Here is a 72,089-nt window from a genome sequence, read left to right as displayed (position 1 = left end):
TTTTGTTTCATCTGACCACAGAACTTTCCTCAGGAAGGTCTTATCTTTGTCCATGTGATGTCAGATGAAACAAAAATTGAGCTGTTTGGCCACAATACCCAGCAACATGTTTGGAGGAGAAAAGGTGAGGCCTTTAATCACAGGAACACCATACCTACCGTCAAGCATGGTGGTGGTAGTATTATGCTCTGGGCCTGTTTTGCTGCCAATAGAACTGGTGCTTTACAGAGAGTAAATGGGACAATGAAAAAGGAGGATTACCTCCAAATTCTTCAGGACAAGCTAAAATCATCAGCCCGGAGGTTGGGTCTTCCAACGGGACAATGACCCCAAACACACATCAAAAGTGGTAAAGGAATGGCTAAATCAGGCTAGAATGAAGGTTTTAGAATGACCTTCCCAAAGTCCTGACTTAAACGTGTGGACAATGCTGAAGAAACAAGTCCATGTCAGAAAACCAACACATTTAGCTGAACTGCACCAATTTTGTCAAGAGGAGTGGTCAAAAATTCAAGCAGAAGCTTGTGGATGGCTACCAAAAGCGCCTTATTGCAGTGAAACTTGCCAAGGGACATGTAAGCAAATATTAACATTGCTGTATGTATACTTTTGACCCAGCTGATTTGCTCACATTTTCAGTAGACCCATAATAAATTCATAAAAGAAGCAAACTTTATGAATGCTTTTTGTGACCAACAAGTATGTGCTCCAATCACTCTATCACAAACAAATAAGAGTTGTAGAAATGATTGGAAACTCAAGACAGCCATGACATTATGTTCTTTACAAGTGTATGTACACTTTTAAACCCGACTGTATACTTGCTATACAGGCAGGATAGATTTCTATACTTCTATGAAAGCTGTACACTGACTACTTTAAAGTATATCTATGGTATTGTCCCTGTATAAAATACTTTACTGTGTAACATTTGATGTGTGTGAATCAAAGCTGCAGCTCCTAAGTGCCAGCGGAGGCTGTGACGGGGGTCCAGAGCACAAGTCAACAGGCACCGTACTGCATATGACTTTGGGGGTAAACAAACCTACAAGCCCAGCTCGTCATCTACGGGGACCGACTGAAGCTGAGTCAGGATCTTGGAGTCTCCGTCCATATCGTCAGGATGCCCCAGCGGCGAGTGGGCGTCCTGCTCTGGCGAGGGGCTCCCCAAAAGCAGCGACTCGCCCCCCGGGAGGCCCAGTAAAGCCGGGTCTACAGGTAGGTGTCCTTTCCCCCGCCCGTCAAACAGAGTCGCTGAGGCAGAAAGGGGCAGGGGGTTCCAGGCCGACTGGGGCAGGTGCATGTTGGGTGTCAGGCCGCCATACATGGGACTGAGGGTGAGCATGCTCTCCGGCGAGAGCGCGTTCAACATGGTGGGCGCCACCGACTGGTCCACCAGCGTGTTGGGTTGAGGAAGCTCGGTCGCCTGGTTGGTCGCGCCCCCGCTCTCCGCTGCGTACGTGTTGATGAAGTTCATGGGGGGTGTTGTGAGGACGCTGGTGGGCTGCTCCGGTTGGGGGGCGACAGGAAGTGTGAGAGCAGGACTCACGCCATTGGTGGAAACATCAGGAACTGGTTTTAGAGGCAGGCTGGTGAGTTGGAAGCCGGCCGGGATGGTTAAGATGAGTTTCCCTTGCTGGACGCTCAAGTAGGGGCTTCCACCCAGGAGGAGGTTACCTAGCATGGACGTAAATAATACATCAGTTGTCATGGCGATTTTTATTAGTGCTTTCAAGCCATTGAAAAACATGAATAATTATGGCCTGTACTTATTTATTTTGTAATCTCACCTAAAAATGCTAGGAAAAGTATATTTAAATGTAACAATTTAAATGCATTACATTATTATTAGGATAAACATTTTAACCTGTTTAATTGTATTTATGGACTGTATATGTCAAAAATCCAATAAACAAATGTTTAACAAAAAAGTAAGAAAAAAAGTTTGATATTTGAACAAAAAAGTGGTTTTATAAAGAGTTTTATTGTTTTTAACATGCCGTATTTTCCGGACTATAAGGCAAATTTAAAATCCTTTTTTTCCCCTCTAAACTCGACAGTGCGCCTTATAACCTGGTGCGCCTGCGGAATAATTCTGGTTGTGCTTACCGACCTCAAAGCTATTTTATTTGGTACGTGGTGAAATTATAAGTGTGACCAGTAGATGGCAGTCACACATAAGAGATACGTGTAGACTGCAATACGACTCAAGTAATCATCCATCCATCCATTTTCTACCGCTTATCCCTTTCGGGGTAGCGGGGGGTGCTGGAGCCTATCTCAGCTACAATCGGGCGGAAGGCGGCGTACACCCTGGACAAGTCGCCACCTCATCACAGGGCCAACACAGATAGACAAACAACATTCACACTCATATTCACACACTAGGGAACATTTAGTGTTGCCAATCAACACCAATATTTTATATGTTCCATTGAAAATATAGAACATTACACATGGCAATCAAAAATCTATCAAAATGTTTTAGTGCGACATTTGTAAGCTATGAAGCCGCACCGCTTGATGGATTGTACTGTGCTTCAACATAGGAGTATTATTATGGTGTGTGTGTGTATAAGTTAAGACATAATATCTGGCATTTTGTTTCACAATATTATGCAAAAGCAACTTTTCTTACCTTTTGGTACCTGCTGATCTGTATTTTTGGATCTGCATAAATCCTGCCGACGCCATAGTGGATAAGCTTCTTCTTTTTCTCTATCTTGTTATGTGACATTCATCCTCCGCTGTTGCCATTTCTAATATAAAGTAGTGTAAAGTTCTTACTTATATCTGTCAGTAAACTCGCCATGAAAGCGCTAAAACATACCGGTGTAGTGAGTTTACATTATTCACCCAAGGAACTTTAGTTATTAGAGTTCCGGTCGGACGGTTTTTCACGGGACAAATTTCCGGCGAATGAGGAGATGCTGCTCCGTTATTGATTGAAGTAAAGTGTGAATGTCATTAAAACAGTTAGCGCCATCTTTTGACACTTCTTCCACTCCCGTCCTTGTACGCTACACCGCTACAACAAAGATGACGGGGAGAAGACGCTGTCCAAGGTGAGCCACGTAAATAAGACCGCCCACAAAACAGCGCATCCTGAAGCGACTTGAAGATGATGTGTAAAACATCATCTATGCAACATTTTGAACAAAGAACCAACATTACATGTTATGTAGACCACAAGGAAGTCTTTTACATTTAGAAAAATAATTATAATAATATGACTCCTTATATAGTGTGCCTTATATATGAAATAAGATAAAAAATAGACCATTCATCGGCGCCTTATAGTCCGGTGCGCCCTATGGTCCGGAAAAAACGTTACTTGAACAGATTTAGTCTGTTTGATTAACTCAAATAAAACATATAAAGTGTTGGAGTTCATACTTTAAAAAACGGAAAAACTGAATGTTGAACTTGCTGCTTTCCCTGCTTCAGATATCACATCATTAGAACAGAGCCATCAATGACAGTTCTAGCATATGTTACCAATATTGGTTGACGAGAAAAGGTTTAGCAAATAAATGTTTATATTTGTCACAATTACATGTTTTAACTTTGTAAAACGGATTGCAGGAAATGTTGCCAACCTGACTGTCATTTACGTCTCCTACACATACTTTAATCAGATATGTGATTTGACCACAATGAAAAAGACTGAAAAAATTTCCGGGGGACAAGGGGGGCGACGCCCCCCGAAGCTCCTGGTTTTTCACCAATTTAACATGCTAAAATTAACAAAGACAGCACCATTTGAAGAAAATATTTCAGTGTTTAAAGACATGAAAACATCATTAATAGAACATACCTTGCTTCAAGTTGTTTCATATGTTTTTGGCGTTTCGCATGAAACCTCGTGATCCATAGTCAATATTATCATGACACCACGTGCACAAAACCTTTTTTTCCGAATAAAATCACCGAACAAAGTCGTAACTTCCTTCTTCCCAACAGTATCAGTGATTTCCCTTTCCATCCAGTCCCATCGAAACTTATTTTTGACATGTTTATCAATTTCTTTTACTCGTAAAGCGTCCTTTCTCTCGAGAACCGACATCGTTTACATATGGAAAATGGCGGTAATAACCATTATGAATGATGACGTTATTAACGTCATCATTCATAACAGATGTCCTGATTGGTCACAAGGAACATATCGACCAATCAACTACGGCGTAATATAAACTACGTCTCCAATCTTGATTTAGGGTCGGAAAAAAAAACGGAAAAACGGGAGATAATTATTTTTTTTCCCCCGAGATTAAAAAAGACTGAATTCCGACTTTAGACGGAAAAATCACATGCCTGTTTAATGTGCAACATTATTTCATGTCTTAAACCTTATTCAATCACCGAACATAAAATTATTGACCAATGAGTTTTGCGTTTATTTTGTCCACCAGCAGACATGCGAGCGTGTGATTTATGACATAGGCGATTAAAACGAATATCCTCCATACAAGCGGGCTCTGATTTGAAATATAATGTCGGAGAAACAAGCGGTAGAAAATGGATGGATGTACATTGTAATATTTCGCTGCAGCAATTGATTATTTTAGTAATCAAGTAATCTTGTCGATTAGTTTGTTTGATTAATCGAGTAATCTCATAAAACACACTTCATGGCCTCAATGCATCGATACGGAAAAAGTTTAAATAAACTAAAAGTGTTTTGCTTGCCATAATCTTCATTGTTTTTTTCCAATAAAAAAACATGCTTATCAAATTGAACTTCTAACATAAGCATTAGTAAAAAAGTAATCAATAAATGTATATTTTAGGGAAAAAAGAGAAAATAAACAGCATTTTTTTCTGCTTGCCATAATTTTAATTATTTTGTTCTAATTTGGGAACATCATCAGCATTGAAATTGCACTTAAGAGATGTGTGGATTAACTTAAAAAAAAGAAAAACATATCCGCTTTTTCCACTCTTGTTGCGGAAACTATGTCCGCGTATTTCAAGTTGCGGGCACTCCATGTGTTCAAGATTTCCTACATTTTCATGAATCAAACAATTAATCGAAGCAACAGAATATAAATGTTAAAATGCAGAATATATGCTGATCATCAGAACGCTCACAATTGTGGGACAAGAAGATGCAAGCATAATTACTTGACACACACAATTAGATACTGTACATCAAGACTAAAACTGGTTTGGGCCCGCTATTTTGCGTCTTTATTTAGTACGTCTGGAAAGGCCGCAGAAATGGCTGTGAGAAAGGAGGCGATTGCGCCGCAGCTCCGTCCTAGGTATGCTTGTCAAAATAGATTGACTGTCAAAAATCAAAAATATTAGACATAAGGTCTATTCAGCAATATCATTTTATCATTTTACAATTTTATGGATGCTGGATGACTTAAGGCAGTGTTTTTCAACCTTTTTTGAGCCAAGGCACATTTTTTGCGTTGAAAATATCCGGAGGCACACCACCAGCAGAAATCATCATATTTTAGTGGCTTTTTCTCTTTTTTTGGTATTTTCCTGTAGCAGTTTCATGTCTTCCTTTGAGCGATATTTCCCGCATCTACTTTGTTTTAGCAATCAAGAATATTTCAGTTGTTTTTATCCTTCTTTGTGGGGACATTGTTGATTGTCATGTCATGTTCGGATGTACTTTGTGGATGTCGTCTTTGCTCCACAGTAAGTCTTTGCTGTCGTCCAGCATTCTCTTTTTGTTTACTTTGTAGCCAGTTCAGTTATAGATTTGTTCTGCATAGCCTTCCCTAAGCTTCAATGCCTCTTCTTAGGAGCACTCACCTTTTGTTTATTTTTGGTTTAAGAATTAGACACCTTTTTACCTGCACACTGCCTCCCGCTGTTTCCGACATCTACAAAGCAATTAGCTTCTGGCTGCCACCTACTGATATGGAAGAGTATTACACGGTTACTCTGCCGAGCTCTAGACAGCACCCACTCAACAACAACACATAGTTTGCAGACTATAATTACTGGTTTGCACAAAATATTTTTAACCCAAATAGGTGAAGTTAGATCATCTCCCACGGCACACCAGACTGTATCTCACGGCACACTAGTGTGCCGCGGCACAGTGGTTGAAAAACACTGACTTAAGGGGATGATTCAAACAAATTGAATTGATGCGTTTTTGGTGTCTGCTGCCATTCTGTAAACGACACCTATTTTTTCAAACAGGAGGTATTATTAACATATCTCCTATATAAAAACATTTAAAAAACTTCTCGCAATATGCATTTTCTTGCAACTGGAACATTCCAACGCATACTCGCAGTTATTGCCTGCATCTTCCATGAGTGAAAAGTGTCGCAAATTAACAAAAATTTAAAAAAAATATGATTAAAAAGCCAAATGTCCTGTTGTGGTAATATTTCAGCTTCAAATTGGATGGATGGTAAATATACGCCCATCAACGGGTACGAACGAGCAAAAATGTTGTGATCACATGATGTCGACCAAAAAAAAGCACAACCCGGCATCGTTTTTTCCAAATGGGAAAAAAATTCACTTTAAGATGTTGAATGTTTATTGAACATTTTTGCTGACAGAAATGAGTTCAGTTGTTTTATTTATTTAAGAAAAATTAAATGACATTCAAATTACACTACCATTATAAACAATTCTACCGTAATGAGAAATAGACGTTTTTATCCTTTTAAACCATGGGTGTCAAACTCTGGCCCGCGGGCCAAATTTGGCCTGCCGTGTAATTTCACTTGGCCCTTAAGGCAATATCAAATTAACACTAGAGCTGGCCCGCCGATTATATACAGCGGCGGTGCCGCGGTAACCACATTCACCGCTAATTCTCATACTTGCCAACCCTTCCGGGAGACTCCCATATTTCAGTGCCCCTCCCGAAAATCGTCACATCCCCTTTTCGTCCAGTCCAATGAGTGCTAGCCCAGTCACATCATATGTGCGGCCTTGGCACGCACAAACAAGTGAATGCAACGCATACTTGATCTTCATTGATACAGGTTACACTGAGGGTGCCCATACAAAAATCTTTAATACTGTTAGAAATATACGCCACACTGAGAACCCACACCAAACAAGAATGACAAATACATTTCGGGAGAACATCCGCACCGTAACACAACAGAACAAACACCCAGAACCCTTTGCAGCACTAACTCTTCCGGGACACTACAAGGTGTGTGTGTGTGTGGGGGGGGGTATTTTGTAGCGTCCCGGAAGAGTTAGTACTGCAAAGGATTCTGGGTATTTGTTCTGTTGTGTTACGGTGCGGATGTTCTCCTAAAATGTGTTTGTCATTCTTGTTTGGTGTGGGTTCACAGTGTGGCGTATATTTCTAACAATGTTAAAGTTGCTTATACGGCCACTCTCAGTGTAAACTGTATCGCTGTTGATGAAGTTTGCGTTGCATTCACGTGTGTGTGCGTACAGAAGCCGCTCATATCTTGTGACTGGGCGGGCACGTTGTTAGAAGTGATGAAAAGCGGACATGACGACAGTTCGTAGAGGACGTTAAAAGCAGTGCTGTAAGGCACGCCCCCAAGACTGTGGAATACCTTTGTTCGATAATGAAGGTTGCCTCAGCTCAAAGCCTGAGCCCCGACATTAATGAACTAGCATCCAAGAAAAGATGGCAGGTATCTGGCTTGGGCACATCAGATTAGATTAGTGTGTTGCAAACTGAGCAGTTTAAAGTCCTGAATGGTTGGTTTATTCATTATTTTATTTTCAAATGTATTAGCCTGTGGAAAAAGTTAATGTTGATATTTACCTCAGAAGGCTGCAAATAGAAAAGAGGCATTCAATTTTTATTTAAATTGTATTTAATATGCCATTGATATTTTTTTATTATTATTATAATTTGAAACTCGATTTTGCATGTCACTATAAAGTTATATAAGCCTTGCTTGTTCAATATTTAATGCAAAACTTGTTTGGGTCCCTATTAAAAGGTTAATTTGTTCAACCTTGGCCCGCGGCTTTGTTCAGTTTTAAATTTTGGCCCACTCTGTATTTGAGTTTGACACCCCTGTTTTAAACGGTTACTTTCATTCTTATTACAGTCTATATTACGATTACATGACATTATAAACACGGTGTCGGTTATTTCTTCAGTTTAAGAACATGATGTAAACAAAAGCTGCGAGTCTGTCTGCCTAAAACCAAATCTTTTTTAAGTAAATTATTGCATGTTGTTCTAATGTGTGGCACCTTGAGACAAGAATATATGTTGATTGACAATCTAACCATGAAACATGTTTTCCTTCACTCTTTATTTTGGCAATCTAATGCATTTATATGTATAAAATATTTTTGTTCTCAAAATCGTTCAGCCCTAGTAGATGCACTACAGGACGGTTTCTAGAATACCCATAAAAAGTGGTACATGTCTGCCGCATGTTTCAAAACACAGGAAAACACCACACATGATAACATGAATGTGCAGTAAATGAGTGTTTCCATGGTGAAAGGCGAAGCAAAGACCTAATTTAAATAAGGCGGTCTGCACCAGTTATCAATTAATAATAATAACAATAATTGTTATTATTTGAATTGGGGGTTAAATCACCAAAAAATGATTCCCGGGCGCGGCCACTGCTGCTGCCCACTGCTCCCCTCACCTCCCAGGGGGTGATCAAGGGTGATGGGTCAAATGCAGAGAATAATCTCGCCACACCTAGTGTGTGTGTGTGACAATCATTGGTACTTTAACTTTTTAATAATAGATTTTATTTGTAAAAGCACTTTACATTGAGCAAACAAACTCAAAGTGCTACAGTGCATTTTAAAAAATAAAATAAAATAAAAAAACAACGCTGCCTAGAACCACAAATAGCTGCCCCCAACAAGTAAAAATCAATTGTACACAAAGTCTTAGGAGATCACCTGCAACACGCCCACTAATAGTACGCACCATTTTGTAGTTTGCACCCGCTGTTTAGCGTGTGGTATTTGGATCTTAGTAGATCAGGCCCATAACGCGCTAAATATGACTGTAAATCAATCGCAATTAATGTGATGATTTGACACCAGTATGGAAGTGTGCTCACCTTGAGATGCAGAAGGTAGCTGAATGATTCCAGAGTTGAGAAGCTGCAATCCGGAGGCCACACTGGTTGCAGGGCCCACATTCTGAATGGGCCTCAGTTGGTTTATCCTAAAGGGGCCTTGATTGATCCCACCTGGTGCCGACGCCGACGCCAGGATCTGTAAAGGCATTCCGGCTGAGGGGACGGAGAGAGCGGGACTCGCCGGCACCACCTGGGGGAAGGAGATAGTGGAGGAGGTCTGGATGGACGAGACCGGCACCAACTGAGGCATGGAGAGCGGGACTAACTGCGCCGCTGTGGAGACTTTGGCCTGCGGTACTGGAACCACTTGTGTTGGCGAGGAGATGGAAATGACCTGCGGTGCTTGGAGTTTTGCGGGCAAGGGGTTGATGGTTTGTGGGAGAGGATTACCGGGAAGCTGGGAGATGGACATGATGGCCGTGGAACCTTCAACTGCCTCCTGGTGTCCGCTCATATGGAAGTTGGCGCTCTGTGGCGTGAGCGAGGACACTGGAACCAGCTGGGGACATTGGGACACGTGTGCCAGCTGGGAAACTGGTACACCTTGGATGGAAGGCACCACCTGTGGCAAGGAGAGGACCTGAGGGGATTGGTTGGAGGTAACCAGCGTACTTGTTGGGTTTATTTGAGAGGCAGCGCTGGCAAAGACCACATATTCTCCGTGTTGACCTGGGATGGTCAGAGCTGCTGATGAGGACTGGCTCTCCTGGCACGGAGGGCTTTGTGTTAAAACCAGAGAAGGGAGGCTGCTTGTTGGCGACAGACTCTGTGAGGACGGAGACAAGGACAAAGACGAGCAAGACATTTTCTGGCTGTTTTCTAGTTTTAAGTTGTCCTCCGGCCCGCTGATGAAATCCAAAGTGTTGCTACTTTTGCTCTTGGCTTGCGCAGGAAAAGAAATGACGGACGTCTGACTGTTAGTGCTGAAGACCACTGACGGAAGACAGTTTGACTTTGCCTCCAGGGGGGAAACCGGTTGTTCCAAGGAAACTCGTGGCGGAGAGTCCGGTTTGACAAGAACCTGAGCGCCGTTGAGTATCAAAGGAGGATTGGTCACCTGACCCAAGGTGACCTTCTGGCTTTCCCCCAGGCCGAGGCCATTGATGATGACCCCGGCACCGGTCCCAGAGATGAGGGAGTTTCCGTTGAACAGTAACGGTTGGGAGGCTGTGAGGAAGCCGCTGGAACCGTTGAGGATGAGTTGACCTCCCGGGGCACAGTTCACCGCAGATAGCGAGATAATGGAGGCCTTGGCGGCAGCGTGCTCTTCTGCTTTGTCAGGGGTGTCGTCCATGGCCTCGTCGTCACTGCTGTGGTTTCCGTCGGATTCGCTGCAACAACGACAGCAAAACAAACAAGCATGTAAATGAGCACGGCATGGATAGACATTATTGATATTATTCTTAGTGGGAGTACAATTACAATTGGGCCTACAAAACGATATCAATATATATCATGATAAACACGTAATTGATATCAATTGAAAATGAGTTCAGTAAAAGGTTTGGTCGGTCAGAAGAAAGCGGAAAGAATGAAGCATGGTTGGTTGCATGAAAAAAGGCACTTGTGGTATGGTAACCTAGCAAAACAGGAGATAATCGGTGAGCTAAACAGCAAATTACGTAACAGTATCAAATATCACGTTTGGTTGTGCCATCTTGCTGTCTCCCTGTTGATTCTCTGCATGGAGTGAGAAGAGAAATTAAAAGTGAGTGCTGCAGATAGCAAAGAAATTGTCGATAAAACAGGAAAAGTCATCAACGGTATGGCACTTTTGGGGATTTTTTCCCAAATGGACTGTCATCTTTTCTTTTCAACCCTCGTCAGTTCCCTATTCGAGTGCACTGAAACAACAGGTCGGAACTAAAGCGCACGACTGTGTAAATAAAATAAATAACAAAATATAAAAAATGTTCTACTTTAAAATAATAATTTGGCCCAATAATATTTAACTAATACTCTCTAAACTCTACAATTACAGATAGAAACCACAGGATTACGTTTAAAATATGCTTATTTGCTTTAAATATATGATTGAAACAATGATTCTTGAAGACAATCACTTATTTTAAGACTTTGTGAACACATTATTTCAAAATGGTAGGATTAAACTACTTTCCATTTCATTTTGTCACTACCGAAATGACCATGTCTCCACCGAAAAGTTATCATCTGTTTCGGGTCTGACTGTTTCGGGTGTGACAATTCTAGCTAATTTTGACCATAACTAAATAATGCTAGAAAGCATTTGGCTAGCAAACCCTTTTTTGAAGAGTTGTACACTCATAAAAACACAATATGTTGCATAAAAGCTGAAAAAGTTTATATAATTGAAAAGAATATGTGTTCGGTAGTGACAGTTTTTAAAGATACACACTGATTTTCAGTCTTTGGAACACTTTTTTTTTTATACTATAGGATGAAGTTACTCAATCAATCAATGTTTACTAAATCACTAGTGTCTCAAAGGGCTGCACAAGCCACAACGACATCCTCGGCTCAGATCCCACATCAGGGCAAGGAAAAACTCAACCCAATGGGACAATGAGAAACCTTAGAGGGGACTGCAGACTCTCACACTATTATGTTAGATCCACTAAGGACTGGACTCTCACACTATTATGTTAGATCCTAAGGACTGGACTCTCACACCATTATGTTAGATCCACTATGGACTGGACTCTCACACTATTATGTTAGATCCACTATGGACTGGACACTCACACTATTATGTTAGATCCACTATGGACTGGACTCTCACACTATTATGTTAGATCCACTAAGGACTGGACTCTCACACTATTATGTTAGATCCTAAGGACTGGACTCTCACACCATTATGTTAGATCCACTATGGACTGGACTCTCACACTATTATGTTAGATCCACTATGGACTGGACACTCACACTTTTATGTTAGATCCACTATGGACTGGACTCTCACACTATTATGTTAGATCCACTATGGACTGGACTCTCACACTATTATGTTAGATCCTATGGACTGGACTCTCACACCATTATGTTAGATCCACTATGGACTGGACTCTCACACTATTATGTTAGATCCACTATGGACTGGACACTCACACTATTATGTTAGATCCACTATGGACTGGACTCTCACACTATTATGTTAGATCCACTAAGGACTGGACTCTCACACTATTATGTTAGATCCTAAGGACTGGACTCTCACACCATTATGTTAGATCCACTATGGACTGGACTCTCACACTATTATGTTAGATCCACTATGGACTGGACACTCACACTATTATGTTAGATCCACTATGGACTGGACTCTCACACTATTATGTTAGATCCACTATGGACTGGACTCTCACACTATTATGTTAGATCCTATGGACTGGACTCTCACACTATTATGTTAGATCCACTATGGACTGGACTCTCACACTATTATGTTAGATCCACTATGGACTGGACTCTCACAATATTATGTTAGATCCACTATGGCAGGGGTCCCCAAACTCTTTGACTCGGGGGCCGCATTGGGTTAAAACAATTTGGCCGGGGGCCGGGCTGTGTATATATATATATATATATATATATATATATATATATATATATATATATATATATATATATATATACATATATACATATAGCGCACTTTCCGCGCGCGCAATGATGTCATGTTATCAATGAGAAAATGCATTTTTAGACAATATGATTTGCCTGAGCAGCTAGGAGACACCGTGAGTAGCAAGCGGTACAAAGTGGATAAGAAAAGACAGAATTTATTTATTTATTTTTAATACTTGGGACTTCCCGCGGTCCTGATTTTGGACGCTGGCCGGCCGGATCCGTGGTTTGGGGACCCCTGCACTATGGACTGGACTCTCACACTATTATGTTAGATCCACTATGGACTGGACTCTCACACTATTATGTTAGATCCACTATGGACTGGACTCTCACACTATTATGTTAGATCCACTATGGACTGGACTCTCACACTATTATGTTAGATCCACTATGGACTGGACTCTCACACTATTATGTTAGATCCACTATGGACTGGACTCTCACACTATTATGTTAGATCCAATATGGACTGGACTCTCACACTATTATGTTAGATCCACTATGGACTGGACTCTCACACTATTATGTTAGATCCAATATGGACTGGACTCTCACACTATTATGTTAGATCCACTATGGACTGGACTCTCACAATATTATGTTAGATCCACTATGGACTGGACTCTCACACTATTATGTTAGTTCCACTATGGACTGGACTCTCACACTATTATGTTAGATCCACTATGGACTGGACTCTCACACTATTACCGGTATGTTAGATCCACTATGGACTGGACTCTCACACTATTACCGGTATGTTAGATCCACTATGGACTGGACTCTCACAATATTATGTTAGATCCACTATGGCAGGGGTCCCCAAACTTTTTGACTCGGGGGCCGCATTGGGTTAAAACAATTTGGCCGGGGGCCGGGCTGTGTATATATATATATATATATATATATATATATATATATATATATTTATATATATATATTTATATTTATATTTATATATATATATATATATACATATAGCGCACTTTCCGCGCGCGCAATGATGTCATGTTATCAATGAGAAAATGCATTTTTAGACAATATGATTTGCCTGAGCAGCTAGGAGACACCGTGAGTAGCAAGCGGTACAAAGTGGATAAGAAAAGACAGAATTTATTTATTTATTTTTAATACTTGGGACTTCCCGCGGTCCTGATTTTGGACGCTGGCCGGCCGGATCCGTGGTTTGGGGACCCCTGCACTATGGACTGGACTCTCACACTATTATGTTAGATCCACTATGGACTGGACTCTCACACTATTATGTTAGATCCACTATGGACTGGACTCTCACACTATTATGTTAGATCCACTATGGACTGGACTCTCACACTATTATGTTAGATCCACTATGGACTGGACTCTCACACTATTATGTTAGATCCACTATGGACTGGACTCTCACACTATTATGTTAGATCCAATATGGACTGGACTCTCACACTATTATGTTAGATCCACTATGGACTGGACTCTCACACTATTATGTTAGATCCAATATGGACTGGACTCTCACACTATTATGTTAGATCCACTATGGACTGGACTCTCACAATATTATGTTAGATCCACTATGGACTGGACTCTCACACTATTATGTTAGATCCACTATGGACTGGACTCTCACACTATTACCGGTATGTTAGATCCACTATGGACTGGACTCTCACAATATTATGTTAGATCCACTATGGCAGGGGTCCCCAAACTTTTTGACTCGGGGGCCGCATTGGGTTAAAACAATTTGGCCGGGGGCCGGGCTGTGTATATATATATATATATATATATATATATATATATATATATATATATATATATATATATATATATATATATATATATATATATATATATATATATATATATACATATATATACATATAGCGCACTTTCCGCGCGCGCAATGATGTCATGTTATCAATGAGAAAATGCATTTTTAGACAATATGATTTGCCTGAGCAGCTAGGAGACACCGTGAGTAGCAAGCGGTACAAAGTGGATAAGAAAAGACAGAATTTATTTATTTATTTTTAATACTTGGGACTTCCCGCGGTCCTGATTTTGGACGCTGGCCGGCCGGATCCGTGGTTTGGGGACCCCTGCACTATGGACTGGACTCTCACACTATTATGTTAGATCCACTATGGACTGGACTCTCACACTATTATGTTAGATCCACTATGGACTGGACTCTCACACTATTATGTTAGATCCAATATGGACTGGACTCTCACACTATTATGTTAGATCCACTATGGACTGGACTCTCACACTATTATGTTAGATCCACTATGGACTGGACTCTCACACTATTATGTTAGATCCAATATGGACTGGACTCTCACACTATTATGTTAGATCCACTATGGACTGGACTCTCACAATATTATGTTAGATCCACTATGGACTGGACTCTCACACTATTATGTTAGATCCAATATGGACTGGACTCTCACACTATTATGTTAGATCCACTATGGACTGGACTCTCACAATATTATGTTAGATCCACTATGGACTGGACTCTCACACTATTATGTTAGATCCACTATGGACTGGACTCTCACAATATTATGCTAGATCCACTCGACGTCAGTCAATCAGTCTTAGCAAAGATTGCACTGGTCCTCCCCGGGCGACCGGTGCAATGGACGTCGAGTGGATCTAGCATAATATTGTGAGAGTCCAGTTCATAGTGGATCTAACTAGGGCTGCAACAACTAATCGATTATAAAAATAGTTGGTGATTAATTTAGTCATCGATTCGTCGGATCTATGCCAGTGGTTCTTAACCTGGGTTCGATCGAACCCTAGGGGTTCGGTGAGTCGGGCTCAGGGGTTCGGCAGAGGTCAAAACACACCCGACTCATCGTGTAAATAAAAACTTCTCCCTATCGGCGTATTACGGATACGGCAACAGCAGAAGTCACACTGATTTGCAGGTGTGTAATTTGTTGTGAGTTTATGCACTGTTGGTTTTGTTCTTTGAACAAGGTATTTTCACAATTACATGTGAAGTCCCAGTGTCCATGCACTCTCTCTAATGCAGTGTTTTTCAACCACTGTGCCGCGGCACACTAGTGTGCCGTGAGATAAAGTCTGGTGTGCCGTGGGAGATGATCTAATTTCACCTATTTTGGTTAAAAATAATTTTTCCAAATCATTAATTATAGTCTGCAAATGATGTTTTGTTGTTGAGTGTCGGTGCTGTCTAGAGCTCGGCAGAGTAACCGTGTAATACTCTTCCATATCAGTAGGTGGCAGTGTGCAGGTAAAAAGGTATCTAATGCTTAAACTAAAAATAAACAGAAGTGCCCCTAAGAAAAGGCATTGAACCTTAGGGAAGGCTATGCAGAACGAAACTAAAACTGAACTAGCTACAAAGTAAACAGAATGCTGGACGACAGCAAAGACTTACTGTGGAGCAAAGACGACGTCCACAAAGTACATCCAAACATGACATGACAATCAACAATATCCCCACAAAGAAGGATACAATCAATTGAAATATTCTTGATTGCTAAAACAAAGTAGATGCGGGAAATATCGCTCAAAGGAAATCATGAAACTGCTAAAAGCAAATACCAAAAAAAGAGAAAAAGATACCAAAATAGGAGCGCAAGACAAGAACTAAAACACTGCACACAGGAAATCACCAAAAAACTCTGAATAAGTACACCTACTTTGAGACAAGAGTTATAGTGATGCATGCATGGTTATGCTTTAAAGTCGTAACCAACAATTGCGACAACGACTTTTTACTGTCAACTGAGTTTCGTTTTTTAATGATTTCTGCTGGTGGTGTGCCTGCGCATTTTTTCAACGCAAAAAATGTGCCTTGGCTCAAAAAAGGTTGAAAAACACTGCTCTAATGTGACTATTGGTCATACGCCATGTGCCTCCTGTACACTGGGGGGCGCTTATTTCATTTTCGCACAAATTAATGTATTGCTTTTCCGGTTGACCTATGACGTCATACCAGGCATCTGCGGCTCGTTACAAGTCAACAGCCAAGCTCTGGTGTACCTGACATCAGCTGTAATATTGGCACACATTATAAATATTACGTCTCTAATGGCTCTGATGATGGTAAATAGTAGACAGCATCAATAAATAAAAGTTTTCTGAAAATACTTTTTAGACAGAGAATCATGGAAGCAGAACTTTGGAATGTCTCAGGGTTAATTCATAAGGCTCTGGATTGATGGAATAAGTTTTAAATCCAAAGGAAAAGACCGTTCGTGCCACGGCCAATACTGTTCCAGATGAGGGTTGCTATTGTTCTAGTTGTGTGGAACACAGAGTTATCGTTAATCAGTTTGGAGTGCACAAATGCAGCGTGAAGAGGTTTGTGTACGCTTTATTATTCCTTTGATATACCTGCTTCATTCTCTTTCATGTAATTTGTATTCCAAATGAAGCTGGCCTTCTACATTTCCTTAGCTACCATGTAAAATACATACCGGTTTCTTTTTTTCTACCATTTATGCACTTCATTGTTCTGTTATTTTAGTTTGTGATTGTGAAGCCAATAAACAGTGTCCTCTTCATTACAATTGTTGCTATGTTTTTATTGAATGGTTATATCCCGCACATTGAGACTGGCGCATGCGCGATATGAAAGGTTCCCTCTGGCAGGACACGCCCACTCGACAGATCTGGTTGTAAATCGCAAAGTCCAGGTGTGTCAGTCCGATTTTGCAAAATAAGAATACGATCAGATTAAGGCGTTTCCATGGGTTGTATGATGCTTATTTAGAGCCAAACTATTTGAGAAATCGGACTAATTTAGTGCATGGACACGTACTGACTGTAGATGGTGGCGCTCCAGTGTTGACGGCGCACATTCTCTTCTTTCCAGGGGAAAGCGCTGTACTCTATTTTACGGACTATAAGGTGCACTTAAAATCCATTTTTTTCTCTCAAAACTCGACAGTGCGCGTAATGTAAGGAATACGTTTGGTTGAGCTTACCCACCTCGAAGCAATTTTATTTAGTACATGGTGTAATGATAAGTGTGACCAGTAGATGGCAGTCAAACATAAGAGATAAGTGTAGGCTGCACCGTTTGATGTGCTTCAACATACAGGTATTATTATGGCGTGTGTATAAGGTGAGACATATTATCTGCAGTTTTGTTTCGCAATATTATGCAAAAGCAACTTTTCTTACCTTCTGGTACCTGCTGATCTGTATTTGGGGTCTGCATAAATCCTAAAAAATTGCGCGCTTCCGCATTTGTAGTCAGTGTCAGACACTTTCCTCTATCTTCTTGTTATGGTGACATTCATCCTCCGCTGTTGCCATTTCTAATATAAAGTAGTGTAAAGTTCTTACTTATATCTGTCAGTAAACTCGCCATGAAAGCGCTAAAACATACCGGTGTAGTGAGTTTACATTATTCGCCCGAGGAACTTTAATTATTAGAGAGTTCCGGTCGGACGTTTTTTCACGGGACACATTTCCGGTGTTGTTGTTTCCGGATGAGGAGATGCTGCTCCGTTATTGATTGAAGTGTGAATGTCATTAAAACAGTTAGCGCCATCTTTTGACACTTCTTCCACTCCCGTCCTTGCACGCTACACCGCTACAACAAAGATGACAGGGAGAAGACGCTGCCGAAGGTGAGCCACGTAAATAAGACCGCCCACAAAACGCCGCATCCTGAAGCGACTTGATGATGTGTAAAACATCATCTATGCAACATTACATGTTATGTAGACCACAAGGAAGTCTTTTACGTTAAAAAAATAATAATAATAATATGACTCCTTTAATGCACCCTATAATCCGGTATGCCTTTTATATGAAAAAAGATAAAAAATAGTGCGCCTTATAATCCGGTGCGCCCTATGGTCCGGAAAATACGGTAAAAGCTTTCAGCATTTCTCGTGGACGGAGCAGCCTTTTGCTGCACATGAGGGCATTTTCACACGCTGAAAAACAAACGACGAAGCGCCGCAGACTCATAGCATCAGCCAAAGTTGGTAGCAGTCATGGCGCCCTGTCGTCACGTGAGTGCCCTTTGACCAATTATTGAGGAGATCACCTGAAACTCTCTCTATACACAGCTCTGCCCCACTGTTTGAGAAGGACTGTGTTAATGCAGTAAATTGGACAGCCCTAGTCTAAAAACATTTCGGTTGTACTTCAGAGCCGTACGCAGAAGCAGTATAAGGCGGTATAGCTCGGTTGGTAGAGCGGCCGTGCCAGCAACTTGAGGGTTGCAGGTTCGATCCCCGCTTCCGCCATCCTAGTCACTGCCGTTGTGTCCTTGGGCAAGACACTTTACCCACCTGCTCCCAGTGCCACCCACACTGGTTCTAATGTAACTTAGATATTGGGTTTCACTATGTAAAGCGCTTTGAGTCACTTGAGAAAAAGCGCTATATAAATGTAATTCACTTCACTTCACAGTATCAAAGAGTGCACATTATTTGGGGCTTCATTTGGCAGATGGGTTTGAAACAGCGCTCAGTACGATATAATGAACAACAATACCAAACATGTCGTTGGACCTCATTTGATTGTGTGCCCTACTAACCTAAAACTACACAGACTTAAGTAAGATAAAGCCTGGTAAATGTTGCTTCAGGGAAGTATCTTCCACACCCCCACAAAGCTCCAAGTGATAAGATAAGGTTGCCATATCCTCTCTTATCTTCCCACTACACCCCCATATTTATTTATGCTTCTTCTTAAGCTATGTCTACATTAAGCCGGATAAACCCTTAAACCAGGGGTCCCCGAACTTTTTGACTCCGAGGCCGCATTGGGGTAAAACAATTTGGCTGGGGGCCGCACTATATATATATATATATATATATGTATGTGTGTGTGTGTGTGTGTGTATATATGTATATGTAAATGTAAATGTGTATATATGTGTGTGTATATATGTGTGTGTATATATGTATATGTATATATATGTATATGTGTGTATATATATATATATATATATGTGTGTATATATATATATATATATATGTGTACAGTATATATATATATATATATATATATGTATATATATATATGTACAGTATATATATATATATATATATATATATATATATATATATATATATATGCATACATATATATATATATATATATATTCATACATATATATGCATACATATATATATATATATATGTATTCATACATATATATTCCTCGCGCACTAATAGACTTAAAGAGCGCACTTGCTGCATGTCACGTTATCGATGTTAAAATGCATTTTTTTGACAATATGATTTGCCTGAGTGGCTAATAGACGGTAGAAAATGGACTAGTAAGGACAAATAAAAAATAAAAACTTTTTTTTTTACTTGGGACTTTCCGCGGGCCGGATTTTGGACGCTGGGGGGCCGTAGTTTGGGGACCCCTGCCTTAAACGAATAATTATTTAGCCTAAGCCCCGTTTCAGCCACACTAAACTATCGTTTAAAGGGGAACATTATCACAATTTCAGAAGGGTTAAAACCATTAAAAATCAGTTCCCAGTGGCTTATTTTATTTTTCAAAGTTTTTTTCAAAATTTTACCCATCACGCAATATCCCTAAAAAAAGCTTCAAAGTGCCTGATTTTAACCATCGTTATATACACCCGTCCATTTTCCTGTGACGTCACATAGTGAAGCCAACACAAACAAACATGGCGGATAGAACAGCAAGATATAGCGACATTAGCTCAGATTCAAACTCGGATTTCAGCGGCTTAAGCGATTCAACAGATTACGAATGTATTGAAACGGATAGTTGTAGTGTGGAGGCAGGTAGCGAAAACGAAATTGAAGAAGAAACTGAAGCTATTGAGCCATATCGGTTTGAACCGTATGCAAGCGAAACCGACGAAAACGACACGACAGCCAGCGACACGGGAGAAAGTGAGGACGAATTCGGCAATCGCCTTCTAACCAACGATTGGTATGTGTTTGTTTGGCATTAAAGGAAACTAACAACTATGAACTAGGTTTACAGCATATGAAATACATTTGGCAACAACATGCACTTTGAGAGTGCAGACAGCCCAGTTTTCATCAATTAATATATTCTGTAGACATACCCTCATCCGCACTCTTTTCCTGGGGGTCTGGCGGCAGATTTCTTTGACTTTATCGTTGGAAATGCATGTGCTTTGAGTGTCGCAGGATATCCACACATTCTTGCCATCTCTGTCGTAGCATAGCTTTCGTCGGTAAAGTGTGCGGAACAAACGTCCAATTTCTTGCCACTTTCGCATCTTTGGGCCACTGGTGCAACTTGAATCCATCCCTGTTCGTGTTGTTACACCCTCCGACAACACACCGACGAGGCATGATGTCTCCAAGGTACGGAAAACAGTCGAAAAAACAGAAAATAACAGAGCTGATTTGACTCGGTGTTTGTAATGTGTTTGAGAAAATGGCGGATTGCTTCCCGGTGTGACGTCACGTTGTGATGTCATCGCTCCGAGAGCGAATAATAGAAAGGCGTTTAATTCGCCAAAATTCACCCATTTAGAGTTCGGAAATCGGTTAAAAAAATATATGGTCTTTTTTCTGCAACATCAAGGTATATATTGACGCTTACATAGGTCTGGTGATAATGTTCCCCTTTAAGGTCCCCCTCCTTGGATAATTTTTTACACGGGTAAGTGCGCCGTGTATTTCTTGAATCTCCGGCTCTTAGCTTTGTATGGACTCTTTGTAAACAATCAAACTGAGTTCGGAGAGGAAGTGACGTCAGAAAGAATGCGCCACAGCCAGCTTCATAATAAAGTTAAAGTACCAATGATTGTCACACACACACTAGGTGTGGCGAAATTATTCTCTGCATTTGACCCATCACCCTTGCGGTTTAATAACTCGGAGCTAACCACTGGAAATATGAAGGCGAGTCATCCAGACATGCCCGTGTTTCTCCTTTTGTCTGTACAGACGCTTGTGGAGATCACACATGAATACCTTAAGAGAAAGCGATTGCAGCTATTTGGGATACAACACTTCTCAGACGGCAAGGGAACTTTCCAATGTCCAGGTCAGCTGTGATTCTACTTACTGAAAAACGTTGTCCATTTGTCAAAGGAGAGACAACGAGAATGTGGGCTCCCGTGGATGTGGTAAAAAAAGGTAGCGCGTGCTTTGTTTCACCTGGCTTAGAGGGAAGACTACGGAAAACGGGCGAATGCATTTGGACTGGCAAAGCAGACTGTATCAGTTATTGTCCGCCATGTATGTCGCGGACTCAACGTCTAGGTCCAGAGTATATAAAGTCACCAAAAACTAATGGACAATGAAGGTGAAGGCAAAAGAGTGAGGAGTGTCCTGACCACATATCTACATCCTGAGATTGATTGTTGTAAAATGTAATTTGTCATATTGTGTACTTTCGCGTGTTTATTAAAGATTTGATTAATTTATGATGTCTCAGGTGTGATTCACTACAATAGGGCCCCACAGCGCACTGGATTCCAGTTCATTGAAATACCACAACACTGGATATTGTTCAGATAAGTTACATTTAAGAACTTGCACACAAAGCAACACTGGAGGTGACTGTAACGTGCGCATTTTCCGCGCATGCATAATAGGTCGCGTTGCGACGGCGGGGGGAGGCGGTCTTAAACGCTGGCATTGTTGTGTGCGGACACGGATAAGGTTAGGTGGGATTTACAAGGACTGTGAATCTTTGGGTGTCCCACGATTCAATTCAATATCGATTCTTGGGGTCACGATTCAATTTAAAATTGATATTTTTTTTCAATTCAACACGATTCTCGATTCAAAAACGATTTTTTTTCTCGATTCAAAAGGATTCTCTATTCATTCAATACATAGGATTTCAGCAGGATCTACCCCAGTCTGCTGACATGCAAGCAGAGTAGTAGATTTTTGTAAAAAGCTTTTATAATTGTAAAGGACAATGTTTTATTAACTGAGTGCAATAATGTAAATTTGTTTTAACTATTAAATGAACCAAAAATATGACTTATCTTTGTGAAAATATTGGACACAGTGTGTTGTCAAGCTTATGAGATGCGATGCAAGTGTAAGCCACTGTGACACTATTGTTCTTTTTTATTTTTATTTTATAAATGTCTAATGATAATGTCAATGAGGGATTTGTAATCACTGCTATGTTGAAATTGTAACTAATATTGATACTGTTGTTGATAATATTCATTTTTGTTTCACTACTTTTGGTTTGTTCTGTGTCGTGTTTGTGTCTCCTCTCAATTGTTCTGTTTATTGCAGTTCTGAGTGTTGCTGGGTCGGGTTTGGTTTTGGAATTGGATTGCATTGTTATGGTATTGCTGTGTATTGTTTTGTTGGATTGATTTATTTATGCTTCTTCTTAGGTGGGGTTTGCATCCATCTATTCACCACCAGTGTTGGGACTAACGCGTTACAAAGTAACGCGTTACTGTAACGCCGATAGTTTCGGCGGTAACTAGTAATCTAACGCGTTATTTTTTATATTCAGTAACTCAGTTACCGTTACTACATGATGCGTTACTGCGTTATTTTACGTTATTTTTGATGTTGTATCGGCTAGAAACAGAAGATCTGAGTGTGTTTTATTGCAGCGCTGTGGTGTCGTCCTTCTGAATCTCTTGTGTCACAGGGAGGAGGTGCGCTGTGTGTGTCTGGGTGTGGGGAGGGGTGCGCGCAGCAGCATTCGTGAGGTAGGGGCGGAGACAGAGAGAGCGAGAGAGTTGGTAACGCGCATGCGTCGCCAGGCTCAGCTTTTTATCGAGAGATTTATCAGATTTTATTTTTTATTATCTATAGCAGGGGTGTCAAAAGTGTGCCCCGGAGGCCATTTGTGGCCCACAGCTAATGTTTTAAAGGCCCACTGCACATTCTAAAAATACTATTAAAATAAACAAAAACATAACAAAAGTGAAATAAAAAAGTTTAAAGGCCTACTGAAACCCACTACTACCGACCATGCAGTCTGATAGTTTATATATCAATGATGAAATCTTAACATTGCAACACATGCCAATACGGCCCGGTTAGCTTACTAAAGTGCAATTTTAAATTTCGCGCGAAATATCCTGCTGAAAACGTCTCGGTATGATGACGTAAGCGCGTGACGTCACGGATTGTGGAGGACATTTTGGGACAGCATGGTGGCCAGCTATTAAGTCGTCTGTTTTCATCGCAAAATTCCACAGTATTCTGGACATCTGTGTTGGTGAATCTTTTGCAATTTGTTCAATGAACAATGGAGACAGCAAAGAAGAAAGCTGTAGGTGGGAAGGTGTGTATTGCGGCCGACTGCAGCAACAAAAACACAGCCGGTGTTTCATTGTTTACATTCCCGGAAGATGATAGTCAAGCTTTACCATTGGCCTGTGGAGAACTGGGACAACAGAGACTCTTACCGGAAGGACTTTGAGTTGGATGCGCAGAAGCAGTACCGTGAGTACGCATGCAGCTGCAGCTTCCAAGCATTTGATCGCTTGCCCGTACGTGCGTGCCGCTATGTGCATGTCACGTACGTAACTTTGGGGACTTTGGGGAAATATATGTGCCGTATGAACTTTGGGGAGGTGAACGGTACTTTGGGCTGTGGGATTGAGTGTGTTGTGCAGGTGTTTGAGTTGTATTGGCGGGTTATATGGACGGGAGGGGGGAGGTGTTTGTTATGCGGGATTAATTTGTGGCATATTAAATATAAGCCTGGTTGTGTTGTGGCTAATAGAGTATATATATATATATATATATTGAATCGCACCCACTGCCCTCTAGTCCTTCACTCTCACTTACCTCATCCACAAATCTTTCATCCTCGCTCAAATTAATGGGGAAATCGTCACTTTCTCGGTCCGAATCGCTCTCGCTGCTGGTGGCCATGATTGTAAACAATGTGCAGATGTGAGGAGCTCCACAACCTGTGACGTCACGCTCCTCGTCTGCTACTTCCGGTACAGGCAAGGCTTTTTTATCAGCGACCAAAAGTTGCGAACTTTATCGTCGATGTTCTCTACTAAATCCTTTCAGCAAAAATATGGCAATATCGCGAAATGATCAAGTATGACACATAGAATGGACCTGCTATCCCCGTTTAAATAAGAAAATTGCATTTCAGTAGGCCTTTAAATGACTCCCGCTTCATGGTGGTAGAGGGTGCTAGTGATCCCAGGGATCATTCTTGCGACTACTCGGCTGCAGAAGAAGTGACAACAACAGTTTTCTAAACTAGACTTTCAATCGAAGCAGGAGGTAATACTTAAAGGAAGATCTCCATCGAGACAGAGAGACTTTTAAAACTGAAGAAAGATAAGGAAGACTTCTATAAACAAGTTATCGATGCTTTTGTTCAGAAAGAGCTGCGCATGGACTTCATTTATAAGTAAAGTTAAGACCATAATAACGTTTTTTTTTTAATTAAATGTGCTTTTCATGATGGTATTCTTACATCACACTCAAATTTATAAGCGCAGGCCTAAATTTACCGCATGCCCCGGAGTGAGAAGAGGTTTTAAATTAATTACCGCCCCGGCGCTAATTCAAGGAAATACGGTAGTTACTTTTCACAGTAACGCATTACTTTTGGGTGTAAGTAACTGAGTTACTTTTGAAATAAAGTAACTAGTAACTGGTTTTCAGTAACTAACCCAACACTGTTCACCACCTTGTTCCAAAACAAGCATGTGTGAGTGGAAGGAAAACTTGAGGCTTCTCACATTTCACAACAAAGCAACATGCTGGCGGCTGGTGTGAGACCTGCTGACACCTCTTTGCCCTACTGGCTTTGTTTGTATGGTGGGCACAGAAAGGACAGAAATGCATACAAGTGTGTGTGTGTGTGTGTGTGTGTGTGTGTGTGTGTGTGTGTGTGTGTGCGTGTGTGTGTTCTTGCCTCTTGCAGTGTGTCCCAGGCGGGGTTCTGTCCCTCTGCCTCCTGTTCTTGAACCAGTTGCTGACCTGCGTGAGGGACAGTCCGGTCACTTTGGCCAAGTTCTTCTTCTCGTCCGGGGTCGGGTACCTGTTGCTCTTGTAACATTCCTTCAAGGCGTTGCGGGACTTCTCCTTAAAACAGTACACCGTCTCCTCCCCGTCCCATATGGTTTTGGGCAGGGGGAACTTTTTCCTGAGTCGGTACTTGTCCACGGCGCCCAGGCTGCGGCCCCGGGACCTCTCCGCCTCCTTGTAGCGGGCTTTGAGGTACAGGTCCTGCAGGAAGACGTGGTTGGAGGGGTGGAAGTCGTGGCTCTCCAGGAGGCTGTAGAGCTCCTTGAATTGTTCCCGGTGGAAGGCCACCAGAGCCTGGGCCTTGAGCAGCGTCTCGTTGCCACGTAGCAGCTCGGACGAGGGATGGACGGTGGAGAGGAATCTCCACAGTCGATCCACATTGCCCGCCTGCAGGAGGGCCTCGCACAGACATGAGACCTGGTCCGTGGAAAAACTCACCGCCGACTTCTGGAAACTTTCGAAGAGTTGCTCCGTCACTTGATCCGCGTATTTTTCCTCCCCCGCGGACTCCGAGGCCGTCGGCTCCTCCGCGCTATTGTCGGATTGTTCTGTGGGCTCCAAAGACAAGGAAGCCATTTTTTTGCTTTAACTTTTCCCCCCCCTCCTCCGCTGGTTCCTCCTCCTCGCTCCCTTTCTCTCCCTTCACACGCCAGCAGTCAACACGAGAGTACAAGTAGCGAGGACACGCCTCTTTCCACTCATCTAAAGTTTTTTTGTTTTTTTAATTGTTATTTTTAAAACCTTTATTTATAATATTCAACATTTACATACAAGCAAAGAAATAATAATTATACATATATAACCTATTTTTATGGGCTTGCCTCTTTGTGGTGTTAAGTTCCTGTTATAAGCTGTTATACAGTATATGCCTTGAGCTCTTACTTTGAAGGCGCTAAGAGCGGAAGTGGTGACACGTTGTAGTGGAGGACCTCTTTATTTCCTTTTTTTTAAACTTTAATAATTGTTGTTTTTTTCTTTTTTAATAAACCTTTATTTATACATTTCAACATTTACAAACAGTTTAGAAATAATAATCAAAGTAAGTACTTTATTTCCTTTCTTTCAAAACCTCCGCTCCACTACAACGTGTCACCATCTCCGCTCTTAGCGCCTTCAAAATAAGAGCTCAAGGCATAAGGTTCTCAAAATAGTGTCAGCTCAACTCTAAAGTTACTAATGCAAAGGCTTGATTTAATTGATGCCTGGAGATATAAAACATCCTGATAAGACATCCTTTACCTGGTCTAATAAGCTCAAGAAAATCTATAATAGACACCTGGTTAATTTCTAAATCACTGCAAAACAATGTTACTGTTCAAATTCTCTCCACTCCTTTGACTGATCATAGGGCTATACAGATTCACATCTCTCTACATCCCTTTCACAATCGTTCAAAAAGCTCATACTGGAAACTCAATAGTTCAGTTTTATGTCATGAAGCCGTTAGAATGAAGATTATTAATAATAATAATAATACATTTTATTTATAAGGCGCTTTTCTGCGCACTCAAGGACACCGTACAAAATCACAACAATAAAATCAAATTGGATTAAAAAAAAACAAGAACAAAAAAGAGAAAAGAAAAGATGATTACAATGAATAAGCAGTCAGGAATAGGTGTGTTTTGAGTCTTGATTTGAAGAGGGATATTGAATCTAAGTTAAAGATCTAATACCATTTTTTTAAATAAACCCAAAACAATTATTGCAGTAATTGGGAACTCCTTAGATATGAGATAGGTACATTTATTAGGAAATATTGCAGTAATCTAGCTAAGAATAAGCTTTCTGAGGAAGAAAATGTGATTTCCATCAGCAGAAGAAAAAGAAAGTCTCTTAGAAAGCCAAAATAAATTAGACAAAATGTATCAATTGAAAGCAGAAGGAGCCTTTGTAAGATCTAGAAAACAATGGCTGGAGGAAGGTGAACACAATTCTGCGTATTTCTTTCGTTTAGAAAAATCGCAGTCTCAAAACAACACCATTGATCAACTGCAAATAAACGATTTGGTTTGCAATGATGCAAAACAGATTGCAAATTATTGTTCTCAATTTTACAAAAAATGATACAATAGTCAATACTGTGAAAGTGATGCTGTTTGGTTTTTGGATGCCTTAACTGAAACTAAATCAATCAGCACAGCTGACCAAGTATTCTGTGACCGTCCAATCTGTCTCAAGGAAGTAGTGGAATCAATTAATAGCTTAAAAAATAACACATCTCCTGGAGTGGATGGTATTACATCTGAAGTCTATAAAATATTTTCAGAAGAGCTAGCTCCCTTCTTACTAGAAGTGTTTTGTGAAAGTATTGATACAGGTGCCCTTCCTCCAACTTTAACACAAGGCCTCATTACCCTTATACCCAAACCAAACAAAAAGATTGACTAATCATTGATGATTGGCGTCCAATTAGCCTTCTAAACAATGACTATAAGATTGTAGCTATTTTTTTGCTAAACGTTTAAAATTGGTTCTGGATGACATAATTGATGAGACGCAGTCAGGATTTATGAGAGGGAGACACATATGGAATAATATCAGGCTTGTTCTTGACATACTGGATTACCCAGAGGTCATTCATGATGAAGGCTTCCTTCTTTTCCTGGACTTCTACAAAGCTTTTGACTCGATCGAACATGAATTTATCTTCAAAACACTTGACACATTTGGCTTTGGCAATTTTTTCCGCAAAACAATCAAGACTTGGTAATGGTAATAGCTCGATATACCTCAAATCTGGTACATCTCCAAGATTCGAATTAAAACGTGGGTTACGGCAAGGTTGTCCTATTCCTCCATATTTATTTTTGTTAGCCACCCAATTGTTATCGGTTCATATAAAAACTAGTTGTTTAAAGGGGATCTCTGTATTAGACAGAGAAATAACTGTCAGTCAACTGGCTGACGACACAACACTCTTTTTGAAGGACTTTTCTCAAACTCCTCTTGCCTTGGATGTGATTCATGTTTTTTCCTTGGCTTCTGGTCTCTGTCTGAATGTGAACAAGTGTGAACTAATGGCTGTGAAGAGATGTGAAATGATGTCTATATGTCAAATTCCAGTTAAGGATAGTATTAATTACCTAGGAATACTTATCACTAAAAATCAGAATTCTAGATCGGTATTGAATTTTATTCTAATTGTAGAACAAACTAAGAAAAGATTGAACCAATGGCTACAGAGGACTAGGGCTGTGAATCTTTGGGTGTCCCACAATTCGATTCAATATCGATTCTTGGGGTCACGATTCGATTCAAAATCGATTTTTTTTTTCAATTCAACACTATTCTCGATTCAAAAACGTTTTTTCCCCCGATTCAAAAGGATTCTCTATTCATTCGATACATAGGATTTCAGCAGGATCTACCCCAGTCTGCTGACATGCAAGCAGAGTAGTAGATTTTTGTAAAAAGCTTTTATAATTGTAAAGGACAATGTTTTATCAACTAATTGCAATAATGTACATTTGTTTTAACTATTAAATGAACCAAAAATATGACTTATTTTATCTTTGTGAAAATATTGGACACAGTGTGTTGTCAAGCTTATGAGATGTGATGCAAGTGTAAGCTACTGTGACACTATGGTTCATTTATTTTTTATTTTTTATAAATGTCTAATGATAATGTCAATGAGGGATTTTTAATCACTGCTATGTTGAAATTGTAACTAATATTGATACTGTTGTTGATGGGGGGTGGGGGGGTGGGGGTGTTACCCACATATGCGGTCCTCTCCAAGGTTTCTCATAGTCATTCACATCGACGTCCCACTGGGGTGATTTAGGGCTATATAAATAAACATTGATTGATTGATTGATATATGTATGTATGTATATATATCCATCCATCCATTTTCTACCGCTTATTCCCTTCGGGGTCGCGGAAGTGCTGGAGCCTATCTCAGCTACAATCGGGCGGAAGGCGGGGTACACCCTGGACAAGTTGCCACCTCATCGCAGGGCCAACACAGATAGACAGACAACATCCATCCATCCATTTTCTACCGCTTATTCCCTTTGGGGTCGCGGGGGGCGCTGGAGCCTATCTCAGCTACAATCGGGCGGAAGGCGGGGTACACCCTGGACAAGTTGCCACCTCATCGCAGGGCCAACACAGATAGACAGACAACATCCATCCATCCATTTTCTACCGCTTATTCCCTTTGGGGTCGCGGGGGAGCTGGAGCCTATCTCAGCTACAATCGGGCGGAAGGCGGGGTACACCCTGGACAAGTCGCCACCTCATCGCAGGGCCAACACAGATAGACAGACAACATTCACACTCACATTCACACACTAGGGCAAATTTAGAGTTGCCAATCAACCTATCCCCAGGTGCATGTTTTTGGAGGTGGGAGGAAGCCGGAGTACCCGGAGGGAACACACGCAGTCACGGGGAGAACATTCAAACTCCACACAGAAAGATCCCGAGCCCGGGATTGAACCCAGGACTACTCAGGACCTTCGTATGGTGAGGCAGATGCACTAACCCCTCTTCCACCGTGCTGCCGACAGACAACATATATATGTGTGTGTATATATATATATATATATATATGTATGTATATATATATATGTGTATGTATATGTATATGTATATATATATGTGTGTATATATATATATATATATGTATATCTGTATATATATATATATATATATATATATATATATATATATATATATATATATATATATATATATGTATATATATATATATATGTATGTATATATATATATATGTGTATATATAAAAAATAAATACTTGAATTTCAGTGAATTACAGCTATATATGTCTATATATACTGTATATATATATATATATATATATATTTTATTTTTTTTTTTTTTTTTTTTTTTTTTTTTTTTTTTGAATATCTACCTAATTCTGAGGTCTCAAGATTGGCAAGTATGCTTCCAGGGGACCCTACTTTTAGTAGCAACCATGCATAGGAAAAATATATATTTTATCAAATGGTGAAATTGTAGCATATAGTCATTTTGGGGCAGGCAGAATCAGTTCACATCAAAACTATGAAAAAATAATACATTTACATACATAATTTATACGGTACGTGTACACTGGACAGTGATACGGTATTGCTGTTGATGTCTTGACAAAAAGGACTGCCGCAAGATGGCGGACAGCCTGACGTATAATGCGGCCAATCTGACGTATGATGCGGCCAATCCGTGAAGCACCAAGCCAATTTTGTACCTCTGGCGTGATTGGTCGTCTGCACCGGATAAGGCGGGTGCATTGTAGCGGAACCCGGAAATTAGTAACCGAGCACCGCACGACCAGACGACAAGAGCTGACGCATTGCTTAAAACTTCATATCTGTTGGGATATAAACCAAAACCCAGTTACCGTCAAAGGAAGACTTACATTAGAATAAGTAAGTTATCACCATCGTCATTTGTTTAAAATGATAGGTTTTGTTGTTGACAATGTTCGCCGCGCAGTCGCTTGTACGCTACTCTGGCTAGCTGTTTGTTAACAAATCGGAATTATTAAAAAAAATAAAATAAGCACTACGTTATAGTGGTCATTTGTGATTAATGTAAAGCGTAGAGAGTTTGGTTTTAAAAATGCAATATACAAATAAATATGTGAAGTAAAGCAGTATACAAGTAGCTGAAGTAGGCGTTGTCTCGTTTTTTACCGGTCTTGCAGCTAAAAAGAATCCATCCATCCATTTTTCTACCGCTTGTCCCTTACGGCAGTGTTTTTCAACCTATTTGGGTTAAACATATTTTTTACTAACCAGTAATTATAGTCTGCAAATGTGTTGTTGTTGAGTGTCGGTGCTGTCTAGAGCTCGGCAGAGTAACCGTGTAATACTCTTCCATATCAGTAGGTGGCAGCAGGTAGCTAATTGCTTTGTAGATATCGGAAACAGCGGGAGGCAGGGTGCAGGTAAAAGGGTGTCTAATGCTTAAGCAAAAAATAAACAAAAGGTGAGTGCCTCTAAGACAGGGGTCGGCAACCCGCGGCTCCCGGAGCCGCATGCGGCTCTTTGATCACTCTGATGCGGCTCACCTGCATACTTGCCGACCCTCCCGATTTTTCCGGGAGACTTCCGGATTTCAGTGCCTCTCCCGGAAATCTCCCGGGGCAAACATTCTCCGATTTTCACCTGGATAACAATATTGATGGCACTGCCTTTAGCGTTGTCGTCGCGTCCGCTTTTTCACCATAACATCAGCGTGCCGGCCCAGTCACATGTTGTATGCGGCCTCTGCTTACACACGTGAGTGGCTGCAAGGCATATTTGGTCAACAGCCATACAGGTCACACCGAGGGTGGCCGTATAAACAACTTTAACACTTACTAATATGCGCCACACTGTAAACCCCCACCAAACAAGAATGACAAACACATTTCGGGAGAACTTCCCCCCGCCCCCTCTCTCTCAGTGCGTCGGTTGAGGTGAGCGGGGTTGGGGGGGTGGGGTTTGGTGGTAGCGGGGGTGTATAATGTAGCCCGGAAGAGTTAGGGATGCATGGGATTCTGGGTATTTGTTCTGTTGTGTTTATGTTGTGTTACGGTGCGGATGTTCTCCCGAAATGTGTTTGTCATTCTTGTTTGGTGTGGGTTCACAGTGTGGCGTATATTAGTAAGAGTGTTAAAGTTGTTTATACGGCCACCCTCAGTGTGACCTGTATGGCTGTTGACCAAGTATGCCTTGCAGTCACTCATGTGTGTCTGCAGAAGCTGCATACAACATGTAACTGGGCTGCCACGCTCTTTGTACGGGTTGTAGAGGGCGCTAAAGGCAGTGCCATCACGGCACGCCCTTAATATTGTTGTTTGGGTGAAAATCAGCAGACATTTGAGAGAATAGTTGCCCTGAAAATCGTGAGTCTCCCGGAAAAATCAGGAGCGTTGGCAAGTATGTCAAGCGCCATTCATATAAAACTTGCGGACCGCACTAACATTAAATTTTCATATTAAGGCGTGGACCCCTGGTTTATACATAGCACAAAGCAAAAAAAAACGTTGTATGCAGTGTTATTTCATTTTAAATTTCGGAAGAGTTTTGTGGCTCCCATTGTTTTCTTTAATTTGTGAAACGGGGTCAAAATGGCTCTTTGAGTGGTAAAGGTTGCCGACCCCTGCCCTAAGAAAAGGCATTGAAGCGTAGGGAAGGCTATGCAGAACAAAACTATAACCGAACTGGCTACAAATGCCGGACGACAGCAAAGACTTCTTGTGGAGCAAAGATGGCGTCCACAATGTATATCCGAACATGACATGAGAATCGACAATGTCCCCACGAAGAAGGATAAAAACAAAGTAGATGCGGGAAATATCGCTCAAAGGACGACCTGAAACTGCCACAGGAAAATACCAAAAAAAGAGAAAAAGCCACCAAAATTGGAGCGCAAGACAAGAACTAAAACACTACACACAGGAAAACAGCAAAAAAAAACCTCCAAATAAGTCACGGCGTGATGGTGGTGACAGTTAGGGATGTCCCGATACAACTTTTTCACTTCCGATACGATACCGATATTGTAGCCTTGAGTATTGGCCGATATCAATACGATACGATATAGGCACGAATCATACATATATTTATTCCTTATTTTGTTGTGTGGAATGTTAGAAAAGGCTTGATAAAGTGATGTTACTGTTACTGATGTTGTAGTGTTAAAACAGAAAACAAGAGTAGGTATAGGAAAAACTGACCCATTTATTATTAACCAATTGGTTACATAAATTTTAACCTTCAACATAAGAGTATTACCTCAACAAATCCAATAAAAACAAAATGTTATATTTAAAGTGCAAAATAACCACTAATACCAACATAATTATACAATTGAATAGAATAAATTAAAAATAAATTAGAAGACCCTGAAAAATAACCTAAATAAATCCAATTTATAAAAAAAAAAAAAAAAAAACGTTTTAAAGTGCAAACAATTCAAGTTCACTTCAGTTATTTTTTTACTGTCAGCATATGTTGGATAGTATTGTTTTGTCCACAATGTAGTGGCGGCTAGGAATAATGTAGCGAGGTTCGAGGTGCTCCATTAAGCGTTTAAACCCGACATTACTCACCACCGACAGGGGCTGGTCATCAAGCACAATAAACTGGGCTATCTTTTCTGTTATGGCCATTGCCTTTTTGCTGTCCCGTGGTAGTTTGTCACGTCTTGCAAAGCTTTCGGCCAGCGTGGGTTGCTGAAGCGAGCCAGAGGTTTGTTGCTTCGCCTTGCTGCTCTCGCGAAAATCCTCATGTTCTTTTTTGTGGTGTTTTTTCAAATGTGCGATGAGGTTGCTTGTATTGAACCTTCCCGATTCTGTCCCTCCACGGGACACTTGCGCCTGACAAATGTTGCATTTAGCGGCAACGTCTTTGTCCGAGTTTAGGTTAAAATATTTCCACACAGCCGACATCACTACACTTTGCTTCAAGCACACGCGTTGTCGTTGTTGTGATCACGTGGGCTGTGCATGCTGGATCAGAGACGCTCTTCTTCCGCGGCCGGCACCAACGTTAATTAAGGGGCATTGCCGCCACCTACTGTGTTGGGAGTGTGATCAAACCAGAGTCACCTATTATAGACGTGCTGCAGCGGTAAATGGACAGCTTACATCGGAGCGCTTATATCGGAGTTTTTAGATTCATCCATCCATCCATCCATTTTCTACCGCTTATTCCCTTTGGGGTCGCGGGGGCGCTGGAGCCTATCTCAGCTACAATCGGGCGGAAGGCGGGGTACACCCTGGACAAGTCGCCACCTCATCGCAGGGCCAACACAGATAGACAGACAACATTCACACTCACATTCACACACTAGGGCCAATTTAGTGTTGCCAATCAACTTATCCCCGGGTGCATGTCTTTGGAGGTGGGAGGAAGCCGGAGTACCCGGAGGGAACCCACGCAGTCACGGGGAGAACATGCAAACTCCAGTCCGATAAAATCCGATATTCACTTTTTTGGCTAATATCGGACTGATTTCCGATATCAATATCGGACTGATTTCCGATATCAATATCGGATCGGGACATCCCTAGTGACAGTACACCTACTTTGAGACAAGAGCTATAGTGATGCATGCTTGGTTATGCTTTAAAGTCATATCCAACAATTGCGACAACGACTTTTTACTGTCAACTGAGTTTCGTTGTTTAATGATTCCTGCTGGTGGTGTGCCTCCGGATTTTGTCAACGCAAAAAATGTGCCTTGGCTCAAAAAAGGTTAAAAATCACTGCCTTACGGGGTGGCGGTGGGTTCACCCTGGACAAGTCGCCGCCTCATCACAGGGCCAACACGGATAACATTTACACAATGAAACTCAAATCAGCATTTCTTTTAGAAATACATTGTTTGATTGTTACTCTTGCTGCAGAAGTGTTGTGCTCGTTTGCAAATGTGTCTTAATTTGATTTCACTCTTCTTCTTTTTAAGCCAGAATGGAAGGGTCATTGACAGTTACTTCCAATCCCTCTGTGAATGTGCGTCTAACCACCGCCATATCCTCTTTTGAGGTCAAGCGAAGGTTTGATAGAGGCTTGTGCATTGCAGAGCTGAAGGTACGTCTATATCGACACAGTGCATCATCCTAAAGTACAGTAATCAGTGTATACAATAGTAGTAATGATATCCGGGTGACGTCTCATCAAGGGGAAACTGGAGATGGTGGTGGGCGTGCCTTCCTCCTGCATGGACCTGGAGTTGTTCAGCACCTCAGACGATTACATGCAAAAAATGGATGACGACAACGCTTTGCTGGGCTCTTATCCCGTGGATGATGACTGCAGAATACACGTATGTGGATGCTGTGAAAATGTTTTCCCAATTATTTATTGCACGGATTAGCAATCTATTTGTGGTGGTGGGCGAATGGCCCGGGCGGTGTCAATATGCATAATTGACTTTAACGCTTTAAAAAAAAAAAAAGGCACAAAAACTGTTTTACATTTATTTAATGAAAAAATCAGTTGTTAGTTTCAATATCTCGTTTTCGTGTCACATTTGATTGTTTTGCTCTCTTTTTCAATTGTTACTGATTATTTTATTAATACAATGCAACGCAAGCTGCACTTTGTATAGGCCTTTGTTTATTTACATGCAGTACAGGCCAAAAGTTTGGACACACCTTCTCATTCAATGTGTTTTCTTTATTTTCATGACTATTTACATTGTAGATTGTCACATCAAAACTATGAATGAACACACGTGGAGTTATGTACTTAACAAAAAAAGGTGAAATAACTGAAAACATGGTTTATATTCTAGTTTCTTCAAAATAACCACCCTTTGCGCTGATTACTGCTTTGCACACTCTTGGCATTCTCTCCATAAGCTCCAAGCACACCTGTGAAGTGAAAACCATTTCAGGTGACTACCTCTTGAAGCTCATCGAGAGAATGCCAAGAGTGTGCAAAAAAAAGTAATCTAAGCAAAGGGTGGTTATTTTGAAGAAACTAGAATATATAACATGTTTTCAGTTATTTCACCTTTTTTTTGTTAAGTACATAACTCCACATGTGTTCATTCATAGTTTTGATGTGACAATTCATAGTTTTGATGTGACAATCTACAATGTAAATAGTCATGAAAGTAAAGAAAACACATTGAATGAGAAGGTGTGTCCAAACTTTTGGCCTGTACTGTATATTATTCTGTCCTCCCTTAATAGTTAATAGTCCTTTTAAATTGGTGACGAAAAAACTTGTCACTTGAGGTTGTTAATTAATAGTCCCCACAATTAAGTTACTGTAAAACAAAGCACACAAAGGGAAGTACATAAATATACAAATGACATCCATATACACATTCATACCCTCACCAGGGTACTGGAGTGGGCACGGGAGTTTGCTCAACCAGTCCACATGTGTTTTGTGGATTTGGAAAAGGCATTCGATCATGTCCCTTGCGGTGTCTTGTGGGGGGTGCTCCAGGAGTACGGGGTCCAGACTCTGTTGCTACGGGCCATTAGGTCCCTATACAAGCGGGGCAGGACTCTGGTTCGCATTGCCGGTAGTAAGTCAGACATGTTCCTAGTGGAGGTTGGAATCCGCCAGGGCTGCCCTTTGTCACCGGCCCTGTCCATTATCTTTATGGACAGAATTTCTAGGCACAATCAGGGTGTGGAGGGTTTCCAGTTTGGTGGCCAGAAGATTGCATCTCTGCTTTTTGCAGATGATGTGGTCCATTTGGCTTCATTAAGCTGGGACCTTCAGAGTTCTCTGGGGCGGTTTGTGTGAAGCTGCAGGGATGAGGATCAGCACCTCTAAATCTGAGGCGGTGGTTTTCAGTCGGAAAAGGGTTGACTGCACCCATTGGGTCGGGAGTGAAATTCTGCCTCAGGTAGAGGAGTTAAAGTATCTATATCGAGTGAGGGAAGAATGGAAGGTGAGATTGACAGAGGGATTGGTGCAGCGTCTGCAGTGATGTTCTGGGCTGTTGTTGTGAAGAAGGAGCTGAGCCAGAATGCGAAGCTCTTGATTTATCGGTTAATCTACGTTCCTACCCTCACCTATGGTCACAAGCTTTGGGTACTGATCAAAAGGACAAGGTCGGGAATACAAGCAGCAGAAATTAGTTTCCTCAACATGATGTCTGGGATCACCCTCAGACATACGGTGAGGAGCTCGGTCATCCGGGAGAGACTCAAAGTAAAGCCGCTGCTCCTTCACGTCGAGAGGAGCCAGCTGAGATGGCTCGGGCGTCGACCACGTATGCCTCCTGGACGCCTCCATAGTTGGGGGTTTTGGGCATGTCCAGCCGGGAGGAGGCCTCGGGGCAGACCTAGGACACGTTGGAGAGACTATGTCTACATCCACACGGAAGTAATACAAATAACGCTTTTCAAAACAAAAGCAGCACCGTTGTATTGCACACTCGACATAGATACTTTTTTAAATTGATTTTGTAATTTATGTGGCAACACTAAAATTGGCCCTAGTGTGTGAATGTGAGTGTGAATTGTTGTCTGTCTATCTGTGTTGGCCCTGCGATGAAGTGGCGACTTGTCCAGGGTGTACACCGCCTTCCGCCCGATTGTAGCTGAGATAGGCTCCAGCGCCCCCCGCGACCCCAAAAGGGAATAAGCGGTAGAAAATGGATGGATGGATGATTGGCCTCACGCGGGCCGGACATGGACGCACAAAGGGCCGGATGTGGCCTGCGGGCCGCCGAATGCCCAGGTCTGCTCTAAAGGCTTAGTGGCCACATACGTGGACAGCACCTTTTAGCTCTTATTTCCAAAATTGTGTACACTACTGAATTGGGGTCTTATGGCCGCTTATGTGGACACTTATACTGCCATCTGGTGGTGTCAGAAGAGTATAACATACAATGGAATTTGGAAAAAAAGGTGTAAAAATAAGAATTAGCATGTCACTAAACATGAAGTACACGTTTGTGTACTTATGGGCTAAGTACATCATATCAAAAGATGATTCTTAGTTTGTATTCTAATTAGGGTCCAATAAGCCCAAATGGCAAAGATAAATAAAAAAAGTATGTAAACAAACAGTTTGGGCCTTAAGAGGTTATGCAGTACCATATAATTTGATGGAATGTATGCAGTAATACTTTATTTTTGCATCCATAATTTAATTTTATATTCCTCTTTAGGTTATTGATCAAAGTGGTGGTCAACTGGGAGAGTTCACTGATGTTTCCAAAGTGGAGAAGTTTGCTCTGTCAGATGACGCGTATGAAAAGAGAACAGGTATTGTTCCAATTAATAAGGTTAATGTCATTTCTCTACATATTGTCAAGTCAAAATGCAAACTAATGGGAGAAATGTACTGTGAGACTTAGACTTAGGCTTCCTTTATTGTCATTCAAATTTGAACTTTACAGTACAGATAAGAACGGCATTTTGTTGCATGGGACATTAGCAGAGATTTGTTTTCAAGTATCTTGTTGACCTAAATGCAACTCACTCTCCCTCAAGAGACGGCAAGGTCCTTCATGAAGAAGCAGTCACTCGGTCGCTACAATGAAGAAGAAATGGCCAAGAAAAAAGCAGAGAGCATCGCTCGGGAGGAAGAACAGAAGGCGGCTGCTGAAGCCATTACCGTCGGCAGCCGATGCCAAGTGCACGCCAGCGGGCAGCCCACAAAGCTTGGCACAGTCATGTATGTTGGTAAGTCACGTAGGGCTTTTGGACAAGTTATTTAGCTTTATTGTTTTGTAACAGAGCAACAATATTGTCATTTACGATGATGGAAAGTCAGCTACATCATTTACTATGAACTGTAGGATAGACAATTTTGTACATTGAAAATTACTTTTAGTTGACCTCCATATGATAATACATACAACATTATTTTGCCACAGGAAATATTTCAATTTAAAATAATTTAGAAGAATCTGATGTGGATTTAAAGCATTTTTATTCCTAATACAAGTGCAAAAAGAAGCAAACAGCTGTATTAGAAGATTAAATTACAATACGGCTGACTACATCAAACATAATAATCAATGTCATATGAGTGTAAAAATAAGTTAACCGCGCCGCTGCATATCAAAATTAAAAACAAATAAATTGTGTATTTGCCAGTAGTATTTGTTATGCAGATGGAGTATACATACAGTCATTTAATTTGGAATGTAATAGTCTAACAAAAGGGATGTCTCATTTCCGTGTGGAAAATCACGGGGGATGACACCACCGACTTTTGTCGAAAAATGTTACTGGCGATATTTGTCAAGATTGTCGACAAATGTTACTGGTGATATTTGTCAAGATTGTCGACAAATGTTACTGGTGATATTTGTCAAGATTGTCGACAAATGTTACTGGTCATATTTGTCAACATTGTCGACAAATGTTATTGGTGATATTTGTCGACATTGTCGACAAATGTTATTGGTGATATTTGTCGACATTGTCGACAAATGTTACTGGTCATGTTTGTCGACATTGTCGACAAATGTTATTGGTGATATTTGTCGACAATGTCGACAAACGTTACCGGTGATATTTGTCGACATTGTCGACAAACGTTGCCGGTGATATGTGTCGACATTGTCGACAAACGTTACCGGTGATATTTGTCGACATTGTCGACAAACGTTACGGTGATATTTGTCGACATTGTCGACAAACGTTACCGGTGATATTTGTCGACATTGTCGACAAACGTTGCCGGTGATATGTGTCGACATTGTCGACAAACGTTACCGGTGATATTTGTCGACATTGTCGACAAACGTTACGGTGATATTTGTCGACATTGTCGACAAACGTTGCCGGTGATATGTGTCGACAAACGTTACCGGTGATATTTGTCGACATTGTCGACAAACGTTACCGGTGATATTTGTCGACATTGTCGACAAACGTTACCGGTGATATTTGTCGACATTGTCGACAAACGTTACCGGTGATATTTGTCGACATTGTCGACAAACGTTACCGGTGATATTTGTCGACAAACGTTACCGGTGATAATTGTCGACATTGTCGACAAATGTTACTGGTGATATTTGTCGACATTGTCGACAAATGTTACTGGTGATATTTGTCGACAATGTCGACAAATGTTACAGGTGATATTTATCGACGTTGTCGACAAATTTTACTGGTGATATTTGTCGACGTTGTCGACAAGCGTTACCGGTGATATTTGTCGACGTTGTCGACAAACGTTACCGGTGATATTTGTCGACGTTGTCGACAAACGTTACCGGTGATATTTGTCGACGTTGTCGACAAACGTTACCGGTGATATTTGTCGACATTGTCGACAAACGTTACCGGTGATATTTGTCGACATTGTCGACAAACGTTACCGGTGATATTTGTCGACATTGTCGACAAACGTTACCGGTGATATTTGTCGACATTGTCGACAAGCGTTACCGGTGATATTTGTCGACATTGTCGACAAATGTTACTGATGATATTTGTCGACATTGTCGACAAATCTCCCGTCCAAAAGCAGAACCTAGTAACTCACTTCTAGCTGATTTTGATAAAACAAACGAAAACCAATCTATTTTATATTAAAGTCCCATCCATTCACAGAGATTTGATTTCTGCTTTGTTGATGTTAATTGGTATCCGCAATTACAGCCTGCAATTTTCGTTCAGAATGTTCAGCATATCACCTAGTAACTCCAAAATTATTATCAGCTCAGTTTTGACCAAAATTGAGTTACTGGGTTTTGCCTTTGGACGGGAGAAATGTTACTGGTCATGTTTGTCGACATTGTCGACAAATGTTACTGGTGATATTTGTCGACATTGTTGACAAATGTTACTGGTGATATTTGTTGACATTGTCGACAAATGTTACTGGTCATGTTTGTCGACATTGTCGACAAATGTTATTGGTGATATTTCTCAACATTGTTGACAAATGTTACTGGTCATGTTTGTCGACATTGTCGACAAATGTTACTGGTCATGTTTGTCGACATTGTCGACAAATGTTACTGGTGATGTTTGTCGACATTGTCGACAAATGTTATTGGTGATATTTGTCGACAATGTCGACAAATGTTACAGGTGATATTTGTCGACAAATGTTATTGGTGATACTTGTTGACATTGTCGACAAACGTTACCGGTGATATGTGTCGACATTGTCGACAAACGTTACCGGTGATATTTGTCGACATTGTCGACAAACGTTACTGGTGATATTTGTCAACATTGTCGACAAATCCTGTTAACAATGGTGCGGTAATTAACACACTCAAAGGACTCCACCTAAGTGAAGCAAGGTGACCGGTTGCAGCAGCCTCAGAAAAGTTGTAACTGCATACACAATGGCCTTTGGCGTGGGCGGTAGTATCTTCACAGGGCTTCAAGACAAACCTGCTGTTGCACTTCTGCCTCCGCGACTGTGACTGGGCTTGATTTTATAAGCTGCAGGTTCTGTTTTTAAATGTTTATATCCCCAACGACCACCCTCATTTAATCATGGCAGCCAAAATGGTGATAGTGAGTAAAATTCAGTTAAATGTGCAGGCCTAGTTTTAACCATAATGTGGTGAGCAGCCAAAACATAAACAAGCTGCAATAAGTTGAATTTATAGTTACATGGCCCACATCATAATTTTTGGTCATCAGTGTTGCCTTTTTATAAAAGAATCACAACCTATCCAAATGAAAAGCAAAACATATATTAGAAGTTAAGCTTTTAAGAGGTTTGTGAGATTTACTGAGGCGCCATGTGTGACAAAATTCAGTCCTAGCCGACTAAAAATCTAAAAAGTGCTAAAAAACGAATTTTTTTGGTGTTCTTTTTAAATAGTTACAGTTGCATTGTTTTGTTAAGTACACTGTGGTTGTGGTGTTGACAGGCACAACAGAATTCAAGCCAGGCTTTTGGGTGGGTGTGAAGTATGATGAGCCACTGGGGAAACATGACGGCAGGTAAGAGCACCATAATGCACCTCCTATTTAGTGTGTCATGGCACAGATTTGTTTTATTGAGCACTTGACCCCTTTTCTCCGTTTCTTCTTATCTCAGTTGTAACGGGAAGCGGTACTTTGAATGTGAGAACAAATATGGAGGCTTCGTGAAGCCGCTGAACGTGACCGTCGGAGACTTTCCTGAAGAGGATTACGGTTTAGATGAAATGTAGGACTGAACGTGCGATGGTGGGGGAGAAAAAACATCATCCAAACATTTTTTTTTTTTTGCATCTTGTGCTTTTTCAAGAGGGAAAGTGAGCAGTGGTGTTTGAGTTAAGTATGTTCTTTTAACTCCAAAGTCCTTCATTTCATGGTCATGCAGCATAATATTTAATGTACGCCTATTCTGTATCCTTGGGCATGCAGGATGTGATCATATGTACAATATAAGAATACTAAAAAGGCAGAGTTTTTGATGCAACTTTCAATCCTTCATGTGTTTGTAATGTCACAGTATACTGTATTGTCATTTTTCATCCTTTGATTTATTGCAGTGTGTACCAATCATACTGTATGTACAAAAAGGAACCTCTTCCTTTTCAAATGTTTGTGTATAAAATATAGATCATGTCTCCATGTAGATAAATGATGCATTGCATTTCCTCTTATTTTTGTATTAATGAAGTCCTGTCATTGAAAATGTTTGCAATCTAGTGTGTCGTGTTTATGTTGAGCCACTGCAGTTGAACTCATCAGAAAATCTTTTCACAAAAAATTTACATAGAATACTTTTTTTTTTATCATTAAGCTTGCTATCAATATTCCGAATTGGGAACTGTAGACAGGAAATATGGAACTGATTAATTGATGGTAATTTTAACAGTCCTCCTTTGTGTCGCATTTGCTGTAAATGTTTCTATCTACAGAGCGCTCTTGAAAATTGATGTAAAGACAACCACATTTTCTTCCATTTTTACTCCCAGTAATGCACCACCACGTTGGTCACAAACAAGAGTTGTGTAAAGACAAATATGGTAAAAGGAAAAAGCCTTACATCACGAATGTCTTGCACACTTTCTCCACTTTTTCTTAACGCTCAGGTCTAACTGGATTTCTTATGGGCCCGCTGCAAAACAAGCACCCAATACGGGTGTTAAGATAGTGGTTTCTGTTTCATTTTTACCTATACATAGACCAATTATTTGTTTCAAATGTTTAGTTTTCTGTTTTTTCCCCATTATGGGATGAATAAAAGTCTATCCATCTATTCTTTTGCGCTAGCTTTTTAGCTTTAATCTACCCCCGGGCCAGGGCTTCTCGGCACAGATAGCAGGCCCATCCACATTTCCGCAGGAATTTTCAAGTTGCCGATTTTCCGTGTTTATTTTATAAGCACAGCTCCAGTGTACTTGTGTTTTGGGGAGGAGATCCGATATTGGCTGAGAAACAAGGGTGTGGAGATGTCCCCATTCTCTTTAGAAGAGATCAAATTTGGTATTATTTTATAAACGACTAAGATAGAAATGTTTGTCAACATTATTATGCTCCAGGCAAAATTGTTTCCCACATAAATGTCGATTTATGAAAGTAAGGCCTACATTTTCTAATTGGCTTAATGGTTTGTCTGTCTACCTGTGTTGGCCCTGCGATGAGTTGGCGACTTGTCCAGGGTGTACACCGCCTTCCGCCCGAATGCAGCTAAGATAGGCTCCAGCGACCCCGAAAGGGACGAGCGGTAGAAAATGGATGGATGGATGGGTTGTCTGTCTATCTGTGTTGGCCCTGCGATGAGGTAGCGACTTGTCCAGGGTGTACCCCGCCTTCCGCCCGAATGCAGCTAAGATAGGCTCCAGCGACCCCGAAACGGACAAGCGGTAGAAAATGGATGGATGGAGGGTTACAATTATCAATCAAATCTTGGAGAATGATTAAGAGTACAAAAGCCCTCAAATTGTTATCTTTGTTAAAACTAGTGGTTAGAGTGTCCGCCCTGAGATCGGTAGGTTGTGGGTTCAAAAGACTATAAAAAAATGGGACCCATTATCTCCCTGCTTGGCACTCAGCATCAAGGGTTGGAATTGGGGGTTAAATCACCAAAAATTATTCCTGGGCGCGGCACCGCTGCTGCCCACTGCTCCCCTCACCTCCCAGGGGGTGATCAAGGGTGATGGGTCAAATGCAGAGGACAAATTTCACCACACCTAGTGTGCGTGTGACAATCATTGGTACTTTAACTTTAACTTTAACTTAACATTTAAAGTGATTTAGGTAGCCCTTTTTGTCTTTTATATTATATTTATTATATATTTGTATTATATTGGGGAGGTATAGCTCGGTTGGTAGAGTGGCCTTGCCAGCAACTTGAGGGTTCCAGGTTCGATCCCCGCTTCCGCCATTCCTGGTCACTGCCGTTGTGTCTTTGGGCAAGACGCTTTACCCACCTGCTCCCAGTGCCACCCACACTGGTTTAAATCTAACTTAGATATTGGGTTTCACTATGTAAAAGCACGTTTTGAGTCACTAGAGAAAAGCGCTATATAAATATAATTCACTCACTTTCCACATAAATGTCAATTTATGAAAGTAAGGGCTACATTTTGTAATTGGCTTAATGGGTTACAATTATCAATCAAATCTTGGAGAATGATTAATAGTACAAAAAAAGGCCTTAAATTGTTATATTTGTTGAAAACATTTAAAGTGATTTAGATAGCCCTTTTTTTTTTCCCAAATAGTTTTATTGAATTTTGCAGACAGTACAGTATGATGGATCATGGCAACAGCAAGTATGTAACATAATAAACCCCACCCCTTACAATACTCACCCACTTAATTCCCAATTTTGTCTTTTTTATTTATTTTGTATGTGTGAGTATTATTACTCTCTGTATTTGCTTTTGTTGTCTTTCCTTGATGTTGAAAGTGCCTTGACTTTTGTGTGAATTATTACGTGTATGTTTAATTAAAAACAAACAAACAAAAACCACACAGCTCCAACCACGGCCACGCCCACCAAAATTCGTCACCTTTGTTGCGTCACAGCTAAGTTCTCGCGAGATTCCCCCCCCCCCCCCCATCTAAACTCGCAGTGTGGTGGTTGTGTGCGAGGCAGAGACGAGGAAAGATGGCGACGCAGGAGAGCCAGGAGGCGAAAGACGCCGTCAGCATTTGCGAGGTAAACTGAATGACAACGCCTCAAGGGCTTCTCAATTTCTGCTTCTCCGTGACGGGAGGGTCGGTTTTCTGTTTCGGCCCCGGAATGTCACGTTTCGTGAAGTGGCCGTTAACGCGAGTGACGTTGTCAGTGCCGGTTGCTTTATAAAGCTTGACCACCCTCGTTAGTCCGGCGGTGTCGTTGAGAAATGTATACCGGCGGAGACGTGGCGAGGACCGCCTTCCTGATAAATATACCCCGGCAAAAGCCTACGAATATTCAAGCGAACTGTCTAGGAATTAAGTGAAAGTGCTGCGGTGTTAGCTATCACAAGGCCTTGGACCACAGCCACGCAGCTTCGACTTGACTCGCCGGTCAGACAGTAGCTCTCAATCAGTTTGATTATGATCATTATATACAAACTAACTACAAATAAGAAAGGTTCCTCGTCTTAAATTTACAGTGGAAATATGTCAGACTTGACGACGGACGCGTATGTCCGGTGTTAATGTTGAGCTTCTAGAAAGTTATGACTAATGTTGCCTTGAGTGATAAATGACCATTACATCTAATTAAATAAGTGAGCCAGCCTGGAGAAAGTACTCTGTCTGGCCCAGTTTGCTGCTATATATGCTGATTGAGTTATTTTTTAAATTGTCAATCAATCAATCATAGTTTATTTATATAGCCCTAAATCACGAGTGTCTCAAAGGGCTGCACAAGCCACAACGACATCCTCGGCTCAGATCCCACATCAGGGCAAGGAAAAACTCAACCCGATCGGATGACAATGAGAAACCTTGGAGGTGACCGCAGATGTGCAATAGATCTAGCATAATATTGTGAGAGTCCAGTCCATAGTAGATCTAACATAATAGTGAGAGTCCAGTCCATAGTGGATCTAACATAATATTGTGAGAGTTCAGTCCATAGTAGATCTAACATGATTGTGAGAGTCCAGTCCATAGTGGATCTAACACAATAGTGAGAGTCCAGTCCATAGTAGATCTAACATAATAGTGAGAGTCCAGTCCATAGTGGACCTAAGATAATAGTGAGAGCCCAGTCCATAGTGGATCTAACATAATAGTGTGAGAGTCCAGTCCATAGAGGATCTAACATAATATTGTGAGAGTCCAGTCCATATTGGATCTAATATAATAGTGAGAGTCCAGTCCATAGTGGATTTAACATAATATTGTGAGAGTCCAGCCCATAGTGGATCTAACATAATATTGTGAGAGTCCAGTCCATAGTGGATCCAACATAATAGTGAGAGTCCAGTCCATAGTGGATTTAACATAATATTGTGAGAGTCCAGCCCATAGTGGATCTAACATAATAGTGTGAGAGTCCAGTCCATAGTGGATCTAACATAATAGTGTGAGAGTCCAGTCCATAGTGGATCTAACATAATAGTGTGAGAGTCCGGTCCATAGTGGATCTAACATAATAGTGTGAGAGTCCAGTCCATAGTGGATCTAACATAATAGTGTGAGAGTCCGGTCCATAGTGGATCTAACATAATAGTGAGAGTCCAGTCCATAGTGGATTTAACATAATATTGTGAGAGTCCAGTCCATAGTGGATCTAACATAATAGTGAGAGTCCAGTCCATAGTGGATCTAACATAATATTGTGAAAGTCCAGTCCATAGTGGATCTAACATAATAGTGTGAGAGTCCAGTCCATAGTGGATCTAACATAATAGTGTGAGAGTCCAGTCCATAGTGGATCTAACATAATAGTGTGAGAGTCCGGTCCATAGTGGATCTAACATAATAGTGTGAGAGTCCAGTCCATAGTGAATCTAACATAATAGTGTGAGAGTCCAGTCCATAGTGGATCTAACATAATATTGTGAGAGTCCAGTCCATAGTGGATCTAACATAATAGTGAGAGTCCAGTCCATAGTGGATCTAACATAATATTGTGGAAGTCCAGTCCATAGTGGATCTAACATAATAGTGTGAGAGTCCAGTCCATAGTGGATCTAACATAATAGTGAGAGAGTCCAGTCCATAGTGGGGCCAACTAGAGATAATCTTGATTGGAGACAAGTCAGCAGCGCAGAGACATCCCCAACTGATGCACAGAGGAGTGGTCCACCTCGTGTCCCGACTTTTTTGAACAGCTAGCACGTCACCTGTGGTCACGGCAAAAAATGTTCTGGCCCTGGCATCGCCCCCTATTTGAGAAGGACTGCACTCGTAAATAGAGAGAGTATGGACAACTCGGTTTCAGAGTTGGTCACAAACATGGTGCCCCGGAATTGTCTGGCCGTACTCTCTCTGATTGGTCAAAAGCCCCTTACGTGACCACAGGGCCCTATGTTTGGGACCATTTCTGACCCCGAGTTGTCCGTACTCTTGGCTCTGACTAGTGGTAAGTGTACCACAATTTGACAATCACTGCACAATAGCCAATGAATAGTTTTACTAGCTTCTGTTTTTTACTAGCTTCCGTTAAATAGGATGTCAGGACACTGTTTCCCTGGTGTCATTTGTAAAAAAAAATAAAAAAAATCTGTGTCCGTTCTCCTCAGATGTAAATCCGTTAACGTCACTTTTCCTTGCTTTTAAATGTTATCCACGCAACCAAGGAGCAGCAATGTCCCTGTGAACAGTTAACTGAACTTCTTACCCTCCTCCAGCTTGACCTTCACAGGGAAACACTTCCTCCTTATAATAAATGGTTAATGTTTAATTATTGTTGTGAAAATGGATTGTTTATTGTCTTGAGCTCCTTGCAGGTAACCATGTGTTTGTTCTTTTAGCCCATTTGTTACATGTCACACGTCCATGTGTCCTGACTCCTATTTGAGCCACGGTTGTACTGTGAAATGTCCCTATTAAAGACAGAGGTGTTCTTTAAGTGACTAAACTAAACTAAAACCTTGAAACAGTCACAGACTTGCGGGCCAGGGTCAGTCATTCAGTGACTGTGGGACAACTGAAATAATTTACCATAACTTGCTTTACCTTATCTTCAAGTGACACCGGAACCCCATGTCTCCCATTTGTCGACAACAAAGGGGAAGATTAAACGTTGAGATAGCAAACAAGTCTTATGTCTTGGCATGTGCCTTGTCCATTGTGTGACTTGAATAGACAGTGGCCTTGTTTTGGGAAGGAAGGCTGTTATTTTTTTTATTTTTTTTTCGTGCTTGAAAGGGTGAATTTTACAAGTTACATTTACATTGTTCTCAAAGCTACAATGCTTAGCTGAGTTATTTAGCAGTAAACAATAACTTTAATGCCCGTTAGTACTGGCTTGTCATGTGTAGACATTGGTAATTGTGTAAAGTAAATTATTTTCAATACCGGTAATTCATTGTCTCTCTTTAACCTGTCTTTCCAGCAATCTGGGCAAATAATATTGTTGAGCCAGAGAAGTGTGAGATACTTCTGTTGTGTTTAACTTTATTAGCTATAACCTAATGCTTTTAATTTATGATTGTATGTTATAGAATTGTATTGCCTTTTTAATTGCTTGAATAGAATAGAATAGAATAGAAAGTACTTTATTGATCCCTGGGGGAAATTCAGCAGTATTGAACATTATAAACACAATTAAATGGCAATTAATACTTTCATAGTACTGTAAAAAATCTGCCTAAAATTGTATTTGTATCAAAATATATAGTATATTAACTAACTGATATATGATTATTTAGATTTACATGCATATTTACAGTGTATACAGATAGACTTGATACTTAAATTTTGTGATCTGTGTCAAAAGTGACTATTGTTCCCTCGTGATTGCTTCATTTAGACCTGGGCCGATAATACATTTTGCCGCACGTTATATTGTCAATGTTATTGTCGGAATTATTTTGAGACCAAATTAAGCACTAATATAATCATTCTATATAATAATAATAATAATAATAATGCAAATATTCATTTCAAATGGAATAATAGATTGATTTCTCATTTCTCATTTCTCATCTGTTGTAATTTAAAGTTGGTAACTTTTCAGTTAGAGTAAACAAGCAAAAATAAAATTGACTCTCAATTTGTTAGCAAATATAAATAAAATACATATATTTGTTCATATATATTGATATTAAAAAAATATTAGTAAAAATATAGAACATTTGAAGTGCGTTTTTTTTACCCAATTAGAAAAAAGGGTCGAGTGTTTTTTTTGTCGCGATCACTTTACAACAAATTGGGCATATTGGCTTGTTCAGTGTAGATAGGCTCATCTTTATGATGCCAGAAAAGTTAACTTGTTCATTTTTATAGATCGTGATTTATTGGACGAGGCCAAACATTATTAATGTTCTCAAACACCTGTATGTTTTTCAGGTGAGCAGTAACAGTAATGGAAGTGCTACATCTACAAACAGCCAGACACTGCAGACAGCTGGAGATGCACAGGACCCACAACAACAACAACCACCGCAACAACCACCGCCACCCAATGCCTGGCAGGTCATTAAAGGTGTCCTTTTCAGGTACGTATTTCCGTTGTCTTACAGAACAGACTTTTGGATAGTCTGCAGAGACGCCACACACAGTGGTAATGTTAAAGCCAATTTAAAGGCTAGGTCATAATTATGTTTTCCTTTTTTGTCACGTAATCATCCAAAAACTAGAGCGATTCAACAGTGATAATGGCTAAATTGGCCATCAACAGCAACATTAGGGGTGGAAAACCTGATAGATTCTCTGATCATCAGGATTAGAACTTGGACGAATCATGAATCGATGGACAAAAGTTCAAACATCGATTATTTACATATGTTGAGTAAAGTAATATATACAGTTCTAAAATGTGCAGTATTGCTAATGTTCTCTGAATGTTAGTTATAGGTTAATAGTTATAGGAACTGTGTTACCAGCTGCAAGTAACCAGGAAATGAGCAAGTAGATTCATAAGTCAGGAGAGACTATAATATCTATATGGTGTGGCTGGCGGCCGGTTACCGGTACACTTCCAGCCAAAGATATAAATGAGTTGATAGACGACACACGCCTTTGAGCCAGGGCTGTACGGTGTTGCAATTTACTAGCCTTTATGACTAGAAATAGATTGTGCGACTAGAAAAAAAAGTAACACTTGTGCGAATATAGATTTCAACCCTTTCATTCTCTTTTTGCTCCTTAAATAAATCCATAGAAAATGGATCAAATAGACTAATATTTGAGAAAAATAACCATTGTTGTCAGCAGACAATACAGACACCATTTTAACCTTCTTACACCATTACGAATAATTATATACAATAATTTATAATATATGTGGCATAGGTTGACCTTGATGGCAAGTCAAGGCCAACAGTAAAATGACCGCCACATTTTGTTCAGCATAACTCCATGTTGCATCCAACCTGACACACATTGCATTCTCTTCCATGTACGCACATCACCATATTTCAGTGCAGAGTGCAATTCTATGAGACAACCCACGTTACGCAAAAACCGTGTTACGCATAAATCATATAGCCTACTACCATGTCAATACACAAATCATGACATGTAATCCATTATATTGTGCCAAGCAAATACCACCCCTTATGTGTTTGATGCACATACAGTACCAGAAACCGCAATTAGCCATGCTAATGTTGGAACCCATTTCCTCAGCGTATCAGCATATTGAGAAGGAAACAGACGGACACTACCCATATCCACTTAGGTTTCATTTGTCCGAAATATATTTTGTCCTGTCACTTGGAATACACATCGACATACAGGCTAACGGGCATATATTTCCCCCGTTAGCCTGTATGTCGATGTGTCATTGACCGGGCTAGCATGCTAAATAAGCATTACACTAGGAGCGAAGCACCATCACACTAAGCATTGGTTGCAGGAACATACTAGCTTTGTTAGACTAGGTCAGGGGTCTGCAACCCGCGGCTCCGGCTCTTTGATCGCTCTGATGCGGCTCAGCTGCATACTTGCCGACCCTCCCGATTTTTCCGGGAGACTTCCGGATTTCAGTGCCTCTTCCGGAAATCAACCCCGCCCACCTCAACCGACGCACGGAGGGGGAGGAGGGTTGATGTGTGGGGGGGCAGGTTTGGTGGTAGCGGGGATGTATAATGTAGTCCGGAAGAGTTAGGGATGCATGGGATTCTGGGTATTTGTTCTGTTGTGTTTATGTTGTGTTACGGTGCGGATGTTCTCCCGAAATGTGTTTGTCATTCTTGTTTGGTGTGGGTTCACAAAGTGACGCATATTAGTAAGAGTGTTAAAGTTGTTTATACGACCACCCTCAGTGTGACCTGTATGGCTGTTGACCAAGTATGCCTTGCAGTCACTCATGTGTGTCTGCAGAAGCTGCATACAACATGTAACTGGGCTGGCACGCTGTATGTACAGGTTGTAGAGGGCGCTAAAGGCAGTGCCATCACGGTACCCCCTTATTATTGTTGTTAGGGTGAAAATCAGCAGACATTCGTGAGAATAGTTGCCCTGAAAGTCGTCAGTCTCCCGGAAAAATCGGGAGGGTTGGCAAGTATGCCATTCATATAAAACTTGCGGGCTGCACTAACATTACATTTTCATATTAAGGTACGGGCCGCGTGTCTGAGACCCCTGGTTTATACATAGCACAAAGCAAAAAAAAAACTTTGTATGCAGTGTTATTTCATTTTCAATTTCAAAAGAGTTTCTTGGCTCCCATTGTTTTCTTTAATTTGTGAAACGGGTCAAAATGGCTCTTTGAGTGGTAAAGGTTGCCGACCCCTGGACTAGGTCATAGACTGTATTGGACAATATAGTTTACATACCATGTGTCCATTTCCATTTATTACAAGTAATAAGAACATGTAAATGAATGCCTGACTTACCTATCAAGGAGAAAATTAGCAAGTTTGGCGTCAGATGAAAAAATCTTCTCCGCCTTCAATTGTCTCCATCTTTCAAAGGCATCCTCTTTTAGTTCTTTTTGTGACTCAAATTATCTTGAGTTGCATGTTATTAGCCAATGTTTCAATTAGTTTCACCTTGTAAATCTAATTGCTGGCATAAACAAACCTTTGCATGATATGCACATTTTTTTTAGTTTCACATATATATCTATGATGTGCGCAGTAATCCAAAATCCCAAATGACGCAATACTGTATATATCAGTAGCCAAAGAAGGGGCCTTGTAGACATAATAGTCACAATTAAATATAAAACATTTAGAATATTTATTGATATATTAACAATATAATAACAATATTATGCAATTTAATATTATAGATTTATAGTCAAATTGTAGCCCCTTAATCGTTTAACCCAAAGATTCCCACCTAAGCAACGTATTGTTTTTTTTGCCATATAGTCAACATGTGACTGTTTATGATGCAAGAATTGTAATCAGATTAGTGTCTCTGCATGTTGGCTTCCTATTAGGCTAAACACATGTCGCTTGTAATGTAAATATTTATGGTTCCATTTAATCTACCAAGTGCTTCTTGTTCTTTGGTTAATGTGCATGTTGATTATTGAAGCTAATTTAATTGTGTACCTCCTAGAATTTTTATAATCTGGGCTATCAGTAGCTGGTTCCGTCGAGGGCCTTCCACTCCCGACCCCAGTACACCTGCCGGGGCACCCAGAGTTCCCAGCAGGAACCTCTTTCCAAAGGAAACCCTCATGGTAACACATTTTTTTTTTTCAAAAGTTCAGAGTCCAAACAGGTCTATAAACCATAAACGGCGTCATTTTCTCATCATGTCTACAGGACCTGTACGTGTACATCTCCCAGGAAGAGGTGTTCACAGACTTCAACAACACAGAAGCTCTCTTCTGGTTCAACCGAGATGTGGTTTATGGAGACTGGAGTACAGGGGAGGAAGGGGATGGCTGCTATGAGCAGTACAAGGAGATTGATATCCCAGAGGTGAGACTACTGGAGGTGGACGGTTTATCATGTACATGTACAGTGGACCTGTGGTGTGCAATGTCTGCGATGTTGGTAACACTTAGTGTTGACTTCCAGGTGGTGCAGCAGAACGGCTCCCTCTTCATACACGTCTACTTCACTAAAAGTGGATTGCACCCGGACCCTAAGCGCAAAGGGCAGTATCGCAGACTGTCAACAGTTTATACAACACGAAGTACGCACAAGTGATCTATGTTTAATATGCATTTACATATGTTGTGTAATGTGGTGTTGAACTAGACCTTCTTTGGGTGGGGGGGCTTTTCAGTGTTGAACAAATTCAAGCGCAGGAAGTTTATGAAGACCAAGAATCTGCTCACAGGAGAAACCGAGGCAGATCCAGAGATGATCAAGGTTGGTAATTTTCTTCTTTAATATGTATATCATTACCAGTGTATGTGTGTTTTTGTAATACATTTCTTAGCAGCATGATGCACAGTAAATTTGCAAAAAATAAATATTTTATATTTAAACTGAATGAAATATCTTCTGGCAGCGGGCAGAGAGCCATGGTCCAGTGGAGATCATCTCCCACTGGCATCCCAACCTCACCATCAACATGGTGGATGATCACACAGCCTGGGTCAAAGGCTCTGTGCCACCTCCGCTAGACCAGCGTAGGTTTTTCAAGTACTCTATAAGATGAAAAGAAGCTTTCATTCCAGTTTTGCATTTCTCCTCCCCATCTGCCAACAGATGTTAAGTTTGATGCGGTAAGTGGCGACTACTACCCTATTGTCTATTTCAATGACTACTGGAACCTTCAGAAGGACTACTATCCCATCAACGAGACCTTGACCAAACTGCCGCTGCGTCTCAGCTACTGCCCACTGTCCTTGTGGCGCTGGCAGCTATACGCTGCGCAGAATGCTCGCTCAATGTGGAACTTCCTGCCCGAGGACACCTATGAGCAGTCTGACGAGGATCAGGACTCTGTCAAGGTAGGACATAAAGAAATACAGTGATAGTGACTGTACCTTTTCCACTGCACAGTACCTGCTCTGCTTTTAGGACCTGAGCATTGGAGCAAGCGCTGCATCGAGTACATGGTCTGGTACGGTTGCGGTAGCCGATATAAATGATAGAAATGGTATCTGCAGTATTTTTCTCCAGAGTCTCCACTTTGCTGCTGTTGCCCATTTTCTTGCTGCCGTCTTCTCTCAAGAGACCTTTTAAAAAGAATTTGCTTTCTTTACAGTTTTAGCCGAGTAGGCCTGTTAAAGCACTGTGCAGTGGAAAAATGAACAACTATGTGGTATGAACCACCTTCAAACAATTGCTCCATCGTAACTGTTTAAAAAACTATTTTTAAAGGTGGCCTTGCTGGAAACCAACCCCTACCTCTTGGGACTCACCATTGTCGTCTCCATCGTGCACAGCATTTTTGAGTTTCTCGCATTTAAGAATGGTATTAAAAAAGTGTATTTGAAGACTTCCTTGTTTTACTTGCGCTTCACGGTTTTCTATCGCTTTGTCCTATCTAGACATCCAGTTTTGGAACAGCCGACAGTCTTTGGAAGGCCTCTCTGTGCGCTCCATTATCTTTGGAGTGTTCCAGTCACTGATAGTTCTTCTGTACATTCTTGACAACGAGACCAACTTTGTGGTGCAGGTCAGCGTCTTTATCGGCCTTCTGATTGACTTCTGGAAAATCACAAAGGTGATGGATGTAAAAGTAAGTCACAGTTTTTAATTATCTCCCTGCGCAAAGACGATTAGCATTTATTAAGTTGCAGATTTCTATAACATACCTTGATTGTGTCTTCCCAAAGTTTGACAAAGAGAGAAAAATTGCAGGAGTCATCCCCAGACTTGTTTTCACAGACAAGTCAACATATGTGCAGTCTTCTACCAAAATCTATGATGATGTAAGTTAATCCATTACAGCCTTTGGAAATCTAATAGAACACGCTGTGTATCGTATTTGTGGTCATTTGTGACTGGGTACTTCTCACTGTGTGCACAGATGGCCTTCAAGTACTTGTCGTGGCTGCTCTACCCTCTATTTGGCTGCTATTCTGTGTACAGTTTATTGTACGTCGAACACAAAGGCTGGTACTCATGGGTACTCGGCATGCTGTACGGCTTCTTGCTAACCTTTGGTGAGTAGACAAAATACATTTCCATGAGATGTGAAAAGATGTTTTGACTTCACACATTACACAAACCACTGGTTTTGTTTGTTAAAGTACTTTTTAAGACAGTCTCTGAACGATTACCTGCGCTGCCGCTGTTTTCCAATGTGCATCATGGTTGTTTAACCAATTCCCAATTCGTTCTGCTAATGTGCCGACTATAAATAGGTTTCACATGTTGTATGTAGGGTACCGGTATTTTTTTGGTACTGGTTCCTAATTGGGTTGGTCCTTCTGGACTGTTAAGATTCTGGACAAATGATACGGCCATCTTTATTCATTTATTTTACGCTGTCACATTCACTTCAGCTACTGCTGCTACACATACAAAATCAGCTTGGAATAATCACAAATAAGGAGGCAACACCACACAAAAGTTTGTACCACAACAATATTTCCTCCTCAAAGTCACGCACGCTAATAAGACCCAGTGATTGCTACTATCGGGGTTCATCAACCGTCATCATGGCGATCGAGTAATCAACACTCAAATAGCCTCCGGTCCGTCACTCTTAATACGTCAGTGTGCAACATTAACACAAATCACAATTCCTATTGGTACAAAATGCACACCAACCTAACAGGGTAATTCATTGTATTGATTTATATATTTGATATATGTCATGTAAAAGGTCTGTGCTCTGCACATGGATGCCATACATAAGTGTTTTTTCAATCTAAGTGTATTGTAATTTAATAGAAACACAGTGATGGATCTGTTTGGTCTATACTTTTGCTTGCACTGAGCTAGGGAAAAAGCTTTTGTCTATGCAGCTCCTTGTGCTTGGAACATGTTACAAAGAGACTGGAAGCTGACTGAATTTTCATCCTTAAATGCTTTTTAAATCTAAACGGAGCATTTGAAGGAGCGCTTGTTATCTGTAACTGTTTTACTTGATGTCCATCCTGTCATTTTAATGTGTAATGTGAGTGTCATTTTATGTGCAACTTTGCTGCCTCTTGGTCAGGACTCACTTGAAATAGAGGTTTTTAATCTCAATGGGATTTTTTTCCTGGTTAAATAAAAGTTAAATAAAAAAATAAAAAAATAAGATGATGACATAACTGCACTGCAAACACAGATGACTTGTTTAAGACTTAAAAAGCAGGTGTTTATAATAGACTTCCATGCTATGAGATGTTACATGATGTTGGAGCTGTACAATAGGGCTGCAAGATTTTAAGAAAAACCCTAATTGCGATTCGATTTGCGATTTTTATATTTCATACATATACATGCATACATTTGCAACAGTGAGTGAAGGAAGACATGTTACTTTTAGACTGTTAATCAACATATTCTTGACTCAAGGTACCACCCATTAGAACAATTAACAAGAATTTACTATGTTGCAGACAGACTCAGAGCTTTTGTCTACATCATCCTCTTAAGCTGAAGAAATAATCGATAAAACTAATACTATACAACTATTTATAATGTAATGTAATCATGGTATATAATGCGAGTAACTATTTTAAAGGATATAAACTTATTTGTCATTACTGGAGAATTGTTTATCATTGTACTGTAATTGAAAGATAAATACCGTTATCCTAAATAAACAAAAACAATTAAATTGACTCCCATTTCTGTGAGCAAAAATGGAACTTAAATAAATATTGAACATCTTAAAGTGCATTTTTTCCACAATTTGTTTTTTACCATCACGACATTCTTGCTCGGTCGTTCTTGTTGATGGGCTCATAATGCCCATTCGATTTGAAGATTTGATATTACTACAACGGGACATTTGGCTTGGTAATAATTTTTCCCCCCACATAATTTATGTTAATTTGCGACACTTCCCACTGGTGAGTCGCGAGGCTCTTTGTTCTGAGACAAAGATTGTGAATGCTGAAAAAGGGGCTCACTGCGTTCAGTTAATTCTACTTTTAAATAAACGCGCTCAGGTGCTGAAAGCGATGCTCAGAGTGAGACGTCTTTCACCCTGTTTGAAGCGACAGAAGAAGAAATGCATGGCTCAACAATTCTGATGGGCGAATATGTCTGTCACGGTGACAGCAGAGAAAAGAACTGAGCCTCTTGCAGTTACGAAACCGCACTGATTAAAACATTGATGTTGATTTGATGTCGATTAATCATGCAGCCCCAGTGTACAAAGAAAAAATAGTAATAAAAAAAGAATTTTTTCCCCATCTTAATTTACACCAATTACATTTCATACCAACAAGAGTATCGATGAATACTGGTATTAAGGAATATCAGTATTGGTATACCGTATTTTCCGCACTATAAGGCGCACCGGATTATTAGCCGCACCTTCAATGAATTACATATTTCATAACTTTGTCCACCAATAAGCCGCCCCGGATTATAAGCCGCGCCTACGCTGCGCTAAAGGGAATGTCTAAAAAACAGTCAGATAGTTCAGTCAAACTTTAATAATATATTGAAAACCAGCGTTCTAACAACTCTGTCCCAAAATGTACGCAAATGTGCAATCACAAACATAGTAAAATTCAAAATGGTGTAGAGCAATAGCAACATAATGTTGCTCGAACGTTAATGTCACAACACACAAAATAAACATAGCGCTCACCTTCTGAAGTTATTCTTCATTCGTAAATCCTTCGAATTCTTCGTCTTCGGTGTCCGAATTGAAAAGTTGCGCAAGCGTGGTATCCAAAATGGCCGGTTCCGTCTCGTCGAAGTCATCGGAGTCAGTGTCGCTGTTGTTCTGTGAATCCTGCCTTCCGGAAAGCTCGGACCACAGTTGTGACCGAAATATCTGCCCAGGCATTTACGATCCACTGGCAAATGTTGGCGTATGTCGTCCGGCGCTGTCTGCCCGTCTTAGTGAAGGTGTGTTCGCCTTCGGAGCTGTGTGAAAAAAGCCACCCGGCCTCTTCGCGTAAACTTCCCTTAACCACTCGCTCATCTTTTCTTCATCCATCCATCCCTTCGAGTTAGCTTTTATGATGACGCCGGCTGGAAAGGTCTCTTTTGGCAAGGTCTTCCTTTTGAATATCACCATGGGTGGAAGTTAGCATGGCAAGCTAGAACCACAGTGAAGGATGACTTCTCATTCCCTGTGGTGCGAATATTCACCGTACGTGCTCCCGTTCCACAGTGCGGTTCACAGGAATATCAGTTGCTGTGAAATACGGTAGTAATCCGTGTGCGGATGGAGAGATTGCGTCTTTTTATGAACCGGATCCTTGTCGCTTAGTAGGAGCCATTTTGTGGTCTTTACAGATGTAAACAGGAAATGAAACGTACGGTGATATCCGCGCGTTTTTTCTTCTTCTTCCGGGGGCGGGTGGTGGCTTACAGTAGAAGAAGAAGCGCTTCCTGTTCTATGGGGGCGGGTGCTTTCCTTGGCGGTTGCTTGCGTAGAAGAAGAAGCGCTTCCTGTTCTACCGGGAAAAAAGATGGCGGCTGTTTACCGAAGTTGCGAGATCGAAACTTTATGAAAATGAATCGTAATAAAGCGCACCGGGTTATAAGGCGCACTGTCAGCATTTGAGAAAATTTGTGGTTTTTAGGTGCGCCTTATAGTGCGGAAAATACGGTAGATAAAATCCCAACAAACTACTTCCCTTGTGTGTGATTGATTTATTCCTCTCTCTGTTCAGGTTTCATAACAATGACGCCGCAGCTATTCATCAACTACAAAATGAAGTCGGTGGCTCACCTCCCGTGGAGGATGCTCACCTACAAGGCTCTCAACACTTTCATTGATGACCTGTTTGCCTTTGTCATCAAGATGCCCATGATGTACAGGATAGGATGCCTCAGAGACGGTACCTTTTTACTCTGTTAACATTTTTTGACGTCATGTCACTCAAATGAGCTTTCACCTTGAAATACTCTTCAATTAGTAGCCTCCTCTGTAATGTACCCTGTGCCACAGTAATCTGGGACCTCAAGTAGAAATTTTATCTGCATATGAAAGCAACAAAAGCATTATAAACAAAGTAATAAGGCAGAAGAAAATAACAAATCACTAAAATAAATGTGAAAATTGTGCAAGATAGCACTTTATGGACATGAGAAATTCAAAAGTTAAAACCACTGTAAGAATTTTGAAAGATGGCACCTGATGGCCGTAAGTCGTAAGTGCACTTTTTGTCCATATAGATAAAAATAGTGTTCATGTATGAGATCTAGGGCTGCCAATTATGACTACAATAATTAAATTATTTTTTTTAACAAAATTTAAATCATGATTACTGATTGCTAGGTAAAGCAGTGTTGGGGTGTGAACGTAATATCATCATGTAATTTGTATTGTCTAATAAAAAGACTATAGATAAATGTTATCCATATATCTAAAGACAAGTATTTGCTTTTTTGTTCATTAATATCAACGTGTCAACTTTTTCTCATTACATAATGCCTTTATCTCTATTTTTACATTTTGATAGAGGGAGGTTTTTTATTTATTTGTTTTTTGAAGTTATGTACATGTATATGTATCATATGTACATATGTACATGTAGATGTATCATATGTACATATGTACATGCAGATGTATCAGAACAGATCAATAAAGAGTTTGAGCAGAAATATGTCGAATAGCAATTAACTATACACAATAAAACATTAACAAAATGCCATGTCACATGAATGTTAAAGTAACTACTTTGTGGCATGGAAAAAACAAAAGTAATATAAAAAAAAAAAAACTGCTGTATACTTTTTGATATCAATATAAAATGCAAAGCAGTTTGGCTAATGAAGACATAGTCTAATAAACAAGCTTTGTTCTTCTCCAACACCTCCTAGTGGTTCAGTGCAACAGTTTGGCCAACAAAAATAAACCGGAGTGATACCTCTCACATCTACACAATCTTCACAGCCCACTTCAATAAGATGACAAAACTTTATAGCTAGTATTGATGTAATTTGAACACTGATAAAAGTTGCAGTTAAGAAAAGGAGGAGTGAGTATCCCAGTAAACAAAGTAAACACTTTATAAACAAGTTGTGACAATGTTCACGACACATCGCCTCCTGCATGTTTCTTCATTTCATTAACTTTGTCACAGCTGATGGATGCTGTACTGAGAAAATAAACGCAAAATCAAATAGTTTCTCCTTCGCTGTATACTTTTAGTGTGGGGACAAGTGTCTCCAATATTGTCCACACCTGTCTCCATCTAAACACAGCAGTGCGCTCTAAAACGCACAGCTTGACTCCGTTTACTCTTAGGGGAAATCTCTGGAGCGAAGTCTGTGTCTTTAGTCCACCATGATTATCAAGCCAAACGACGCTAGTGCGCATAGAGAGATAGTACTTTATTGATTCCTTCAGGAGAGTTCCCTCAGGAAAATTAAAATTCCAGCAGCACTGTACAGAATTGAGATCAAATTTAAAAAGTAAATAATGGGGGTATATGTTATTGTTTTGCATCCCCTGTCATCCTAGTACCCCCTTCACCCCCAGAGAGGAGTTGTACAGTCTGATGGTGTGTGGGACAAAGGAGTTTTTGAGTCTATTAGTCTTGCACTTGGATGAAGCAGTCTAGCACTGAACAGGCTCCTCTGGCTATTGATAACGGTATGCAGAGGGTGACTGGCATCCTCCATGATGCTCACTAGTTTTTTCACAGTCCTCTTCTCTGCCACCGTCACAGTGAGTCAGGTTTTATTCCGATCGCAGAGCCGGCCCGGCCCGCCTGATCAATTTCTCCAGTCTGGAGCTGTCCTTCTTAGATGTACTGCCCCCCCAGCACACTACGATGTAGGACAGAACACTGGCAACCACAGACTGGTAGTACAAACCCCGTTTTCATATGAGTTGGGAAATTGTGTTAGATGTAAATATAAACGGAATACAATGATTTGCAAATCCTTTTCAACCCATATTCAATTGAATGCACTACAAAGACAAGATATTTAATGTTCAAACTCATAAACTTTATTTTTTTTTGGCAAATAATTAACTTAGAATTTCATGGCTGCAACACGGGCCAAAGTAGTTGGGAAAGGGCATGTTCACCACTGTTACATGGCCTTTCCTTTTAACAACACTCAGTAAACGTTTGGCAACTGAGGAGACACATTTTTTAAGCTTCTCAGGTGGAATTCTTTCCCATTCTTGCTTGATGTACAGCTTAAGTTGTTCAACAGTCCGGGGGTCTCCGTTGTGGTATTTTAGGCTTCATAATGCGCCACACATTTTCAATGGGAGACAGGTCTGCACTACAGGCAGGCCAGTCTAATACCCGCACTCTTTTACTATGAAGCCACGTTGAACACGTGGCTTGGCATTGTCTTGCTGAAATAAGCAGGTGCGTCCATGGTAACGTTGCTTGGATGGCAACATATGTTGCTCCAAAACCTGTATGTACCTTTCAGCATTAATGGCGCCTTCACAGATGTGTAAGTTATCCATGTCTTGGGCACTAATACACCCCCATACCATCACAGATGCTGGCTTTTCAACTTTGCGTCTATAACAATCCGGATGGTTCTTTTCCTCTTTGGTCCGGAGGACACGACGTCCACAGTTTCCAAAAACAATTTGAAATGGGGACTCGTCAGACCACAGAACACTTTTCCACTTTGTATCAGTCCATCTTAGATGAGCTCAGGCCCAGCGAAGCCAACGGCGTTTCTGGGTGTTGTTGATAAACGGTTTTCGCCTTGCATAGGAGAGTTTTAACTTGCACTTACAGATGTAGCGACCAACTGTAGTTACTGACAGTGGTTTTCTGAAGTGTTCCTGAGCCCATGTGGTGATATCCTTTACACACTGATGTCGCTTGTTGATGCAGTACATCCTGAGGGATGGAATGTCACAGGCTTAGCTGCTTACGTGCAGTGATTTCTCCAGATTCTTTGAACCCTTTGATGATATTACGGACCGTAGATGGTGAAATCCCTAAATTCCTTGCAATAGCTGGTTGAGAGGTTTTTCTTAAACTGTTCAACAATTTGCTCACGCATTTGTTGACAAAGTGGTGATCCTCGCCCCATCCTTGTTTGTGAATGACTGAGCATTTCATGGAATCTACTTTTATACCCAATCATGGCACCCACCTGTTCCCAATTAGCCTGCACACCTGTGGGATGTTCCAAATAAGTGTTTGATGAGCATTCCTCAACTTTATCAGTATTTATTGCCACCTTTCCCAACTTCTTTGTCACATGTTGCAGGCATCAAATTCTAAAGTTAATGATTATTTGCAAAAGAAAAAATGTTTATCAGTTTGAACATCAAATATGTTGTCTTTGTAGCATATTCAACTGAATATGGGTTGAAAATGATTAGCAAATTATTGTATTCCGTTTATATTTATATCTAACACAATTTCCCAACCAAGGGGTTTGTACATCCACAAGAGTTTTTTCAAATGTTGAAGGAGCGCAGCTTCCTCAAGAAGTACAGCCTGCTCTGTCCTTTCCTGTACAAGTGGTCCGTGTTAACAGTCCAGTCCAGCTTGTTGTCCACCCACACCCCGAGATACTTGAATGAGTCCACGGTCTGTACCTCGACTCCCTCCATCACAATAGGTTGTGACCTTGGACTCGACCTCCCAAAGTCAATGACCAGCTCCTTGGTCTTTGACGGATTGAGCGGCAAGAGGTTCCAGTGGAACCAGACAGCAAGGCTGTTCACCAGGCTCCGAAACTCCTCCTGTCTGCCGTCTCTGATGCACCCGATGATGGCTGTGTCATCCGCGAACTTCTGGATGTGACACAGCTCTGAGTTGTAGCAGAAGTCAACGGTGTACAGGGTGAAGAGAAAAGGGGCCAGCACTGGTTCCTACGGTGCTGCTGATCACAGTGTCAGACGTGATGTCCTTCAGTGTGACGTACTGTGGCCTATCGGTGAGGTAGTTTGAAATCCAGGCAACCAGGCAGGGGTCCACTCGCATTCTGTCCAGCTTGTCCTGTAGAAGGCGGGGCTCGATAGTATTAAAGGCACTCGAGAAGTCCAAGAACAGGATCCTCACAGTGCCATTTCCCTTATCTAGGTGTGAGTGGGCTCGGTGCAGCAGGTAAAGGATAGCATCCTCCACACACTGTCGCCCGGTAAGCAAACTGCAGGCTGTCCAGGGCATGTTGCACCTGTGGTCTGAGGAGGCTTAAAAAGAGCCGCTCCATTGTCTTCATTAGATGAGGTGAGCGCCACTGGTCTGTAGTTGTTCAGCTCACTGGGGCAGTTCTTTTTGGGAACTGGAACGATGCACAACGTTTTCCAGAGGGTGGGCACTCTCCCCAGCTGCAGGCTGAGGTTGAAGATCCGCTGGAGTGGTTCACCCAGTTCTGCAGCAGTCGGGGCACACCTTATCTGGGCCTGCTGCTTTCCTAGGGTGTTGACCGCTGACCTGGTCCACAGAGATGACTAATGTCTTCGTAGAGGTGGTGGAGGAGGAGGAGTTAAAGTTAAAGTACCAATGATTGTCACACACACACCAGGTGTGGCGAAATTATTCTCTGCATTTGACCCATCACCCTTGATCACCCTCTGGGAGGTGAGGGGAGCAGTGGGCAGCAGCGGTGGCCGTACCCGGGAATCATTTTGGTGATTTAACCTCCAATTCCAACCCTTGATTCTGAGTACCAAGCAGGGAGGTAATGGGTCCCATTTTTATAGTCTTTGCTACGACTCGGCCGGGGTTTGAACTCACGACCTACCGATCTCAGGGCGGACAATCTAACCGTAGTGGGGTGCTGGCATGGCTGGGGGGGAGGTGTGTTGAGGGGAGAAGAAGATGGTTGCGATGAGGAGTGGGGGGTGGGGAGGACACGGGCTGGTTGAACCGGTTGAAGAAGTTATTCAACTCATTGGCCCTCTCTATTGTCCCCCCTACTGCTCTGGTCTTTGTCTTGTGGCCTGTGATGGTATTCACACCTTCCCAGACCTCCCTCATGTCCAGCTTCTTCCTGTAGCTGTCCTTAGCGTCCATAACGCGCCGTTTCACCTCCCGCTGTGCTGCTCTCATTTCCAGCTTTTTTTCTGGTTGAGGACAGCTTTAACTTCCTGTGTTACCCAGGGTTTGTTATTAGGGTAGCAACGAACAGTCTTAGCAGGGCAGGTCACGTCTACGCAGAAGTTGAGGTAATCCGTGAGACAGTGAGTCAGCCCATCAATGTCCTCACCATGTGGGAAGTATCACATCCCAGTATGTGGTGTTGTAGCAGTTCCTGAGGGCATCTACCATTTCAGGGGACCACCTCCTCACAGAGCAAGTGTTAACAGGCTGTCTTTGGACCAGGGGGGTGTATCTCTCGATACGCACGCTGTTTTTTTAGTCCATGAAGCTTGTCGATCTTGTCAGGCAGCGAGTTCACGTTCCCCATGATGACGGAAGGAATGGATGGTTTGTAGCGCCGTTGATTTTCCTCTCGCTTAGCCTGTAGCTTAGCCCTCGCTTTGCAGCCCTGAGGATTCTTCCTCAGCTCCGCTGGAGTGGGTCGTCGTACGCCAGCATGTTTTCAAAGTGAGCAGCTCCTCTCTCGAATAAGAAAGAAAGCTGGCTCCTGGTCGTTTAAAACTGCCAAAAGAGAAGGGAAGTCTTGCCCCAAGTGGAGGGGTTCAAGTACCTGGGAGTCTTGTTCACGAGTGAGGGAAGAGTGGATCGTGAGATCGACAGGCGGATCGGTGCGGTGTCTTCAATAATGTGGACGCTGTATCGATCCGTTGTGGTGAAGAAGGAGCTGAGCCAGAAGGCAAAGCTTTCAATTTACCGGTCGATCTACGTTCCCATTCTCATCTATGGTCATGAACTTTGGGTTATGACCGAAAGGACAAGATCACGGGTACAAGCGGCCGAAATGAGTTTCCTCCGCCGGGTGGCGGGGCTCTCCCTTCGAGATAGGGTGAGAAGCTCTGTCATCCGGGAGGAGCTCAAAGTAAAGCCGTTGCTCCTCCACATGGAGAGGAGCCAGATGAGGTGGTTCAGGCATCTGGTCAGGATGCCACCGGGAGGTGTTTCGGGCACGTCCGACCGGTAGGAGGCCACGGGGAAGACCCAGGACACGTTGGGAAGACTTTGTCTCCTGGCTGGCCTGGGAACGCCTCGGGATCCCCCGGGAGGAGCTGGACGAAGTGGCCCGGGAGAGGAAAGTCTGGGCTTCACTGCTTAGGCTGCTGCCCCCGCGACCCGACCTCGTATAAGCGGAAGAAGATGGATGGATGGATGGATGGATGTACAGGGATTCACTTTGTCTTCATGGAAAACATAAACAAGATAAAAGATAAGTTTAAACGATCTAATAAATAATAATAATAATAAACGATAAAAGATAAAATATAAGTTTAAAAGATCTAGAACTACAGAGCTACTGGAGATGCAGCCGCCATCCACAGCGCAAGCTATTTTATTTTTATTTTTATTTTGCATGCCCCTGACTTTGATTTCAGGAAGTAAGCAAGTGTTGCCTTAAATGCATTAATAAATGACGGTTTTTCGTTATTTAAAAAATTAGACTGTATTACTAACTGTCTGGAATTTTATCGTGTTTTTTTCATTATATAGTTTATCTTTAAAAATTTTTTTAATATGGTTCAAATCAATTAGAGTCCAGAAAGATGATTTACTTCAGAGTTTTGATGTAGGCTGTTAAGCAAGATAGAATGTTGAATTATGCTTTATCAATAAAGGAGACATGTCATGCTTTACAGTTGTGTAAATAAACACTCCAGGCTAAACTATAAAAGGATTAACAGTTCTCATTTATCTTACGCCCTCTGTGCAGATGTCGTCTTTTTCATATACCTTTATCAGCGCTGGATTTATCGAGTGGACCCCAATAGGGTCAATGAATATGGCACCAGCGGAGTGGACCAAGTTCAGAACAAGAAGACAGAACCAGCTGAGGCCGCTGAGGCCACTGCAGCCATCACGGACAAAGCAGATGGGGAGAAGAAGAACGATTAAGCCAGACAAAGCCCTGTTCCGCCTCCCTGGCTCTCTGCGCCGGGGCAAAGAGGACTTGTGGTATTCTGGCAGACGGGGCGGTCAGTCTGTCATGGATGCCGCTAAAAAAAGAAAAAAAAAATGGAGTTTAACTGTCCCCCTCTGGCTCCTATGCAGAGAATCATCTTCAGTGTAGACTTGGTACATTTTTATTTCTATCCCCCGCCCTCTCGTTTTACAGTTCAAGTGAAGTAAAAACAAAACGTGATGTACTGTGATCTGTTTGGTTTTCCCAGGGCAACAATGTCTTGATTGAAATAGAGGCTGGCAGGGTTTGAAGGGCTTTGTTTATTTCAAACACGGAAGAAGGACATTTGCAACTTTTCTTCTTTGTGTAAATTCCTTGTGAATGTTTTTTTCATTTCATTCCATGTGAGCACATGTAGATTTGTTGGAGGAAAACTGGAAAATCCTCTGGATGAAGCCGAAAGGACATCAGCCACTACCCTCGATTTTAATCAAATTGGTAATGTCCTAAACTGGAACAGAAAAAAAGCCGCCCTGTTGGTATTAATATAAATATTAATATTGTCAATGCGTTCATTTGTTTGTTTTTTTAAATCATTGACTCATTCTTTTGTATGTCCCATGTGCACAGAATTCCAGCTTACTTAAATTATTATATTTAAGCTATCCACCAATACCAAGTCACTCCCAGCTGGATTATGCATCTTCAAGTGTTTCATGTTCTCACCCAAAGCAGCTCACCTTCTCACACAGACACAGAGTGAAGAATGACTGTCCCTGGTTTGCATTGTGAGGGCTGGGATTATTTAAGAACAAAGGTCTCCATGTTGCTACATTCAGTTGAATTTTCAACAGCCATGTTTATAGTAAAATTTTAAGTGTGACGGAAAATGTCTGAATATTTTTCTTACTATTTTATATGCTAACTTCTCCGCACCAAATTCAGTTCTAAAATTCTTGATTATGAGTACAGCAATCACTCGTCTCAAAGTTGTTAGATCCACTATGGACTGGACTCTCACAATATGTTAGATCCACTATGGACTGGACTATCACACTATTATGTTAGATCCACTATGGACTGGACTCTCACACTATTATGTTACATCCACTATGGACTGGACTCTCACTATTATGTTAGATCCACTATGGACTGGACTCTCACTATTATGTTAGATCCACTATGGACTGGACTCTCACTATTATGCTAGATCCACTATGGACTGGACTCACACTATTATGTTACATCCACTATGGACCGGACTCTCTCACTATTGTTAGATCCCCTATGGACTGGACTCTCACTATTATGTTAGATCCACTATGGACTGGACTCTCACACTATTATGTTAGATCCACTATGGACTGGACTCACAATATTAACTAGATCCATTGCACCGGTCGCCCATGGGGGGTTCCCACATCTGCGGTCCCCTCCAAGGTTTCTCATTGTTCCATCGGGTTGAGTTTTTCCTTGCCCTGATGTGGGATCTGAGCCGAGGATGTCGTTGTGGCTTGTGCAGCCCTTTGAGACACTCGTGATTTAGGGCTATATAAGTACACATTGATTGATTGATTGATTGAAAGTACTCTTTGAAAGGGTCCCTGACAGGGGCCAGCAATTGGTGGGTTTCTCTGGCTACTCTTCCTCACACATACCAAACACCTGCATGTTAGGTTCATTTGAAAGTTTAGAATTGGGACAATTTGCTTGGTATTTTGTACGAACAACCAATTTAACTCTTATATAAATCGCAGTTTATTATAACAGTAATACATTCCTAGAAATGAGACGCCGAAGCCTCAACTTTCACTTTCTCTAATGACGCAGTAACAATGTGCGGCCAGCAGATGTCGCTGATTCATTTAAAGACTACTAAAATGCAATGTTTGGTATGAAATTAAAGTTAAACAATTGTTTTACATATGTACACTGTACAATAGAGGAAAAACACGCACTCTCCAAAAAAAACCTTAAAAAACTAAAATAAAAAAGTGTACTTAAAGAAAAAGCAAGGCCAGCAACACGTAGTTCTAATAATTTAAATACACACTGCGCAGGCGCTACCAAACAGACCCGTTTCGAAAATGTCTTCGTATGTGTGCAATTTTCAACGGGAAGTGATTAAAGATGAGTTTATTTCAAAGGGGACAATGCAATTTCAAAAAGGCAGAATTAGCCAGAGGGCTAGTTTTCATCTGTAGTCCCCTGGCCATGATGTAAAAAAAGGCAGTAAAATTATGTACTTAAAAAGTCACAGCTGTGGTCAATTGACATAATAACTCACGAATAACTTCAAAAATCAAAGTGAACAAATAATAGACAAAATGGAAAATTGTACAAAATAAATCAGACTCAGTGCAGCATCATAGGTAAATAAAGCAATAAAAAATAAAAATAAAAAAAAAAGGTCAAAAAATTCTACAATTATAAAATATGTACCCTGCCTTCCACCGGAGTGCAGCTGGGATAGGCTTCAGCCCCGCCCCCGACAGGGAGAATGGGGAAAGCGGTTGGAATTTTTTTTTAATTTTTATTGATCAAACAAACCAAAAAAAAGTAATAATACTAAAAAATATGAAAAAAAATCACTTAAATCACCTAAATCACTTTAAATGTTTTTAACAAATATATCAATTTAAGGGCCTTTGTACTATTAATCATTCTCCAAGATTTTATTGATAATTGTGACCCGTTAAGCCAATTAGAAAACGTAAGCCTTACTTTCATAAATCGACATTTATGTAGAAAAGCGGTTGGAAATGGCTTGATGGATATAAGGAGTCGCATTTGAAAAGAAAATTTACCTTTGCAGCCTCATTATACTATTGGCTAAGTTTTATATTCATAAATGTAAGTTTCTCCACACCCGACCTGTTTTTTTTTTGTGCCTTTAAAAAAGAATTAGAACTCTACGTTAAAACACTCTCTACCTCTAACAACCAAAAAGCTGTGAAAACTATGATGCTGTGTTCCAAATTTAAATCATTTACTGAACTTGTGTGAGGCTATGGCTTTACACTTTGTTACATATATACATTTTGTATTCTATTTTAGTGACATTATTGAGTTTACAACCCCCTGGCGCTGTTTTGTACTGTTTTTGATTATTATTTCTCATGTGTTTGTAAATGTGGCAATTTATAAATGAAGGTTTATAAAATTACAATTATCCTTTAATATCATTTCATAAACATCATTTAAAATAAAAAAAAAATACAAAAAATATTAAAAAAAATACAAAAATATAAGGAGTCGCAGTAAAATGTCTACTTATAAGTAGACGCAGTATAACTGAGAGTATAATCCCAGAGAAGGGGAAAAAATGGTCAGCTATTTTTAAATTGAAGAAACAATATGATTAGGTTATATAATAATAAATGATAAATGGGTTGTACTTGTATAGCGCTTTTCTACCTTCAAGGTACTCAAAGCGCTTTGACACTACTTCCACATTTACCCATTCACACACACATTCACACACTGATGGAGGGAGCTGCCATGCAAGGCGCTAACCAGCACCCATCAGGAGCAAGGGTGAAGTGTCTTGCTCAGGACACAACGGACATGACGAGGTTGGTACTAGGTGGGGATTGAACCAGGGACCCTCAGGTCGCGATACATGCGTATATCCTACATAAACAATGTATGAATACATTAGATATCTATGTATCTTACAGACTGTATCTCTGTTGCTGCAGCAGCAGAGAGTTTATTCTGTCTTGACACTTTGTATTGATATTTTGTATTACATTCTTCCCTTAAATGATCATGTTTACAGTGATTGTTTTATATGTATTTTTTATGTATGTCGCTTTGGATAAAAGCGTCTGCCAAATACTTCAACATAAACATATATAAACACCTGAAAGTCTTTATAACTAAAACCACCAATCTGTTTTACTGGATTCAGAATAAAACCAAATCCTGTCTTACCCAACAATGTTAGTATTTGAATATTGTTACTTGAAGACGTATTCCTGGTTACAATTATACTGTTAAGAAAGTATTGTCTTATACTTTGCCTAAAATGAGAATGCATCATAATCAGTGGCGGCTGGTGAATTTTGTTTTAGGTGGGGCTGAAAGTTTGTAAACCAAGCCCCTGTAGGGGGGTCATCCTCCCCCAGAAGATTTCTTTGTGATTTTCACATACAAATGAAGCATTCTGGTGCATTCTGACAAAAATAATGAAGACAAAACATTTCATAGGTTTGCAGAGAACTATATACAATATGCACACTGAAGGCATGATGCCACTATAGGTTTGCAGAGAACTATATACAATATGCACTTTTCCCAAAATACAACCAATAATACGTTAATGTTAAAGCTTACTTGTGAAAAGTAATCCCCCGATTCCTATTTTCAACAGTCCGTTCATTTGAGCAGGAAAACGCTGAACACCATCTTTGTTTTCTACCTGTCATCTGTCAGTTTAGCATCTTTGTTTTCTACCTGTCAACTGTCAGTTTAGGCTGCTCGCCGGCTCCTCATCACCACTTCACAGCAGCCAATGCTGCGTCTACTTATAACATGTCTATGGGGGAAGACGTGCATGTGGAAGGAACGAGATACGTTATATATATATATATATATATATATATATATATATATATATATATATATATATATATATATATATATATATATATATATCCATCCATCCATCCATCCATTTTCTACCGCTTATTCCCTTTTGGGGTCGCGGGGGGTGCTGGAGCCTATCTCAGCTACAATCGGGCGGAAGGCGGTGTACACCCTGGACAAGTCGCCTCCTCATCGCAGGGCCAACACATATATATATATATATATATATATATATATATATATATATATATATATATATATATATATATAGCCTAAACTGACAGATATATATATATATATATACATATATATATATATATATATATATATATATATATATATATATATATGTCTTAATAAGGTTATCCAAAAAATAGTGCTCGATACCGTAGTAGAGCGCAATATATGTATGTGTGGGGAAAAAAATCACAAGACTATTTCATCTCTACAGGCCTGTTTCATGAGGGGGGTACCCTCAATCGTCAGGAGATTTTTTTTTAATTTTTTATATATATATATATATATATATATATATATATATATATATATATATATATATATATATATATATATATATATATATATATATATATATATATATATATATATATATATATATATATATATATATATATATATATATATATATAGAGGGACGGCGTGGCGCAGTGGAAGAATGGCCGTGCGCGACCCGAGGGTCCCTGGTTCAATCCCCACCTAGTACCAACCTCGTCATGTCCGTTGTGTCCTGAGCAAGACACTTCACCCTTGCTCCTGATGGGTGCTGGTTAGCGCCTTGCATGGCAGCTCCCTCCATCAGTGTGTGAATGTGTGTGTGAATGGGTAAATGTGGAAGTAGTGTCAAAGCGCTTTGAGTACCTTGAAGGTAGAAAAGCGCTATACAAGTACAACCCATTTATATATATATATATTCTGAGTGTTGCTGGTTTGGTTTTGGAATCGGATTGCATTGTTATGGTATTGCTGCTAAAAAAAAAATTAAAAAAAATTTGAGAATCGCGATTCGAATTCGAATCAAATTTTCCCCACCCCCCTATTGCATTCTATTTTAGTTACTTTATTGAGTTTACAACCCCCTGGCGCTGTTTTGTACTGTTTATTGTACTTGTTTTTATTATTATTATTTCTCAATTGTTTTTAAATGTTGCAATTTATAAATGAAGGTTTATAAAATAAAGATGATAATTTAATATCATTTCATAAAAATCATTTGAAAAAATAAAAAATAAAAAAATAAAAAAAGGAGTCGCAGTGAAATGACGTCACCAGATTGGCCACTGACTACCAGCCCACAACTATGTCAGAAAAATAAGCGCCGGGGTAGAAGAGCTCCCTCAAAAAGTGTTAGATATATACTTGAACACGCTTGAAGCTCGTATTCATGTAGTTATTCGTTTGGGACGAGGTTTGTTGAGACGTTACACCGTGGAGCCAAGTGACGTTTGGGGATTTCCAGTAGTGGCA

The 72,089-nt window shown here is 40.7% G+C and overlaps 5 protein-coding genes across 7 annotated transcripts in view; 4 read left to right on the top strand and 1 right to left on the bottom strand.

Moving 5' to 3' along the window:
• Positions 1-1,078, top strand: part of qpctla (glutaminyl-peptide cyclotransferase-like a) — a 26,883-nt gene extending 25,805 nt beyond the window's left edge. The window contains exon 8 of the transcript XR_009816624.1: positions 952-1,078. The gene's annotated coding sequence lies outside the window, so the exon portion shown is untranslated. The remainder of the gene's footprint in view (positions 1-951) is intronic.
• On the bottom strand, positions 1,046-26,214 carry six5 (SIX homeobox 5). Its single transcript, XM_061973035.1, has 3 exons — positions 25,507-26,214; positions 9,021-10,372; positions 1,046-1,677 (listed from the first exon to the last, which is right to left on the bottom strand). Exons 1-3 carry the CDS (start codon positions 26,193-26,195, stop codon positions 1,046-1,048), a joined length of 2,673 nt encoding a protein of 890 aa, XP_061829019.1. The 5' UTR covers positions 26,196-26,214.
• Positions 26,215-30,861: 4,647 nt separating this feature from the next.
• Positions 30,862-42,638, top strand: tbcb (tubulin folding cofactor B). Of its 2 annotated transcripts, none has more exons than XM_061972109.1 (7): positions 30,862-31,021; positions 35,052-35,176; positions 35,268-35,411; positions 38,229-38,325; positions 38,554-38,745; positions 41,916-41,988; positions 42,086-42,638. In XM_061972109.1, the coding sequence occupies exons 2-7, from the start codon at positions 35,057-35,059 to the stop codon at positions 42,198-42,200; spliced, it is 741 nt and encodes a 246-aa protein (XP_061828093.1). In that variant the 5' UTR covers positions 30,862-31,021; positions 35,052-35,056; the 3' UTR covers positions 42,201-42,638. The 2 variants fall into 2 exon arrangements, with proteins under 2 accessions (XP_061828093.1, XP_061828094.1); XM_061972110.1 differs by having other exon boundaries at positions 30,868-31,021; positions 35,056-35,176.
• A 2,404-nt stretch (positions 42,639-45,042) lies between these two features.
• Positions 45,043-66,581, top strand: clptm1 (CLPTM1 regulator of GABA type A receptor forward trafficking). Its single transcript, XM_061973034.1, has 14 exons — positions 45,043-45,145; positions 49,441-49,589; positions 52,606-52,729; positions 52,815-52,973; positions 53,073-53,190; positions 53,284-53,369; positions 53,512-53,632; positions 53,712-53,956; positions 54,330-54,423; positions 54,500-54,690; positions 54,788-54,883; positions 54,982-55,117; positions 58,748-58,915; positions 65,826-66,581. The coding sequence occupies exons 1-14, from the start codon at positions 45,095-45,097 to the stop codon at positions 66,005-66,007; spliced, it is 1,920 nt and encodes a 639-aa protein (XP_061829018.1). The 5' UTR covers positions 45,043-45,094; the 3' UTR covers positions 66,008-66,581.
• A 5,340-nt stretch (positions 66,582-71,921) lies between these two features.
• relb (v-rel avian reticuloendotheliosis viral oncogene homolog B) overlaps positions 71,922-72,089 on the top strand; it is a 38,136-nt gene continuing 37,968 nt past the window's right edge. For both annotated transcript variants that reach the window (XM_061973027.2, XM_061973026.2), the window contains exon 1: positions 71,922-72,089. This exon is cut by the window's right edge and continues 239 nt beyond it. The gene's annotated coding sequence lies outside the window, so the exon portion shown is untranslated.

The sequence above is a fragment of the Nerophis lumbriciformis genome, linkage group LG17 (assembly GCF_033978685.3).
Source record: "Nerophis lumbriciformis linkage group LG17, RoL_Nlum_v2.1, whole genome shotgun sequence".
NCBI lineage: Eukaryota > Metazoa > Chordata > Actinopteri > Syngnathiformes > Syngnathidae > Nerophis > Nerophis lumbriciformis.
Note: the sequence above shows the minus strand (reverse complement) of the source record. Positions and strands in the feature narration are given on the sequence as shown.

Excerpts from the sequence above, each read along its gene's own strand:
- six5 (XM_061973035.1), bottom strand. The coding sequence starts at position 26,195 with ATGGCTTCCTTGTCTTTGGAGCCCACAGAACAATCCGACAATAGCGCG. Across the intron at positions 10,373-25,506 it reads CCTGGGACACACTGCAAGAG|CGAATCCGACGGAAACCACA; the intron begins GCAAGAACACAC and ends TCGTTGTTGCAG. Across the intron at positions 1,678-9,020 it reads GCTACCTTCTGCATCTCAAG|GTAACCTCCTCCTGGGTGGA; the intron begins GTGAGCACACTT and ends CGTCCATGCTAG.
- tbcb (XM_061972109.1), top strand. The coding sequence starts at position 35,057 with ATGGAAGGGTCATTGACAGTTACTTCCAATCCCTCTGTGAATGTGCGT. Across the intron at positions 35,412-38,228 it reads ATGATGACTGCAGAATACAC|GTTATTGATCAAAGTGGTGG; the intron begins GTATGTGGATGC and ends ATTCCTCTTTAG. Across the intron at positions 38,746-41,915 it reads TGGCACAGTCATGTATGTTG|GCACAACAGAATTCAAGCCA; the intron begins GTAAGTCACGTA and ends TGGTGTTGACAG.
- clptm1 (XM_061973034.1), top strand. The coding sequence starts at position 45,095 with ATGGCGACGCAGGAGAGCCAGGAGGCGAAAGACGCCGTCAGCATTTGC. Across the intron at positions 53,191-53,283 it reads AACAGTTTATACAACACGAA|TGTTGAACAAATTCAAGCGC; the intron begins GTACGCACAAGT and ends GGGGCTTTTCAG. Across the intron at positions 53,633-53,711 it reads GCCACCTCCGCTAGACCAGC|ATGTTAAGTTTGATGCGGTA; the intron begins GTAGGTTTTTCA and ends ATCTGCCAACAG.